The 72,089-nt window shown below is 47.5% G+C and overlaps 1 protein-coding gene across 5 annotated transcripts; it reads left to right on the top strand.

The window, feature by feature from the left end:
• Nucleotides 1-36,250: 36,250 nt before the first annotated feature.
• Nucleotides 36,251-69,653, top strand: LOC146772144 (cold-inducible RNA-binding protein-like). 5 transcript variants are annotated; one of them, XR_014972050.1, is made up of 9 exons: nt 36,265-36,388; nt 37,943-38,090; nt 38,544-38,654; nt 38,933-39,039; nt 39,653-39,776; nt 40,560-40,659; nt 59,083-59,142; nt 61,138-61,309; nt 67,978-69,653. XR_014972050.1 is itself a non-coding variant. In XM_085637863.1 (8 exons), exons 3-7 carry the CDS (start codon nt 38,552-38,554, stop codon nt 59,138-59,140), a joined length of 492 nt encoding a protein of 163 aa, XP_085493989.1. In that variant the 5' UTR covers nt 36,251-36,388; nt 37,943-38,090; nt 38,544-38,551; the 3' UTR covers nt 59,141-59,142; nt 61,138-64,216. The 5 variants fall into 5 exon arrangements, 3 of the variants coding, with proteins under 3 accessions (XP_085493989.1, XP_085493988.1, XP_085493990.1); XM_085637863.1 differs by lacking the exon at nt 67,978-69,653 and having other exon boundaries at nt 36,251-36,388; nt 61,138-64,216; XR_014972049.1 differs by lacking the exon at nt 37,943-38,090 and having other exon boundaries at nt 36,260-36,388.
• Nucleotides 69,654-72,089: the final 2,436 nt, after the last annotated feature.

Below are 72,089 nucleotides of genomic sequence, written 5' to 3'. Positions count from 1 at the left end.
GCTGTGCGGATATTCTACAAGGAGCTGGTGTTAGAAGTGTCCCCCAGCAATAAAGTAAAAGAGCAGCACCCCAATTATACAAATTCCACGGACACCAACCAACAATCCCCCACAGCTGGGGTGTGTAGGCAGTCGCCTTAACACAACTGTGCAAGAGGAGCCCTGCAGGTCTAGCACAATCTGGAATTTGGAGGCATATTTACAATATTTGGCGAAGGGCAGCACCGCAAGCCTTCTAACTGCACTGCCCTACGTCGAGAGAAAAGGGCAGGGATGCGCCGTATCTACAAGATACACAGTAGATGGACGGAATGCAGAAGAAATCAAAACATTCACCCCCAGTCAAGAGATCTGGGTTAAGTCCATCATTCTTTTGCCCACCATGCCACCCCAGTTTAGACCATTGGGCGCAGGGTCAAGATTGATTTGCATGTGACTGGCTTCAAACTGGTATGGCATGGTGAGCAAAAAAACGATGGATTTAGGCCCAGATCTCTGTACTTGGTGTGAATGTATGACATTGTTCTGCATTCTGCCCATCAATTGTTCTTTTTGTACGTATCTACCATGGTGCAAGGGTCTCTGTGCTGTTGGCAGGATTGTTTTTATGCAGGAAGGGACACCTTCCTGCAAGAAAGCAATCAAGGGAAGCGTTTTCCTAGTACAATGTGTGCTTCAGAATGCACCACGTGGAAAGAGGAAAAAAAACGAGGAGAAATGTTAACATTTGTTTTGGGAAGGCGTTCGCTTTGGTGATGTCCCAGATTTATGCTATGCTGTACATTTGGGACAGTGTCAAAACCCATAGGCATATCTACAAGGGCATCACGCCCACAGGAACGGCACTTTTTGTGACTTAACGCCGCTTTGTAAATATGGTACCCTTTCGCGTAGTTTTCTGCGTGCAATGGGTGTTGTTGTGGGCGTTCCACTGCAACACCCCTTGCTTTTTGATGCTGCCCCTTATTTACAAGGATTTGTAAATCTGAGGCAGCGTCAAAAACTAACGCAATGCAGAAGCAGGTGTTAGATTCGCGCAACAAGGGGAAATACTTTTATTTTTCCTCATTTTTGCTTTTTCTATTTGTGCTACAATCTGCAGCACACAGAGAAAGAGCAAAAAGCCAATAATAATTGTTTATTATTAAGGGACACCTTCCTGCACACAAATAATCATTCCCTGCAACGCAGGCACCCTTGCACCATGGCGCAAGAGTGTCTGTGTTCTAACTGGGCAGCTATGTTTAGCACCAGTGCTAGGGCAAACACAGGTGTGCGTCGCATTGTTGTAAATATGGTGCATTCCTGCATTTTGGAAATGGAGGAGCACTGCAACGCAAACTGTGCCGCAGCTCCGCCATTTCCTTGTAAATACGCCCCCATAAGTGTTGCGAGGGAACACCCACAGCAACACCTACGTAACGCCCCTTCCACGCAGAAGTAAGGCATTGCCTTACTCCATAGTTAAAAGGCCACGAAAAGCCACGAAGGGTTTCTTTGCGCAGCCTTGTAAAAATGAGCCATCACACTGCGGCTCCAAAGCATCACAAAGGTGCCGCTTTGGCATTGTAAATAGGCCCCTTGGTATGTAAGCAAAACATACGAGCTGAAGGTTTCAAAATAATACGGTTATTGGTTGGAAAATTCAGGTAGTCCTAAGGAGAAATCAAGAACGGCCAGGATAGTACAGCAGAGGGCACTGTGCAGATACTTTGGGGGGTATTTCCAAGGGGATAGTGCCACCAGAACATCACTTTTCACGACGTTCTGGTGGCACTATGCGCTTCTCCATACTTACAAGGCAGCGGTAAGTCACTTTTTGTGGCTTAACACCGCCTTGTAAATACTTAGCCAACACAAGGAAATGATGGACGGAGCGCTGAAACTTTTTTGACACTCACCCCCAGTCACAGGTCGAGGTTGAATTCATCATTGTTCTTTAGCTCACTTAGCCACCCCAGTTCAGACCCAGCTATATGCAAATCAGCCTTGACCCTGTGCCTCATGGGAACATTGCAGCTTGAACTGCCAAGCCAAGCCGGGTTCCCCCTAGACCACAACAAGCATCCCAGGACCAGTTTTGGGGTATCAACCATCATCAGCCAGGATAGCTTGAATCCAGTGGAATGGCGAGCACGGGATATAACATCTGGGCATCCCTGTCCCACTTGGGGTTACTGTTAGAGGGTGTGTTTTTTACCTAGATACACTGCTGAAAAGTAGGAATCGAGTCAGGAGTGAAACTTTATTTAAACAAGCAAAACCAGGAATCGAGTCAGGAGTGAAACTTTATTTAAACAAGCAAAACCAGGAATCGAGTCAGGAGTGAAACTTTATTTAAACAAGCAAACGATAAGTGTCAAAGATTATTAATCAAAAATAACAGCACACACTCCAGCAATTAACAAGTGTCAAAGACACATCAGTAACCGAGGGTAAAAAACATGCAGTCTTGGCAAGTTTAAAATCACGGCAATTCGGGGGAGGAGCCTAGCGCTTGACCAAGATGGCCGCGTGAGCTTAGAGCTCCCGAGACCCTCGCGCCCTCCGTCGACTATCCTGTCTCAAATCCTGATGGTATGCATGGCACCGTGTTGCTGAGTTGCCAGGGAGGCGATTGATGCTGCCTGCGGTCGGATCGCCCATCGGGAACCGGACTTATGACTGGCGAAAGATTGCGGCCTAACTCCCGGAGATGCCAGGGGCTAGAGTTGGCAGGATGCCCGACTCCTAGTTGATCAACAACGGCCTGGTGAGGTGTGAACTGTCGGACGGAGGCCCTCGCTCTTTCACTTTCGGTTTCGTTTCCTTTGTCTGCCCGGACACTTTAGTGCTCTGGGTGGCTTTACAACCCCGGGGACGCTCGGTGGGCTACTTTGGCAGAACAAGGCGGACCTGCCCACTCTTTATACCTCTCTCTGAGAGGGGACGGTCTTCACTGCATTGGACTGCCTGGAGTCCATTATGTCGGACAAGGCAGAAGGTGATCGGCTGAAGACTAAGTCCACCAGGCGGGGAACGTATTCCCAAGTCAACAGTATGGACCGCTACGCCCTCCTGAAGACATCGCCGAGTGGATCGAGCCAGGCGCCGGATGCCCAGAAGGAGGACTCGCCTGGGACACCGGAGCTCTCCCTGCAGGATGTCATGGGCGCGCTTGATGGGATGCAGACCTCGATGGGGAGGCAATTCGAGGCCCTGGCGCATAAGGTGGATGCCATCCTGGTGGATGTCAACTTGATCCGCTCGGACCTGGGCAAGACAAACGAACGCGTTAAGGACCTGGACCACAAGACCACGGGCCTCACTGATGAGGTTGCGGATCTGCAGAACGAGGTCCGGAAGCTGAGGGCCGAGAGTGACCTCGCCGCCCGCCGGCTGGAGGACTTCGAGAGCCGGTCCAGGCGCAACAACGTGCGCGTCATCGGGGTCCCGGAGTCCTCGGATGAGGCTTCGGTGGACCTGCTGGTGGAAGATTTGGTCCTCAATCATCTGAAGCCTAAGGGCCTTGGAAAGTTTTTTGCGGTGGAAAGGGCCCATAGAGTGCCGGGCGGACGGCCCAAGGCGGGTGCCCCGCCGTGGCCGATTGTCGCTCTTTCATTTTCGAGATCGGGACGCTATCCTGCAAGCTTCGAGGGTGACGGGCCCAGTTCCCTTCCAGAATGCGTCGGTGAATTTTTATCCGGACTTCACCCAGCAGGTGCAGAGACAGAGACAGAGCTTCCTGGGGGTGAAGCGAAGACTTCGGGAACGGGACCTAAAATATGCCATGCTTTTCCCCGCCAGGCTACGGGTGGTGCATGAAGATCGGACATTCTTTTTTGACTCTCCTGTTATGGCCGACGAATGGCTGGACGCTTTGCCCCGGCGACGGACCGGGGACGACACAGCTGAGCATGGAGACAGTGGCCGGGATGGACAGGGCTGATATCTCACAGCCGGCCTGACTTGATTTGACCATATTTGAAGATTTGAACAGAGTGCAGTAACTGTGGAGGGTTGCGGGAGGACGAGGGGTGCTCTTTTCCTCCCTTGGGGTACTTTTTGTAGATTTTTGTTTTTGTAGGGCGACAGGCACACTGCAAGTTGGGGGGGCTTTTTAAGCTGCAGCAGGGGTGCAGGGTGGGGGGAGTTATGGGGAGTTTGAATTTGTTGTTGGGGGGTTTATTTCGGCAAGGCATGATGATTATCCTCAGGGTTGTTCCATGGTGGCGCCTCGGGTGGGGGGTGGGCCTCTTTCCGTTTGAGGATGGGGGGTAGAGGCCTAAGTGTTATAAGCTGGAATGTTAATGGTTTGGGGGATCGCATTAAGAGGGGGATTGTTTTGCAATTTCTGAAACGCTCAATGCCAGACGTTGTACTGCTGCAGGAGACGCATCTCATAGGCAATACGTGCTATGCCCTAAATAGGAAGGGGTATAAATTCATTGCACACTCGGGATTCTCTTCTGGGTCCAGGGGTGTGGGCATCCTCGTTAGAGCATCACTGCCTTTTGAGGTGGACTCCACCATTGTTGACGATAGGGGGAGGTTTGTGGCGGTGGCGGGGCGGTGGGAAGGAAGGACTTTGGTTTTGGTTTCGGTTTATGTCCCGCCGGCCCTGCAGGCCGCCACATTTGCTGAATTGGGCAGGGCTTTGCTGACTCTCCCGGGGGGCATGCTGGTAGTGGGAGGGGATTTCAACGCTGTGGGCTCCGGACTGCTGGATAGATACCCGCCCAGGGACACAGGGGGGGCTCAGAAATGGCTTCCAGACCTCCTGGACACATTTGGCCTGATAGACTGCTGGAGGCTCCGGCACCCCACACAGAGTCAATACACGTTTCACTCCGGGGCGCATGGTAGCCTCTCCAGGATTGACTACCTGCTCACTCTGGCCGCACATGCCTCGTTGATATCCGAGGCGAGGCACATGGCACGTGGTATCTCTGATCACTCGCCAGTGTGGATCCGGCTGGATCTCGGTCGGGAGGGAGGAGGGAGGGTGGCCCCCATTAACCCATGGTATTTCCGAGACCCCAAGATGCGCAGCGCCCTGGTAAAGAAGGTAGATAATTACTTTAAGGACAATCTGGGAACCGTGGACTCGGCGATCTCGCTGTGGGAAGCTTTTAAGACCGTGCTTCGGGGGGAGGCCCTCTCCCTGGTGGTGACTGCCAAGAATCGGAGGGATTGCGAAGTGCGGCAAGTGGAGGAGGAGATTGCGGCCCTTGAGGGGGATATGGAGGAGGAGGTCACAGAGTCCTCATTGCATGAGCTTTGCTTGAAGCAGGCGGAGTATAGGGACCTGGTGACAGAAGCCGCCAAGACCCTTAGCAGGGAACAACAGGGCCGTCTGTATGATGTTGGAGATAAGGCAGGGAAACTCCTGGCGTGGCTGGACAGGAAGCAACGGGTCAATAGGGTGGTGCCAGAGTTGATTGGAGAGGGGGGAGAGGCGATTGTGGAACCTGAGGGGATTGTGGAGTGTTTCGCGGAGTATTTTCATAGGGTTTATTCCTCTGTGTCGGACAGGCCGCCCGAAGACTCGACTGATCTCCTCCGTGATATCGAGTTGCCCTGCCTCTCTGACATAGATAGGGACGATTTGGATGGCGACATCACGGTTGATGAGGTGGCGGGGGCGATTCGCGCGTTGAATTCGGGTAAGGCCTCTGGACCGAACGGACTGCCGATCGATCTGTACAAACTGTTCCCGGATAGGGTCGCCCCTCACCTGCGCGCCATGTTTTTGGAGGCGCGGGGAGATGGGATCCTTCCGTTGGATCAGCGGCTGGCGTCGATCGTGGTCATACACAAAGAGGGTAAACCCCGAGATAGATGCGCCTCCTATCGGCCCATTTCACTCCTCAACGCTGAGCCGAAAATTCTGGCCAAACTCCTGGCTACCCGTCTGATTAGGGTACTTGGCGATCTGGTCCACCCGGATCAATCTGGCTTTATCCCGCACCGAAACACAGCATTGAACCTTAGGCGTCTTCATGGCGTCATCGCCAGGGCGGGCACGCTGCGTGAACCGGCTGTTGTGGCATCTCTTGATGCCACGATGGCCTTTGACACGGTGGAGTGGGCATACTTATGGGCCGTGCTGGCCAAGTTTGGTTTCAGTCGCGGGTTTGTGAGTTGGGTCCGGTTGCTGTACGAGGGGCCACTAGCGAATGTTGTGGTGAATGGTCGGGCATCTACTCCGTTTCAGCTTGGTAGGGGTACTCGGCAGGGCTGCCCCCTGTCGCCTCTGTTGTTCGCCCTCGCCCTTGAACCATTGGCTGCGTGGATACGTTGGCACCCGGATATACGGGGCCTTCGGTGGTCGCCTGATCACGAGGATCGTATTTCGCTTTATGCCGACGATATCCTGTTGTATCTTGCCTCACCGAAGAAGTCACTTATAGTAGTCTGTGACGTACTCGCGTCGTTCGGTAGGAACTCGGGGCTTGTGATTAATTGGGGCAAATCGTACTTGTACGTTCTTAGTGGCGAGGTCCCACCGATCCCTAGAACATGTTCGATACAGGTTGCCCAGCAGGGTTTTGTGTATTTGGGGATTTTTATATCCATGGATCCTGTTGTGCGCTATGAGAGGAACCTGCTTCCCCCCTTGGCACGCTTGAGGCGAGATGTTGAAGGTTGGCGGAGGCTGCCGCTCTCCCTTGTTGGGCGTGCGGCCCTGTTCAAAATGATGTCCCTTCCCCGCTTCCTCTACGCCCTCCAGAACACCTTGGACTGGGTACCGGCCAGATACTTTCGGGAGGTCGAAGGCCTCCAAAGGACGTTGCTGTGGGATGGGCGGCCGCGAATAGCTATTTCAAAGTTGACGCTCCCATGGTACGACGGGGGCATTGCGCTCCCAGACATCCGACGTTACTATTGGGCCACGCAGCTGAGCGCGATCAACCATGGGTTTTACGGCCCTGCCCTTAGCCCTGGGTATGCCATGGATAGGTGGCTGCTGCGCGGAGGCAACTACTACAGGGCGTTGTATTCGCGGTCCCTAGACTCGTCCCTCACGGGGCCCACAGGTGTGGCGGTGCGCGTATGGAAGATGGCGACCGACTCGCTGGGCTGGAAGGACAGGCTAACCCTCGCTACCCCATTGTTTGAATCGGAAAGGTTGGGAAGACTCTGGCACACGAAGGGCTTTGATAAGTGGGACCTGATAGGTATATCCAAGGTGGGAGATGTGCTGCATAAGGGGAGGGTGAAGTCCTTCGAGGAGTTGCAGACTGAGTTTGAGCTAGGGCCTTCAGAGTATTTTAGGTATATCCAGCTGCGTCACGCCCTCCGATCAGTCCTCGTGGAGGGTGAGAAGGTGCCGGAGACCTCTCCCCTTGAGGACCGAGTCCTTGATGGTCATATGCCCGAGAGCACGATTTCGCTCATATATAAGAAGTTGATAAACGTCCGGGCAGATTTGCTATTGGGGCTGAGAGAACAGTGGACCAGGGATGGCCTCGAGTTGGATAATGAGGACTGGCAGTCAGCGGTTTCTTCGCCTAAGGAGGTTGCGATCCCGTCGCGTCTGAGGCTGGTGCAGCTTAAAATACTGCACCGGGTGTATGTTACGGGGCCAAGGCTGGTCCACATGGGATTCTCGGAGGACGGCCTGTGCAGAAGGGGATGTGGTATGGTGGGTACTTTCCTGCACATCATCTGGGAATGTGGTGTCATTGTGGAGTTCTGGAGGAGAGTCCATGCAGTTATGGGGGAGGTGACGGGCATTGTGGTACAGCCGGAGGCGCGGTGCTGCCTCCTGAACGTCTGGGGGCCCACTGATCTCGATGAGGCGCAGACCCAATGGGTGACTCTGGGTAACATGGTAGCAAAAAGGGATATCGCGCGATTATGGGGCTCCTCGGGACCCCCTACACTGACCGCGTGGAAGGAGAACATGGATTGGAGCATGTTTAGGGAGAAGACGGTCTACTGCTCTAGAGGTCGCCCCCGGAAGTGGCATGCCATCTGGGGGCGGTGGAACCAATACAGGGGGGGAATATGTCTTGCCCCGGACCTGGAACCTCCCGAGGAACAGCTTTCCCCCTGACCTACCTTCCAGCACAGTTTGGTTTTGGTAACTGTTCTGGGCCTCTGCTGTTCCCCTTCTTCCTCCGCACACAGTCTTATACTTAGTAGATGAGTGGGGTCCTGCCTCCCCTGGAGGCTTTCGCCATGGGATTTCAATGTTTCTGCCTTGCTGGGGTTTGTTGTGTGTTTTTTCTGTGTTTAATTAAAATTGGACCTTTGCATTACTCATCGTACTGTATCGGGGACACATTACTGTATCTATCTTGCAATGCTGCCGAACCTTCGGGCTGTCGGCTGAATAGCTGTGTCCTGATTTTCGAAATAAAGGTTTTAAAAAAAAAAAAAAATAATAAAAATCACGGCAATTCAAAGAGAGAGAGAAATAATTGTATATCAAAATACAATGAGGCCTTATCTAATGTTAATTAAATCAGCTAGCTGGGAGCACCTCTTTGTGAGTTACACTGTGTGAGGTGATCAATGAGCTGGGCAGTGGACAGTCATTTTATACAGTTTTAATGAGGAACTGTTGACAGCAAAATCTAAACATTAGCAGGTGTTTGACCGCAGAACGTAACAAAAGCTGGACATTTTATTGAAAACAATTTGCGTCACTTCTCGTAAAATTAAGAAAGCAGAACTTACAGAAGGGTACAAAGTTTATCAAAAGGTTATAGTTTATTTTTGAGCCATGTTGCTGTCATAGTTTCGAAAGCTAGCAAAACATCAGGTGAGAAGGTGGAGTTAGCCCCTACCTCTACTCCTAATCCATCGTGTTCTTCTAGATGTCAGATGTTTCCTGTTTAACTTATCATGATCTCGATGTACAGTAAGATGTGTGCGCAGAGGACAGAGGCTCGGGTACTTGTTCATCAGAAAGACAGTACCTAAGGTTAGTGGCCTTCACAGGAGAGAAACATCTAAGGGTACAGAAGGACATGAGGCCTTCTGCCTCTGTAGACGCTCAAGGCAGTGTGGACAATTTTAGCATGACCCTGTCTATAGGCTGGCAGGGACATTTGAGACTCATGCTTCAGATGTGGACAGAATGGACATGGGGCACTATATGGTAAAACTAGACCCTGCTCTCCATAGGAACAGTCCAGTCTGAACTGATAGGCCAGGGTTTCCCTGTTCCAGAAATAGAAACCTACAACCACATTCGGGGCATCACTCCTCATCAGCCAGGATAGCTTGGCACCAGTGGTATGGTGAGCACAGGACCCACGTCTGGGCATATCCGTCCCAATTAGGGCGACTCGTGCAAAAATGAAAAATTATGGAACGAATGCTGAACAATGTCAAACACTCAACCCCAGTACAGAGATCTGGGCCTTAATCCATTGTTGTTTTGCTCAACGCGCCATTCCAGTTTAGACTCAGCCATATGCAAATCAGTCTCTCCATGGGAACACTCCAGCCTAAACTGCCAGGACAGGCTCTATCATGTGTCAGTTAGGCTTAGAAGAAAACATTGCCATTTTACATGAACACCGGGCTTCCCTAAAGACGCCTTCACATTTTCACATTGACTTTTGATACAAATTTGCATATGCAACACTTTGGGTTAGTTTCCTGGAAACACCAACCTTGCTCACACGAGTCAACTTCGCAAGAATACTATCGTATTGCCTTGACACTATGTACAAGGCCTACCCATACATTGTACAAATGCGCTTGTTATTTTCGTTCATATGGTGACACAGCTGTCTATAGCACACAAACAATGGCAGCACGATCACAATCTCAGTGTTGGAATGAAAATGTTTTTGTTATTTTGCCTGTGTATTATTCTATGTAATTTAGCATTCGCTGCACCATTTTATGTCTGGCCACCATTTTGAACCTTGATCGAAACTAATCCATGCTTTTTTGAGAAACAGCCAGTGATAAGTTTCGTTTCTCCAAGGTTGGGTCTTGCCTTGCAAATGAATACACTGTTCTTATTAGTGCATACCTTTCCCACTAGATAGAGGCCAATCCCACTAATCTAGTGGCGGGCACGGACAGAGTGACCTTGGGTAGGAGATAGTGTGTGCCCGGCCTCAGAATTGAAACCTATCCTTCTGTACTTCTTTGTTTAGCTGCATCTGCCTGGAAGATTCCATTATGAGCGTGCCTTCATTGGTTCTGAATTGTACATAATGTATCTACATGTTTGCTGATGTCAGTCCCTCTGCAGCACTCCTAAGAGACTGGGCAGACCGGGCTATGCTTGAGTGTATCTGAATAAACATATTTTGGTTTGTATTCTCTACTGTCTGACCGGCTCTTCATTTGGTATGGAAAGCTGAGGGGTGGTTGTGAGTTCCGGGTGACCCTAAACGGGCCACTTCCTTCATCAGCCCAAGGCAAGGATGCCTTTTGTTATGAATAAACATCTGCTTCCGGGTGTTGGCAGAGAAGCACTTATGCTGTGATCAAGAGGTCTCTACACACTGATGCGTTGCCCAGCAGCTGACTGATATCTAAGTGAGGGGTGTCCAGCTTGTAGAGTTGAGATTTCTCTGCATTTACTGCTCTTTGTGCCTGATATACTGTCTCCAATACATGTCTGGGATGGGCTGGGGGACAGCTACATTTGTGCATTCCCTCTAGACAGCCACAACACAGGTCACCGAACTGCATCTGTATTCATTTGCATTCTGATGGGTCTTCCGAGGCTGATAGGATTAGAAGGGGCTCACATTCCACTTGAAAAGGTAATGTCCTGCCCACATACAAGGTACTGATAACCCCCCACCAAAAGACTGGCAGACAGGGCTGGATTGAATGGGTGCCACAGTCAGAGATCCTTGGGAACAGTACCCTTACCAGAAACCCACCTTCAAGCAGCTCCAACTCAGAGAATTTATAAAACATTAGAGTATCAGAGTGGCCAGACCATGGGGGCGAGGGGGGTAGAAAGGGTGCATGGGAAGGGAAACATGAGAAAAGAAAACCTAATAACAAACATTCAAGTGGAAAATGTATAATAACTAATCTTGCCTCAAAAAGGTTACACAACAAATTAACATCAATTATTTTTCTCAAGTGCACTTGACAATGGTAAGGAAGCAAAACTGAATTCTTATAATATTACAAGGCAAAAATGCAATATCATAACTTAAATGAGTCAAGTTCAAAAATCAAATATCGAGGGTGCAGCATATTAGTTCATTCCCCATTCCCCAAAGAACATGACAGCTTTGCTTAATCTTCGTTGCAACCAATTTCACGAATATCTGGCAATGAGGTCAGAAGCATAGTTGTATTTTCACTCGATAACACTTCTAACTCTGTACTCGGAAAATTCTTGATAGGAGAAATAACGCTAAAAGGAAAGTCACAATTAATCAATACAGTGGAAAGTTCCAATGCAATGCAGAACATCAAGATTCACCTGGGCTTGTAGATATGCGACGCCAGCACTCCATGCAGTACCGTACAGAATACAACTGAGACACAAGCACCAGGCAAAAGCTCACCCGACCCGGAACAGTACTGTGGAGATACTCAAACAATAGACTAAAGCTCACCCAGACTGAACTGGTCCACGAAAACACTTGAACTCCAGACAACCGTTCTCCCAAGCTGGGTTGTCTTCAACCAATAATGGCCACTCCCTGGCCCTTAGCGTATTCTAGACAGCAGCAAGAAATAACCCAGAACCTTCGAACATAGGCACTCCATGAACGCCTTCAGAATATGACACGCCCACTTACAGTGAGTCCTTCTTTTATATTCCAGCCTTCACGCCTAAGACTCGGAGCGCGCAGCCATGGCGGCCATCTTGAAATTCCAACGTTTACATTTTGCACACTTACAATTTTTGCAAATCCACCACAAACGGCCAACAGTTGAATGCATCTTTCCAAATCTTCTATTTTTACCCTGTCCAGGATAAAGCACAGTATGGGCACAACCACCACAGCATCAGACAAGGGGACTCTTGTGCACTTCAGAGAACTCCTTTGAAGTCACCCCCTACATCAAAGGCACTTTGGGTATAAGTACTGGGGCTCTGGACCCAACAAATTAATTTGCTGCCAGGAGGGACTGCCACTTTGCTACCTGCTTTGCTGTGCTGGCCTGCTACCCCTTCATTTGTGACTAACTGTGTTCTCCAAGGGCTTGTTGGTTTGCCCCCTTTCCAAAGTCTCAGGGCCATCAAAGACTTTGCCTGCTAGCCCCTGCCATACGACTTCGCAATCTGTGCATCTAGCAGTGGGATCTTGACGACAACCTGATCGAGCGCTTTGTGTCATGACTCTTAGGTTTTGTCTGCACCAAAGCACACAGTCTGCAATGGCAGTGTGTATGTGTTTGGTGAGGGGTCTCTGAGGGTGGTACAATAAATGTTGTAGCCTTTAGAGACCCTCTCTGGTCACAGTGCCCTTGTTACTCATGGTACCTATTACAAGGGACTGACAAGTGGCCAGAGAGGTGCCAATTGGGGGTACAAGGTACAGTTTTGGGAAAGAACACAGGCACTGGGGACCTGATTGGCAGGGACCCAGGGCACACTCGGTCAAAGTGCATCAGATATCAGGCAAAAGGTGGGGGCACTTTCCTACACAACCCCCCCCCCCCAAATGAAAGAGGATGAGACTTACCTTTCCCTAGAGAGTCTTCATTGTGTAAGTGGAAGAACCTGGAAAGTCCATCTGCGTTGGCATGGGCAGTCCCTGGTCTGTGTTCCACTTCAAAGTCCATTCCCTGTAGGGAGATTGTTAGACCTGGCACCTTGGCGTGAGTCTCCCTCCCTCTTTTTGTCACTGTGCCTCATGTGTTTTTATGGTGTTGGCCGCTCAGCTCGCTGTGCCACTGCCAACCAGTGTCGCGGTGCGAGTGCTCCCTATGTAAATTGTATATGTTGGTTGGATTCCATGATTGGATTGTTTGGTTTACTATCAGACCCCAGTACAGTGCGCCAGGGGCGCCAGGGCATGTAAATGCGAACACCGCTGGTGGGCTTGCAGCACTGGTTGTGCCACCCACAGAAGCGGCCGGTAAAATATATCTGAGGTCTGCCATCGCAGAACCTGCGTGCAGTCTGGTACTGACATGCCGACCGACAAGTGCCCACACTTGCCAGTCCCTAAACCCTTCCCTTAGCTGCATGTTAGTCACCCCTCTGGTAGGCCCACGGGCAGGGTGCATTGTACGCCTAAGGTAGGACAAGCCTGGATGCGTGGCATGTCCTAGTAGTGAATTACCGCCATCTTGTTGTTCACTACTGCAAGGCTACCCTGTTCTCATAGGCCAGTATGGGCGGCCTGGATTATTACACCCTATGATCCTAACCGACCCAGGGAACATGGTAGGAGATCGAGTTTAGTATGCCTGAACTCGGAATAATAAGGTACATCTTTTCGCAAGGTTTATTTTAATATTCCGGGTTTGCAAATGCCGCTTTTAGAAAGTTGGCCTTTGCTTGCCTAAACCTTTCAGCCGCCTCTGCGTGTTGTGTATCTGATGTCTAGCTGGTGTGAGTGACAGGGCTGGGGGAACCCAGATGGGCAGGGCTAGGTAGCCTGGTCTGAATAGGACGATCAACAGGTAGATGGGTGGGAGGAGTGCTCCTAGGCTCTGAATAGGACAGTGCTCCGCTACCTCAATGCCGGCTCCACCCCCTGTGGAGCGTCTGATGACTCTGCCCTGCACTCTGAAAGAAGAAGCCTGCATCACGTAAACAAAGTGCTCAGAAACCGGACTGAACTAGGCAAGGGCCCCCCTGGCCTGGGAGAACAAAAGATTTGTGGTATAAATGGAGGAGCCCTGCTCCTAAGAAACTAGATCCACTTTTGACCAAGAAGAATCTCTGCCTGAGGAGGAGGCACCGGGAAAGCTGTAGGAGGAAGACTGTCCCTATCCTGGGGGATTGGCCTGCAGTGGTGACCTTGCTGCCAAAGGAGAGAAGAGAAACTGTTGCTGAAGACTTTCACTTTACTTTTACTTTCAAGACTTGTGCTTTTCCAAAACGATCTCCAAGGGCTTGGAACTGAGCTTGCCCCCTGAACTGAGCCCCAGGACCATTGGGCTCTACCTGATCTTCACTCGCCTGCTGCTGGACTGTGGTGTCCTTTCCCTCGCCGGAGCTGTGACCCTCGTGCCCCAGTCCCTCCTTGAGCCGTGACCAGGACTGCTTAGCCGCCCCCGCCTTGGGAAGAGCCTCGCTCGATCGGAGCCGCTCCCCCTACGCTGTGCTGGGCTGCCCCGTCACCTCGCTCGTTGGAGGCTCGCTGTGCACCTTCACCCTCCCGCCAGAATCGGCGTTTGTGATCATCTCCAAGCCTCGGACGGCCCGGACGTATCTGCGTGCCCGGTGGCCCGCTTTGTTCACCCGCCACCTGCAACACCCCGCTCTTGTCGTGAGCCTGAAGATCAGACCCCCATCGTGAAGTGTGGGAGCCTCGGACGCCGCCTCGCCCTTCTGTCGAAGGGCCGCTGAAATCCCGCACCCGCCTTTGCGTCAAGAAACAAGGTACTGTACTCACGAACTCGACCGCGAGCTCGCATCGGATCCAGGGTCCGCAACGTTCTTATTTCCCTGTCATCTGCTGTGTGCTTCCTGGGCGCTGCCTCAGCACAAAGTGCGCTGAGGCCTACAGTTACCTTGTGCCCGCCTAAAGAACTTTCTGTAAAACAAAGAGAACTTTACCGTATTTCCAAGAATTGTGGCCCCATCAGTTCAACGTTACTGGGCCTTGTATTTGAATCTGCTGAATCTACATAAAGGCTTATTTTTATATACTTCCTGATTGGTGTCCGTTTGTGGTGCATGCAAGGGGTTTACTGTATGTGTAATTGCATTTGCTTAACCGTGTACGCCTGAGACTTAGCCTAGACTGCTCGCGCCACGCACCTAGAGGGTGAGCAGGGGTTATTCTGGGGAGTCATCCTTCGCCCTGACAAGAAGTAAAGGGTCCCTGCTTGTTGTGGGTTCACACCTGCGTCAACCAGAGCCCCCTCATTTCTAACAGAGATGGACCACCTTAGTAGTTTGGGATTTTCCCCTTTCATCTGCATTAGCCATCTGAGAGGTCAGTGGTCAGTTTGAACCAGGAAGTGAGTACCAAACAAGTATGGCCTCAACTTCTTCAGGGACCAGACCACTTCGTCAAGGCCTCCCTCTCAATGGCACTCCAACGCTGCTCTCTGGGGAGTAGCCTCCTGCTCATAAAAGCAACAGGTTGGTCTTGGCCTTCATCATTGGTCTGGGATAGGACCGCTCCTATCCCTAGCTCAGAGGCATCAGTCTGCACTATGAACTGCTTGGCATAATCTGGAGCTTTTAGAATTGGTGCTGAGCACATTGCTTCTTTCAGGGTGTCAAAAGCCTTTTGGCAACTAACTGTCCAGTTAACCTTCTTGGGCATCTTCTTGGAGGTGAGTTCTGTGAGGGGAGTCACAATGGACCCATATCCCTTCGCGAACCTCCTGTAGTATCCAGTCAAGCCAAGGAATGCCCTGACTTGGGTCTGGGTTGTTGGAGCTACCCAGTCCAGAATTGTCTGGATCTTGGGTTGTAAGGGTTGCACTCGGTCTCCACCCACAATGTGGCCCAAGTATACCCCAGTCCCCTGCCCTATCTGGCACTTGGATGCCTTGTTAGATAGGCCTGCAGATTGCAGGACCTGCAACACCTTCCCCAGGTGGACCAGGTGGTCCTGCCAGGTGGAGCTAAAGACAGCAATATCATCAAGATATGCTTCACTAAAGACCCCCAACCCAGCAAAGACTTGATTCACAAACCTTTGAAAGGGGGCAGGGGCATTCTTTAAGCCAAAGGGCATAACAGTAAACTGATAATGCCCATCTGGAGTGGAGAATGCTGTCTTTTCTTTGGCTCCTGGGGCCATGCCAATCTGCCAGTACCCTGCAGTTAAGTCAAATGTACTCAGGAATTTAACAGGACCCAATTTGTCTATCAGCTCATCAGCCCTGGGTACAGGGTGAGCAGCATTGAGACCTCTGTAGTCCACACACAATCTAATTTCTCTCTTTCCACCCTGTGGGTGAGGTTTTGAGACTAAGACCACTGGGCTGACCCCGGGACTCTCAATAACCCCTAATTCCAGCATCGTGCTTACTTCAGCCTTGATGTTCTCCTTAACTTGGTCAGACTGCTGATAGATCTTTGTTTTGACAGGCAAGCTGTCCACATCATGGGTACACCAGTGTAACTGCATAGGGGTTAAGGCAAAAAGCTGAGCAAAATGTTGCAGGACCTGTCTGTAATCAGACTACTGCAAGGCAAGGAGGGTGCCTGAGTAGACAACTCCATCCACTGACCCATCTTTGAAGCTGAATGAGAGGAGGTCAGGGAGCGGTTCACTCTCTGTCTCCTGATCCTCAGCCCTGTCATGGAAAAGTTTGTGGCGGTTCACACGGATCACCCTCTTGGGGGTCCTGCTAGTGCCCAGGTCTACCAAGTAGGTGACCTCACTTTTCTTTTCTAGGATAGGGTAAGGACCACTCCATTTGTCTCAGAGGGCCCTTGGGGCCACAGGCTCCAAAATACTCGCCTGCTGCCCTGGTTGGAACTCCACCAGTGCAGATGTTTGGTCATACCAGCGCTTCTGAAGCTCCTGGCTGGCCTCAAGGTTTTTGGATGTTTCTCCACGTACTCTGCCATTCTGGAGTGAAGGCCTAGTACATAGTCCAGAATATCCTATTTAGTTTCTTGGAGAGGCTTCTCCCAACTTTCCTTCACAAGATAAAATAAGTCCCCTAATAGGATGGCCAAACAGAAGTTCATAGGGGAAAAACTCTACTCTCGTCTGAGTCACCTTTCTGTAGGCGAAAAGCAGGCAGGGCAAAATGAAACCCATCTCCTTTTGATTTTTTCAGGGAGTCCCATGATCATGTCTTTCAACATCTTTTTGAACCTTTCAACAAGGCCATTGGTTTGTGGGTGATAAGGTGTGGTGAGCTTACAGGTCACCCCACACTCATTATACATGTGTGTTTGGTATGCAGACATGAAGTTGGAACCTCTGTCTGCACGGTCGGATTGGACTCACAATCCGGCCCGGGAACCCCTAAAAAAGTGGCCCACATTACCGGATCACACCCATTTATAAAACAGCATTTGGCTAGTCTCATCGGGCTTATTTTTAGAGAAATGTTAGATAAATTATGCATTTTAAATCTCAGAGAGACAGAAACATTGGTGGAAACTAGAAGCACTACATTTTGGCGGGGCAAGTGAGGTGAAATAAAGTGGCGCAAAGGCCACAAGTCCTGATGTGGCTATGTTTGCCACCTAGTCATTTGTTTAACCAGCATTACTGGTATTTTAATGTCCTGGCTAAAGCTCGTATTTTCTCCTCTGATTAATATGTACTTCAAACAATAAACATGGGGTGAACGCTGTTTAAAGTGTGGTCTAAAGCTGCTTTAATTATCTGTGACAGATAGTTAAATACTAAACAAAGGCAGAAAAGCCATGTTAAGAAGGAATATGGACGTATTTATAATTGTATAAAGAATCCTCTTATTATTATTCCAGCCTTTGCAGACTCTTCAAGCATGAGCAAACAGAAGTTTATTTTTTTAATGTCGTTTTAGCGTGAACTCAGCCCAGGACAGGGATCATATGAGCACCAGTCACATTACAGAAGATCAAATTCATTTTTATTTTAGGCCTTGGGCAATTAACCTATTTGCAAAGTTCCAAATTTGGCAGCTCTGACCCTAACATTACATCCTCACAATTTTCTTCGCTGGGAAAGATGCCTCACAGTGAAGCCAACGCAAACATACCCTCCCTCCAGCCACCTCCACCAAGGTGTGAAAGACACTGGGGCCGAGGTGCCAACAACAGGCCCTCAGTGAAGCCGCTTCACTTACTCTTCCCCCTGCCCACCAAACTAAAGACTTAGGGCGATGGCCTGGCAGGGGAGCGGTGAAGAGAAGCAGGGAGCGTCTCCTGCTCCTGGGGAGATGAGGTGATGATGGGCCAACAGCCACATCAGCTGCCCCCCAGCCAGACACCTCTATTTCAGAGCACAGCAGGGAAGTGGGACACTGCTTCTGAGCATCCACACCGGCCCCTGGGGGCCAAGCTAAAGTCTGCAGCAGCCAGAATCTGGCCGCCGAGCGATGTTGATGCAGGCTTCCCCCTTTGGACCTGTCTCCCCATGATGCTGGCCCCACATTTCTGACAGAGCTCCTAACAATAAACGGCACACAGGTGACACTTAGGCACAGTCCCATCGGCCAATGCCCGACTGTTCGCCTTCCCAATCCGATGCTGTCTGACACCACCTCCTTAGGAAACCCTACCCTGGTACAGAAACCAATGAGGGCCTTGGCTACTGCAGGAGCTGTAGTGGTCCTTAGGGGAATTGTCTCAGGATACCTGGTAGCAAGATCCACTACTACCAGTATTCATTTGTTTCCTGATGCTGTGGGAGATTCCAGTGGACCCACTATTTATTTATTTAAGAGTTTTATATAGCGCTGGCAAGAACCGGGGGTATCAGAGCGCTTTACATCAGTACATGTTCAACAAATAACGAGTATCGACCGAACAGTTAAAGCAAAACAGGAAAGGGCAAGGGTTGGGCATGATGGAGGGAAAAAGGCAGGGAAGAGTTACAAGGGGATAGAGGGTTGAGGTCCTGTTTTTGTGGGTTAATGGTGTCCGGCTAGGATTATGTTCACGCCTACCCTTTCAAAGGGAACCCCAACCACTGGTAGTGGAATTAAGCGGGGCTTTGGTTGTTCACCTGTTTTACCACCGTCTTGGCAGGTTACACAGGAGCTGACAAACTCCTTTACTTTCGCGACATGTTTGGACAGTTGAAGTGGCTGTCAAGCCTACTCCAACTTTTTGTCTGGCCAAGATGCCCAGCTTGGGAGATGTCATAGGCCAATATGAGGAGGAATTCTCTGAAAGCCTTAGTGTTGGACCTGTCAGCCCTAGGGTGGTCTCCCCTTCTATTTTTGTATAGTGCCTCATTTTTTCCACCCTCATTTTTATGTTGGACTAGGTCTCCGGGCGCCTTTTCATTGCCATCAGTGTTAAGGTGCAGGTGCTCCCTTCTCCCAAGATGGCTGCCACAGGCCCCTGCTACTGCAGAGTGGTCTTTCATAGTAGCACCCTAGCTGCCAGGAGCTGGTTGGAACCCCACAACAATGTTGCGACTCCAGCCCGCCTTTTTGTCCCATAGGTAGAGTGGGGAAGCTTTTGGAATGTGCTGGAACCTTCTAGAAGGGAGGTGTGGTTTTTCTTTTGCCGCCTTGGCCAGAGGTCACCTGACCTAGGGCTACTTAAGAGAGGGAGGGAAACTTTTGTGGTGAGTTGGCCATTGGGGTGAAGCAGAGCTGGAAGAATCCACCAGAAGTGTAGGCGGTAGGACCTAGCCAGGGACTTATGCCTCTGAGAGTGACAGGATCTAGGTGCTGCCTCTTAAGTGAGTGAGGGACCCTGTGAAACCCACTGAGCTTGCCCAGCAGTAGGAGGACCCAGAGACTCTCTGCCCAGCCTGACTAGGAAGGATCTAGTCGCCCTCTCCATTCCTAACCCCCTGTAACAGAACCCCTTAAGGGCGCCAGATACATGTGCGCCAATAAGACTTCATCTAACAGCTGAGAACCAAAACCACGCACTGAGACCGCGTGTCCAGACTGAACTCTAAAACCTATTCACCAAGCACTGAGACTGCGTGTCCAGACTGAACTCTAAAACCTATTCACCAAGCACTGAGACTGCGTGTCCAGACTGAACTCTAAAATCTATTCACCAAGCACTGAGACTGCGTGACCAGACTGACCCCTGAACCCTGATTCAAAGCTGACTGGAGAACCACCGGGGATCAACCAGGTATTAGCGCTGTGACCCCTGCGCTCCCTGCCCTGGTCTGGGACCCCCGGCACCGTGCTCCGCTGAGCACAGAACCCCATCCTTAATTTGAGCCCCCCCTGGTGACGACGAAGACAGCACGCTCACCGCCGTGGCCTGGAGGCCTGGGGAAGTGCCCTGCCGTGTCACGAGGCCCGCGGAGAAGCCCGGGGCCCCGTCGCTGCCGTCGCAGCTGCGTGAGGAGGTGTGCGAGGCCGGGGCCGAGTTCCCCCATCATCTTGGGAGCGGACGCCTGCTGACGCCGAGATCGAGGTAAGCCCGGAGGCTGAGATCGCCCCCGGTGCGCCCCCTGCGGGTTGGGAGCCACACCACACCCTTAGCCGGGTTTCCTCTCCGTGGGATCCCCCCCCCCTGTCTTCGCGACGGAAGAGACCCCGCCGAGGGATCCTTTCCGTGTGCCCCCTCGAGCGGTACTGAAGCGCGGTGCCCGACAAACTGCACCGGAGCCCAGAGACTTGCTCCTCAGGTCCCGTGGCGTTCCCCGCTGGAAGCTCCGCTCCAAAGTACTGAGAGTCATTGATTACGAGTGGCGCTTTATGTTATATGCTCCGTCCCAAAGTACTGAGAGTCATTGATTACGAGTGGCACCTTATGTTATACACTCCGCTCCAAAGTACTGAGAGTCATCGATTACGAGTGGCGCTTTGTTTTTACATGCCCTGCTTTAGAGTCTTACGTGCGATTGATTCCGAATAGCGCATTGTGATTCATATGCCATGTTGAAGTGTTACGTGCTATCAAGTCCGAGTAGCCCGCTGTTATACATGTGCCAGGTTGAAGTGTTACGTGCTATTGATTCCGAGTAGCGCGCTATTATTCATGTGCCATATTGAAGTGTTAAACGCTATTAATTACGAGTAGCGCTCTGTTATTTATATTCCCTATTACAGTACTATGTGCCAGAGATCACGAGTAGCTCTCCATGCTAGGTGCCCCGTTCTGAGGTCGTCACCGATTAGCGCGCCCAACGCGCGTGTGCAGCTACGCGAGTGGTAGTTGTGCCCCAGGCAGTACTGTTATTTCATGAATTGCATATGTGGTAGAAACAGCCTTTATAGCTCCTGACTGATATGTACATCGCTAGCTATTGTATTATCAGCATATGAAATGTACTGCTACCTCATGAACTGCATCTAACGTGATCTACTTGGATAAACTTGAGTATTTACATAACACCTACAGTGTGGCGTCACTTATTGTGTGTGTTCCTCGTCGCATGTGAGGTGCGTGTTGTATGGTTGCTTTACACACAGACCTTTGGTGGCCTGACCGCTCGTGTCACGTTACCACCCCAGGTCCTACACTGAGGCACTAGCACTCTGCTAGTGGCACCAGGTTTAGGGTCTCTAGCCTCAGTGTAAATGAGTCCTTCCTCCCAATAGGTCCTGTCGGAGCCATTGGCATCTCCCTTTTCCTGTACAGCAGCTTGCTGTCGCAGGCTCTCAAGAGTTCTACAGGGTCTCTGTTCAAGGCACAGCTGTTCCCTAGAGGGTCCCCCTGGACACAGGAGCTCAGCCTGGTAAGGTTCAAGTTCCATGCGCTCAGTTCCTTCTGGGGTTGACAAGTCTGAAGAGAGGGGTCCTGAGCTTTTTGCTGTACTGAAGCTGGTTTCCCAGTCTTCTTACCTTTCCTCTTGGAAGGTTGGGATATTCTTCCAGGCTCCAATACTTCTTTTTCACCCTGTGCTCAACTGTTTGCTTTTATTTTCACACACACCATCTCAGGGATTTCCAGCATGGCCGCATGGGTTCTTAGCTCTAGCTCAGCCCATGCTGAGGTCTCCACATCATTCTCTACTAGGCATTCAACTGGTAGTTTTGGAGAGACCACTACCTGTTTCAGGCTGGTAACCCCTCCCCAATCTAGAGGCCGATTCCGATCTGGGTCGGAAGGGCACCGAACACGATGCGGCCGGAAAAACTACGACCGTACGTGTGTTTTCCGGCCGACTCGTACAGCTGTACAAGCGAGCCAGTACGATGCGAGCTACATGAAATTCACGACCGAGTAGTTTTCGGGTGCGAACCACTCCGTACGTCTCGGTCGTAAGCTAACCGTGGCGTGCAATAGATGCGATTCACGACCGAGCCAGTGAGATGCACGCGTCGGACAGCCTGTGCAAGCCGGAGTGTCCGGCTCGCAAAAGCTCCCGGAGTCGGACTTCGGGGGTCCGCGTCGGATCTCCAGTCACGCGCAGCCGTACGACTCGCACACAGGGGGAGACCTATGGGTCTCCCCAACACAGGCATGTACGGTGCAGATGGCACAGATGCGTACCCACTGTAGGGGGCGCACTTGTTCGAGACGTACCCATACAGTCAATGGGAGCGCATGTATGCATTGTAAAACTGGCTCCCATTGACTTCTATGGGAGTCCGACCGAACCGAGTCCGACAGCATACGTGCGCATCGTACTCGCTCGGTCGGACTGTAGGGGTCCAGCTCGGTCGGAAAACACTCCGGATCCGACTCGGTCGGAGAGCTTTCCGACCCGGATCGGAATCAGCCCCCTAATGTTACCATAGCCATGGGGTGGATATAGTGACATTTTCAGCGGTAGTGACTGGATAGGTTTTTCCAGCCAGATATTGTTCTGGGGAAACCAGTGTATTTTTCACCATGGTGATACTGGCACCTGTATCCCTCAGGGCTTCTTTTCTAGTCCCATTAATCAAGGGGAACTGCTGGTACTTTTTCAGATTAGGGGGGCAGACAGGTAGAGTGGCCAATTCTACCCCACCCTCAGAGACTAAAAGAGCTTCAGTGTGAACCCTGATTTGCCCTGGGTACACCAATGATCCCATCTGGAGACTTGCCTCACCAGTGCTAAATGGAGGAGTACTGGGGCATTCTTTTTGGGACAGGCAGGGACTCCAGTTCGGTGCCCCAACTTCTTACCAATGTGACACCAGGCCTTCAGGGGATCAAAATCTTTACCCTTGTACCCGCCACTGGGTTGAGAAGAGTTCTGGGGCCCACACTCCTGTGTCGGTTTTTGGGGGCCTTTAGAACATTCTTGATTTTTATCTTTAGGGGTTCACCCACTTTCTCCTGAGGAGGTTTTGAAACCCCTTTCTTCTGGTCACCTCCAGTGTTACTCTTGGTCACCCTAGTCTTGACCCAGTGGTCTGCCTTCTTTCCCAATTCTTGGAGAGAAATTAGACCTAGGTGCACCAGATACTCATACAATTTGTAGTGGCGTAGCTAGGAGGGTGCGGGGCAGTTAGCCCAGGGCGGCACGAGTATTTAGGGCAGCGGCCTCCCCCCTGCCATCACCTGCCGTCTGGGGGCGGCAAGAGTAACACCCCACCACTCCTCTTGGGTTTGCCGCAGGGCGGCAAACACGGTAAATGCTCGCCAGCACCCTCCCTCTTCACTGCGGCCGCCACAGGGCGGCAAATGCAGAGACCGCCATGGGCGCCCATAGGCCTAGCTACGCCACTGAACCATCTATAGTGTTTTCACTGAGTAGTTTAAGAAGTCAAGCCAGGACTGACTCGAGGTTTTGTGACCCCCCTGAATCTAATTCTATATTCCTCAGTGGTGAGTCAAGAGCCCTCAATCAGGGAGCCCTCATGAGGTCACAGGACTCAGCATCAGTCCCGGTAAGGGTCAGGATCTGACCCTGCAGTTACCAGTGAACAGTTCCCGAGGCAATGCTCCCCAGTGTGACTTCTTCACTTTTCTTATTCCACAGGCCCTCTGAAAGGCTGTGAACCATTTGATGATATCATCGCCGACCTCATATTTGGAGACAACACCTTTGGGGATTTTAGGGTCATAAGATTTCTCTCTGTCTCTAGGTATTAAATTGCTGCCACCATTGATGGGTGCTGGACCCATCTCTGCTCTCCTCTTTTCTAGTTCTAAGAGCTCAGCCTCCAGGACTCGTCTCTTAGTGTACCTGGCTAGCAGGATGTCTTCTTCATTAAGGCTGTCCTCAATGATGCGAGGGGTGCCTGTCCCACCTGTGTGCGATCTAGGCCTCCTGGGCACTACTTTTGGGTAGAGGGGTGCAGGGACCACCTCTTCTGGGACAAGGTGAGTGGGCTGGGAAAGGTCCTCCTCACCTCCCTTTTCTTCTTCTGGGACGGTGTCCTCCTCTTCCGAAGGATGTTCCTGAGCATACCCTGCCACGAGCTCCTGGAGCTTGACCTTGGTAGGAGTGCAGCCAGTTTTAATGTTCTTAAGTCTACAGAGAGTCCTTAGCTCCCGCCTGCTAAGCTGGAGGTGAGGGCTCCGGTCGAGCTCCACAACCATTTTCTCGGCATCCATTATTTTACTAATATTGGGCCTTTTTAAAAGGACTGAAAAAAAACTTCTAGGTACTTATACCCCTAACTACAGAAAGGTATTTAACTTTTAAAAAATACTAAAGGAATTTACCCAAGGCCCTAACAAGACTTTTAAAAATGTGGAAACCTTTTCAATTAAAAAATACAGTGAATCTACAGTCAATTTTTGGATTGTGGTCGTGTGTTCACTTACTGTCAGAGTGGTCCAGCAAATGCAAAGTCATAAGGGGTAGACGTGAGGCACCGCCACCCAAAGCAGCCTTTGCCCCCGACCCACGAGAGCACGAGGGCTCCCACCTCAGGGGGTCAGAAACATGTCTGTGTGTGGCAGGCTGGTGAAGACCAGTCAGCGGGACACCAGAGAGTTGGTTGTTTTTCAGGACGCATCTCTGAGATGCCCTCTGAGTGCATTAGGTAATTAATCCAGCACTGACATTAGTGTGGGTTTATTATGCTGAGACTTTTTATATGAAACTTCTTAGCTGCCAGTAAAGCCACCATGGAGCTGTGGAGTTCGTATCGACAAACTCCCAGCCCAGGTACTCAGTATGGCTTCTCTACAATTACAATGTCTGAGAATGGACTTAGACACTGTTGGGGCACATTGCTCATGCAGCTATGCCCTCACCTGTGGTATAGTGCACTGTGCCGAAGGGTTGTAAAACCTGCTACAAGGGTGACTTACCTATGCCACAGGCAGTGGTTGTGGGCATGGCACCCACGGATGTGTGACATGTCAGCTCTTAGGTTTTGTCTGCACCAAAACACACAGTCTACAATGGCAGTGTGTATGTGTTTGGTGAGGGGTCATATTGGGGTATCACCCCTCATCCACTAGGTTATCTTGACTCCAGTGTCACGGTGAGCACGGGACCCACGTCTGGGCATACCCGTCCCACTTAGAGCAACAAACACAAAAAGAACAATTGATGGACAGAACGCTGAACAATGTCATACATTCACCCTAGTACAGAGATCTGGGCCTAAATCCATTTTTTTTTCCTCAACACGTATTCCACTTTGGACCCAGCCATATGCAAATCAGTCTTGACCCTGCTAGGACCGGTTCACCTTTGACTAGAACATGCATCCTAGGACTGGTTTCGGGGTATCACCCTCCTTCAACCGGAACAGCTTGACTCCAGTGGCATAGTAAGCACGGGACCCACGTCTGGGCATACCCGTCCCACTTAGGGCGACAAATGCAAAAAGAACAAATGATGGACAGAATGCTGAACATTGTCAAACACTCACCCCTAGGGCAGACATCTGAACCTAACTACATAATGTGTTTGCTTACCACGCCACTCCTGTGTGGTCCAGTCATATGCAAATGAGCCTTGACCCTGATTCCCAGGGGAACAGTCCAGCCCGAAATGCCAGGCCAGGTTCTCCCCGGACCAGAAACAAGCATCCTACGAACCAGTTTTGGTGTATCACCTCTCATCCAGTAGGGTATCTTGACTTTAGTAGCATGGTGAGCACGGGACCCACGTCTGGTACACCCGTCCCACTAAGGGTGACAAAAGAAAAAAAAAAAAAGATGGACAGAATGCTAAACAATGTCATACATTCACCCCAGTACAGAGATCTGGGTCTAAAACGATAGTTTGTTTTGCTCCCTGTGCCATTCCAGTTTGAACCCAGCCATATGCAAATCAGTCTTGACCCTGTCCCTCATGGGAACAGTCTTGCCTGTACTGTATGGCCGTAAATAAGCATCCTAGAAGGTTTTTTCGGGGTATCATCCATCATCACGACTTACGACAGATATAATAATCCACATTTGTAAAGCGCAAACAATCACCCGTAAGGATCTCTAGGCGCTGGGGGCCATCGGAAAGATTAAGCAAGCTACTGCCCAGAGTCACATGGTGCTGGGCTAATCTGCCGCCGGCGCCGGGGATCGAACCGTGATCCCCAGATTCTGGAGTCAGTCGCCCTGGCCGCGGCACCACACCTCTTCCACTAAGTCTCCCTATATCTGAGGTCACTTCGCTTAAAACCTATAAGTCACCCCTAAGGCAGGCCTTGCAGTCGTGAAGGCAGAGTGCGCGGTTCTAAGCGTGAGGGCGCCCGTGCCTGAGCAGGACACCCCTACAACCTTCGGAGTCCATTCTCCCGGGTTGTAATTGCATCAGCCATTAAGATACATAGAGTGGCCATGCGTCATTACGCAATGGCTATCTCTAAACTGGCTGTAACAAACCCTGTTGTGTTTGGTATCAAACATGTTGGAATCATACCTCCACACCGTAAATGGTGTGAGAAAGCTCCTCCGGGAAGCCCTCAATGCTCCCTCTACCAGTCTTCTAGACCTGGACAGCAAACTGTGGCTGCTGCCGACTAAAGACATGATTCTGCCCTCCTGCTGCTGAGCCAAGCTCGAGCAGGGGAAAGCAGAACAATAGGTTTCCTGTCACAGGGAAGTGTGACCACCTCCCAGACAGGACTTAGTGTATTGGGACAGGGTGGGAGCGCTTGCCAGCGCCACTGAGACTGCTTGAAGGGCACATTTGGTGTCCTCCTTGCATACTCCAGTTCAAACCAGTTCAGGGAGCCCTTGGCTCCCGCTCTGGAGCGAAACTGGACAAAGGACAGGGGAGGCCCCTCCCCACTGTCCAGCCCCTCCTGTGGGAGGGGCCCCTGAATCGTCCCAACTCTTTTCTTGGGGTACTTAGGGGCTTACCTGTGGGTGGGACAAGATTCAGATCCAACACCAGTTCAACTCCAACCATCTGGGCACTCTGGACATCGCAAGACTTTGCATTTGGGAACCAAGACTGCAACTGGGAAGACTCCTGCTGCTCCTGGTCTCGTTGTGCATGCAAGTCTGCTGCAATGTCTGTGCCTGTGTTCCATACAGGTTTTTCACCAGGCCTGTGGACATCCAAGACACCCAAAGGAATCTCCCTTAGAGTTTAGGAGTCGCTTCCCTGCATCTGCAGGCACTGCAACAAAGCTGACCGTTCTGCTGTTTCTGAGCTCCTACGAACTACAAAAGGTTCAGCAACACAGGTGGTGGTTCAGCAACTCCCTTGAGACATACACTCTCTTCTTAGCAAGTTGAAGACCAGTATCCCTCGTCTGAATCGCTGGAGCAGCACCCCTGTGTACCGCGTCGACTTGCCGTTGCCAAGACTTGTTAACTCTCTTCTCCAGAGATCTTCGGCTCCAAGAAGCTCCAGCCTGAAGCATCTCCTGCCACCAAGATTTTTGCTTGCACCACATCCTTTGCACTGTGTGCCTTCATCCTTTGGTGAGCTGCTTGAGGTCCTCTTGCGACTCCTGTGCCTCCGGCCTGTGGGTCCTCTTGAGGGTCTTCTTTGGCTCCACTGGGCTCCCCTGCTTGCTCTGGGCCTGCTCTGACTTACCTACTCGTGTTGAGTCACTTGGACCTTGCTAGTCCCGACACTGCCCCTTTTTCGACAACTACGTTGGTTTCCGCTGCCAAGGCTTGTTGGTCCCCCTGCCGGACACCGACCTCTTGGCTCTCGAAATCCGACGTGGGACAGCTCGTGCATGGCTCCTGATCTTCTGCTGTGTCACCTGGTCCGCACAGCTACAACTTCAAGGGCACCGTCAACACTCCTGCATCCCTGACATCGGTGGGCATTCGGCTTCCGTGCCTCCTGGTCACTCCTGAGTGGCATAGACTCTGTCCACTCTGCTTGCAGGTACCTTTTATCTTGAATCCACCTTTGGGTTCCACCGGACACTTTCACCTTCTTCGCCAGTGGCATCTTTACTAAATGTCCTCCATTGTGATTTACTGCGGTTTCTGACGTCACTTCGCACCTATGTACCCGGTTTCACTGGTGTAGGTATCCTGGTTCCTGGGGTATCTGCGGTCGGGGTTTCTTCAGGGTTGGCTGGGAAGGGTCCTTCTTTAAAATTGCAACCGCGACTTACCCATTGACTTGAATTGAGTACGTGGTTGTGTTCTCACACTGCAAACAGCCCCCGTGGGGTTCCTAGGTACTCACCTTGGGTGGTTCCTTGAGTCCCCAACTCTCCTACGTCTTCTGGGTCCACTCTTGACTTGAGTTGTGGTTCACATTTCACTATTTTAGTATATGGTTTGGTCTCCCCCTGGGGACCACTGTGTATTTGTGCTGCTCACTTATTCTATTTACAAGTATTGTGTGTATTGTGCATATATCTTCGGGTAGGAGATAATGTATCGTGTTAGTGAGTGTTAATAATAAATACATATTTTTTCTAACTGCACTTCTGGTTCTTTTTCACTTAACCTACACGATAACATTATGCTCTAGTAAAACAAGCTGCTTTGCACTCCTTTTGGACTTAGCCTGAAGGCTGCTCTCCACAGCTACCACTTAGGGTGCAGAGACATACTATCGATGTGGAAATATCAAAGTACAATAATATTGACTCAAGAATATCGATGGTTGAAAATATCGAGGTAAGTTTTCTCAATGTCAAAAATATCAAATTTGACATAATGCAAAAATATTGATTTTGTAAATGTCGATGTTAAAAATATAGTTGCAAATAATATCGATGTTGTTTTTAATGTTAGTATTTTATTATTATTAAATTAGTATTAGTTATATATTTAATAGACTAAAAATATATGTTAAAATATTTGTTTTGTGTTTTTTAATTACGTTTTTGGAGCGGGATGTTGGGTTTATATTGGATAAGGGTGGGGAGTAATTTAAAAATGTTGGATTAAAATTTCTTTTTTTCTAATCATTTTTGTTAAATTTTAGGAGCAGTATGTTGGGTTTATAGGGGATAAGGGTGGGGAGTAATTTAACATGTTTGAATTAAAATGTAACTTTTTAAAAATTTTGTTTACATTTTAGGAGCGGGAAGTTCGGTTTATAGGGGATAAGGGTGGGGAGTAATTTAAAAAAAATTTATTAAAATAAAAATATTTAAAATACATTTCTAAAGTTTTAGGAGTGGGATATTGGGGTTATAGGGGATAATGTTGTGAAAGACATTTTTTAATTTGTTTAACAAAAATTACAAATCTTTTTTTAAACTATTTGCAATATTTATTTGTGATATTTTGTATTTATAGTGGATATGTTTGTGGTGTATTTAAAAGTGTTTAATTAAATTAGGAATATTAAAAAATGTACCGTAAAATTAAATTTTATTAAAATTTGAATTTTACATTTTTAAATTATTTTGTAAATATGAATATTAATTTCCCCCAAAAAAGTGTTGACATTTTATTAATATTTGAGTACCTTTCTCTATGCCTAACTCCAAAACCACCAAAACTCAGGGAAATTGCTGTATAATAAACCTCATTAAATTACTATTCCAACTCCAAAACCACCAAAACTCATGGAAAGTGCTCGATAATCAAACATAATAAATTACTATTAGAACTCCAAAAATAAAAATTGTTTTAAGAAAGTACTAAAAAATAAAATATAATTAATAACTAGTGCAACTTCAAATGTATAATAAAAAATGATAATTTTTCAAAAATTTGAAAATTAAAAATGTAATAATAACTTATTACAAATTATTTATTTTCTTTAAAAATTACTGTGAGTTGCCAACGTGCTGAGCCAGTCTCTCCCCCCCTCCCCCCCCCCCCCAGGAGCATGACCTCTCGGATGCCGATTCTCTTCGTTTCTCGGACGAGGAGCCCCAACCTGGCCCCTCAGGACTGGCACGGCACGCTCAGTCTCAGGGTCTCACTGTTCCTACCACCACAACCACCATGACTCCCACAACCGCAGCAAGAATGCTGACCCCTGCAAGAATGACCTGTGTGGCAACCACCTCCACCAACACCACCGCTGCCTGCAGCACTGTCCCTGAGTCAGTCATCACCAATCCCACCAGCCACTCCAGGGATGCCGGGGACAGTGTGCAGGGGTGTCGACAGGTAACGCCACAGGTCTGTGTCTGCAGGGCAGGTGGGAGGGCAACTGGGGGACAGACACAGGAGGACGCTGAGACTGAAGCCATGGCCACTGTCACAAGAGTCCTTGGTGTGTACCAACAAAACCAGGGACAAATGGGCCAGCTCGTGAAAGAACTGCGGGAGCTCCGCCTGCTGCAGAGATCCATGGATAGCCGTTTGGGTCAACTTGTTGAGTACATGGGCCAGCTTGTGTGTGTTCTGAGGGACATTCATGGAGCTCAAATAGCCCCCCCCCCCGCCCCCCCCCAGTGGCCAGCCTGCTGACAATCACACCACCTCAGCAGCAGCCACAGGGAGGGGTGAGTCTGAAGACACTGACTCCTGAGACACATGTGAGCCTGCAGCAGGGTCCCCCCCCCTGCCAAACGGAAGAGGGGACGTCCGAGAAAGACCACAAGAGGGTCACATGGCAAAGCACCTTCAAAAGCTAGCTCAAAGAGCCAGACGTGATGTCACCGGTAGTGCACTGAACATTGACTTTGTTGTACATCCGATCTGACATTGCCACATTGATGGCACCTGTCTGTTGGACTGTGGTATTCCACCATTGTGTTGTCTACCCTAATTATCTCTGTACCATCACTGACAACTGGAACACTCACATCTCACTCACGTTCAAATAAACACAATTCACACCCCTATGCCTTTGTGTCAGTACCATGTTTATCACAGTAAGCAGTGTGTAAACTCAGATTCCAATGTACCACAAGCTTTGAAAGCAACAATCCATTGATAGGGCAGAGGAACGTAGAATGATACAAGAAGATAACATTGAGTTGGCAGATGATGCATAGCAGCAACAACACACCACTAGCCAACACTCCACAAGATGCATTCCAGATAACACTGAGCAACAACATGGACATGAGGTGAGTGGAAAAAAAGACACAGCGATGCACAATGTACCCCTCAGCAGTGTGCCAACAACTGCCAGCATCCCACCACATCATCCATGTTTTAGCCAGAACAGCAAAGCGCACAGACACAGTCATAGTTGCTCAATGCAAACTTACACTCAATGGAAGAGTTGGTGATGAGCTGTTGACGCAGGTCCAGACCTTCCTCCTCACCTCCATCATCGTCACTGGGCATGTGTGGGTTTGCAGCGGGGGGCTCCTGCTGCTCAACATCATCCTGAATCAGGGGGATCTCTTTGCGCAAGGCCTGGTTGTGTAGCATGCAGCAGGCGACTATGATCTGACACACCTTCTGTGGGGAGTAGAGTAGAGCACCACCACTCTTGTCCAGGCACCGAAATCTATCCATCAGAAGCCCAAATGTTCGCTCCACCACATGACGTGTCCTCCCATGGGCATCATTGAAGTGGACTTCCCCGGGCGTAGTTGGATTCCTCAGTGGGGTCATCAACCAGAGGGGGTTGGGATACCCCGAGTCACCTAGTTGTGAGAAACAAAGACCAACAATGTAATAGAAACTGTTGAGGAGAACAGCATGTAACACATAAACCACACTTATGTACACAGCTCACTCACCAACAAGCCAGGCACGCTCAGGATGAAGGTTTACCATCAATTGTGGGATGATGCTGTTCCGCAGTTTGTATGAGTCATGGGCAGACCCAGGAAATTTAGCACAACATGTGATATAATCATTTCGGCTTGGCATACCACTTGCACATTTATGGAGTGATAATGCTTCCGTTTACGGTAGATGTGCTCACGTGCCTGTGGTGGAACAAGGCCAATGTGTGTCCCGTCAATGGCTCCAACAACATTTGGGATGTGTTCAAGATCATAAAACTCCCCCTTCACATCTGCCAATTCATGACTTCTCGGAAAGTCAATGGAGCTGTCCTTGTAGGTCAACAATGCTGACAGGACATCACACAACACCATGCTGAACATAGGCTGAGACATCTCACCGGTGATAGCCACCGTGTACTGAAAAGACCCAGTGGCAAAGTAACCTTGACTGTTGCTGTCAATGCTGTTGGATAGGTTTGGTGAGGCCTCAAATGGGGCTCCAACTGAGCACATTGCTCTCGCAGGGTAAGGCGATTTAGACGGCATTTCTTGATGATGTCAGTATCCTCCATTATCGCCAGGTCTGGCAAAGGCCAATACACAGGTGGTCTTTTCCTGCGTACTCTGGCAGGGGACACATGTAAACATGAGTCAAAGATTAAATGCGGGTAACAGCTTACAGATTGACTCACACAACCACAGGACAGGACTGGTGAACATGTGTAATGCACAAGTGACATGCATGTGCACCTTGATATCCTGTAGTCATTTGGGTAGCCAGGTTGTACATACTAACTACTACCAGATCAAAATGAGTCGATGTGTATGGCATATGTTACACTCCTCCATCATGTGCACTCAGCACTGTGGGTAGAGGACACAGCACATGTGCCTAACAGCAACAATGCTGAGTTCAAGTTCCCTGCTGTCCCTGCACGACCTCAACCTTCAGTCCCACAAAACGCTAAACCATAACGAAATGAGGCCCGTGAGTGTAAGTGGGACAAAAATACATAAACATACAGCACAGTGGACAGACATATATGCACAATACGGGGTCAGTTCATCATGACTGTGGGAGGAGCTTGCATTACACACATTGTCATGTTCCTAAAACTGAAACACAAATACACATGTGTTGGACTTGGCCCTTCCAGCAGGGTCCTCCCTGAACTTTTTGCCTTCCTCCTGTATTCTTTCTGACATGTTGTTGGCTGTCTTATGACTCTGGGCACCTTACCACTGCTGATCAGCGCTAAGGTGCATATGCTCTCCCTATTATAAAATGTATATGTTGGTTGGATTCCCTGATTGGCTTATTTGGTTTACTGTCAGACCCCAGTAAAGTGCACCAGGAGTGCCCAGGGCTTGTAAATACAAATGCTGCTGGTGGGCTCGCAGCACTGGTTGTGCCACCCACAGAAGCGGCCTGGTAAAATGTGTCTAAGGTCTGCCCTTGCAGAACCTGCATGCAGTCTGGTATTGTCATGCTGACTGGGCAAGTGTCCCCACTTGCCAGTCCCTAAAACCTTCCCTTACCTTCATATTAGTCACCCCTATGGTAGGCCCAAGGGCAGGGTGCATTGTAAACATAAGGTAGGACAAGCCCTGATGTGTGTGGCATGTCCTAATAGTGAATTACAGCCATTTTCGTTTTTCACTATTGTAAGGCTACCTGTTCTCATAGGCCAGAATGGGCTGTTGGAATTGTTACATCCTATGATCCTAACAGGCCCAGGGAACATGGTAGAAAATAGAGTTTAGTGTGCCTGAACTCAGAATAATAAAATACATCTGTTAGCAAGGTTTATTTTAATATTCTGCATTTGCAAATGCCACTTTTACTCCAAAGACTCAGGTAAATCGACGATGTACAAGGAATATAATAAGGGGGCTAAAATACAACCTTGTTTGAGGCCATTCTCGGTGCGGAATTTAGAAGTCAAGGTATTGTTTGTGGCCAAGTTAATACAAGGAATTTAGTTGCATCTCAAATCTAGCGGACCTTAGGAGAGTAAACATAGTAACAGTAATAAAGGAAATTTCAATAATGGCATTGCCCTCTCCAGCCCATAAACAGCAGTTAATTACTTTTCAATTTGTGGGTACTTCAGGTGTAATTTAGACCCAGAAGGTAGTCTACCAGTCCGCTAGATGGCAGATGCAAAGGACTCAGGCATCCTGGCTAAGGACCGTCTACCATATTTAAAGCGTCCCGCCCACCTAGCAGGGATCTATGTGCTTTAAAGGGAGCTACCACTGCAGTGCCCCCTCTCACAGCACCGCAGGTGTGCTGACGGGGTGGCATATTAAAAGTAGCCACCTGGCAAACTGTCTTGTTTTGAGACTAGGTCCCTACATAATATGAGGATGAGTTTGAAGGTTTGTTTTGCATTCAGTCTTCCGTGTATTCTGCAGGCATGCAGCCTTCTGTCAACAGAATGGGCCATTTGCCAGGTTGGGGTGGCAATGGGATGGTGCAGAAGCACAAACGGATCTTGTCAGACCGGTTCTGTGGTAAGATCCGCAACAGCTGGGATCCTCCCTTTATCCACCTACTGGGTGCGTGCATGTACTGTCTTGCTTAAATAGGCTTCAACTCTGTAAAACAGTAGGTATGTAGCAGTGTTTTAAGATGTTGGGGTGTGCCATAGATGAGCAGATGTGTGCAATGAAGGGCCCAGGAGATACCAGAACTGGAGCCTCCCACAATGTAATAACGCTCAGTGGAATGACCAATTATGCAGGTATTGCTAAAGCTTAGTTGTTAACGCACACACTTTGAATTTCTTAAGACATCATTTATACATTATATACTGGCAACAATAGCAGCATCACGTCCTGAGGTGCGTGCTCAGAGGCTATATATACATATATTTTTTTTTGGGGGGGGGATTAAAATGTTTAGATTTGACTTTAGATTGAATGCCTGTATGTGTGTATATTTTTGTATATGGATAGTTATTCAAAGACATTCAAAGTCAGATCAAATTATTTTAAGCCAACCGCTGCTGTGGAAGTAAAGCTGCTTAGATAAATTAATGTGTTGGGCAAGGAGCAGTGTCTGTTGTTTCTCTGTGACCTCCTGGTACATGCTGCAGCTGACAGCTATGGGTGTGGGGCAGGAGACTCAGACCTGGGCCAGCGCCCTATCTTCCCCCTCCTCTAGGAACGTTTTCTGGGGTTCCTAAAAGCTAAGGACCTTTATTCATACATACCAACCCTCCCGATTCAGGTGGGTGACTGCTGATTCCAAGGCTAGTCTCCCACATGCATAAACCTTACTTGGATTGCGGAATCATGATCTGCTGGAAACAAGGCATAGGGGGAATGTTGATGCCTGCCACACACGCTCCAACCTTCCCCTCCAAGAATTAACTGACATCAAAGATTAACGCTTTGCAATTAATTTTTGGAGTGGGATTAGAGCATGTGATAGGCCTCAACTTTTTAGGTCAAGCCTGGGCAGTGCAAGTGCTGCCCTGTGGCATGCTGTACTGGAGTATGCACATGAAGGCCCACCCACTCTCCCCCCATATTTGTCATTGTCTTGTGCCATTGCCCTTTGTAAATGTTGGCTTCTGATTCGTTAATAAGCTGGTTAGTCCCTCTTTAGTACAGCCTTGTCTTCATTTGTAACCTCCCATGAGGACTGGCCCTCTTACTTCAGTTGTTACATGGTCTGCTTTATAAGTTGGTGAGCACTACTTTCTTGAATACTCTTCCCCTATTCCACCCATGACATGGCAGCACCCGCCTGCTTTTATTTCAGTAGTAATGTATTTATTTAAATTACAGCACGGTCCGCTTTAAATATAGTGGCCGCGCTTATTTTTTTATTTAATATACGACACAGTCCGCTTTCACTTTAGCAGCTGTGCTTATTTAATTACCATCGCGGGCCGCTTTCACTTTAGTGGATCCGTTACAGAAACTTTTGAAATTACTTTTTTGTCTTCACTTTGGGTGAAAGCACCATACGCGCTTTCATTTTAATGTTGGCCTCGTCCCTTTGTTTAGACACTGCTCACTGTTAGATGAATATGCGAGCTGCGTCTAAAAAAAGGGTGTGGCCACCTTTAAAGTGGTCTTGCATTTACGAGAGTTTGAGCTCTTGGCATTAAAAATAACAATGCCTTTTATAAATGTGTTCCTTTTGAAAACACATACATAAAAAACATTGTGATTACAATGCCAATAGCTTAAAGATTCGCAAATGCAAGACCTATTGCATTGAAAATGCTTATTTTGGGCAATTTTATATACTGCATACAAAAACTGGGTTTAGAACTCTGTTTTTGCTTGCGATATGCTGTTATTAACTGCTAAAAATGAAACGCTCATTGTGACCATACATGCCAATGGATCCAACTTGGGCAGATGGCCTCTGCCTCTAAGTGGAAGGGTAAAATACATCCACCTGAACTATTTTTATTAAATCTTCCACTTGTTTGCTCTAAAATGTTGGCATGAATGTTTATTACACTCCTGGGTTACTTCGGGCCCCCTGCTGGTACCACACGGGAACCCATTGAGTTGTAGATGTCGTGACCTCCTATAATGCTGGGGAGCAGCGCCCCCTTCTGCCGCATTTTATGAGCTCACTTGCTCACGGGCAACCATCTTAGGGTCAGGCATCGTCACCGCGCCTGCACGGACCGTGGGAGCATGACAGCTTGCCTGACTCTGACAGGGGCGTCATGAGCATGTCTCATTGTGAGGTCACAGCATTAATATTTATGAGAAGAGGCATGGTATAAACTAGAGCGCGGGGTGGGTGCCCGGGAGTCGCCGAGGCTGTGCCGCCTGCTGCCAGGTAAGTGACGTCGAGACAGAGGAAGCGTCGCCGCTGCTCTAGAAGGTTCCACGCGCGGGCCGCTGCCCGCGGCGGGCGAGCTTTTATGACATCAGAGGGAGCGTGGTTGGCTCGCGGGCTAGTGACGTCATATTATTGTTAATCCCGAGACGGGGTCTTTCTTGTGGCGCGCGCGAGGCTCGCAGCTCCTAAAATGGCTGTGGCCGGCGGCCATTTTAGGGCGCTGGAGCGGAGGGGCGCCGCGGGAAGCGTGACCTCTCCCCTCCTCTCACGTCTGCTTCGAGACCCGGCATGCGTGACAGGCATTTTAGGGCGCTGTAGCGGAGCGGTTCCGCGGGAAGCGGACCTCTCCTCCCCTCTCACGCCTGCCCGAGACCCGCCATGCGTGATAGGGATTTCATACATGCCAACATTTCAGAAAAGCAAAGTGGGAGATTCTTTAAAAAAAAATCGGGAGAATTGGGCCTTGAATGGGTTACTGTCATGTATGGGCTTTGGAAGTGTGCTGCTGCAGGATCGGACATTTGAAACGCAAATGCACGTTTTTTTCTTACCTTTCAGAAGCATGAAGCACAATGGCAGGAAGAGAGAGGGTGATGCAAGTGTTCTGCACTCACTGCTGGCCTGGCAGGTTGCTGGCAGTGCATATACCAACACCCCCCCCTACCTGTGTGGCAGCCCAGGCACACACACACCCACCCGAGTACTTCACAGGTCTTTAAAAGACCATTCGCTTGTTAATGGGGCTTTATTGGTTTTTCACCCCTTCTAGAGCCACTGCATAGCCAAGACTATTGCTGGAAGAATTAGCACGTTACACAATACCAAGCCCTGTCTGCTGAAACCCCGAGGAATCGGGTTTTTGTTTGCAGGAATCGGGAGGCGGGAGACTAGCCTTGAAATCGGTAGTCTCCCGCCTGAATCGGGAGGGTTGGCATGTCTGGGATTTTAGGGCGCTGGAGCGGAGAGGCGCCGCGGGAAACGTGACATCGTCCCCTCTCACGCCTGCTTCAAGACCCGCCATGCGTGACAGGGATTGCATTTTGCGATGCAGCGCACGCAACAAAATTCGTTTTATTAATTTAAATGTGTACTTACCTCCGTTCATCCATATTCTGGTGTTTACATTTCCCCACCCTGCCCCTCCCCCGCCCCGTTTCACTGCCCCAACAAACTCCCTCCACGAGCCGCTACTGAGCCTACTTGACACCTATGAAGTGCGCCCTACCTGTGACGGGCCATTTCATCACTTAACTATTACATTTGACAACTTGGTCTCCAGATGAACAATATAAAGAACAGGTTGAGGGGGATCCAGTCACAATCCTGGCCGATCTCAGAAAGTAACCATTAGTCAGGGAATCTTGGGGAGACAGGCCTACCGCTAGATTATTGGGTGAAGGAATGTATTTATTAAATTTATTTGTGTAGAGCGGACTTAGACAAATGTATAATAGAGTGTTTCCCTAAGAACAGAAATTGAACATTCGCACAGTAACTGCATGGACCAGATTTCAGAGAGGAATAACTGTTTTTTCTTTTCTTTTTATGGAGTGGGCTTATTGGGTTGCCGGTGTGCGGAATCCAAAGTCATGTTTGGTTTTTCACGGCTTGGGGTATGTCCGTTGACTGATGGCGGATGTGAGGTGAAGGACCGAAAATTAACTGCCATCCCAACCGTGTTCCTTTTCTGGCCTGCCCTGTGAGTTTTGCCAGCAGCAGATAAAGAAATATGTGGTGCCCTGTGATTTTTGCACGTGTTGTCAGGAGCATCCAAAGCCTTCTGATTCCCCCACCAACAGGAGTCTGTTATTTCTTTATGGCCCCTCAACAAGTAGGCGCTATAATGGTATTTAGACCTTAACTCAGGTCCTGAAGGTGCTAGGACTTAGTGACCTTTAGTGGGTGTCATCATTTTAACTGCCTGCAAGTCTATATCTGTTCTTATTTTAAGTAATACATTTTAGGGCCTACCTCACATACTGCAGTGTAACTTAATTGATCCAGGACTCAAAGAAAAAGCTTTGAATGGGTTTCCGTGCTTAGCAACCATGACTGATTGCTGTAGCTGTGGGTTGTTTGTTGCCTTTTTGTGGTTGTCTCTGCATGGACGTGATGGTTCCTGATCCAACTGAGATTTGGCTTTTTTTCCCAGTGTTCACCATGTCTTCTGATGATGGGAAACTTTTTATTGGTGGCCTCAGTTACAGCACAGATGAGCAGTGCTTGGAAGACGCATTTAGCAAGTATGGGCAGATCGCAGAAGGTGAGTGTTCCAGGCATGCTTAATGTTCTGCCTAATGTCATACATGACTAGACTGAAGTATGGGTGCAAGAGGTGTGTAGGACTCAGTGTAGGACTTTGCTGCTGGAAAAAATGGTTGCTGTATGTAAAAGTGTCACAAGTATAAATCCTGAAGGGTGGGTGATTCATCCTTTTTATCCTCGTTGAAAATGAACATCATTTCATTAGACAATGGAGGTTCTGCCAGTGACTGAGAGTAGCAAGTGTTCCATTAATGCCCCTTGTTTTCCCCCCTGTAGTTGTGGTCGTGAAGGATCGAGACACCCAGAAGTCCAGAGGGTTTGGTTTTGTCACCTTTGAGAGTGAAGAAGATGCCAAGGATGCCTTACAGGCCATGAATGGGAAGGCGAGTGCTTCTTACACTCTTTTGAATAAAGCAAAAGGTTGTATTGTTCTAATAGTGCTTGCAAATAATAGGCTGTCAGTAGTGGAACTGGCTGCCACTCATAGGTGTTTAGAAACAGTGGATCAGCCAAGTCTAGTTGTATAATGAAAGTCTAAAGGTTTGAGGAACAGATGAGCTAAAACCTAGCAGTTGATAGCTAAGACGGCCTTGTGTCTCGAGACCAGGTAGAGTTTAGACTAGATTACCATAGCTGCGCACCCATTCTCTTTCATGTAAATTGGGGTATATTGTGCCTCACACAGTTGTGTAGAATAACACTAAGGAATCTCTCGGAGTAAGATTTTTACTTCAAGGATGCGGATTGGACTTTCTTTATACAGATCTGCCCAATTGGATCTGCACGAGTATTCCTTTGCGCTTCATGGGTTTGGGGTGTTGAAGAACACCTTCACTTTCAGTGCAGCTTGACCAAATTATGGACCAAGGTTAGGCTTCTCTGTAATGTTTCCTCCACAAAATGCTCAATGTTTGCGTTGTGCAGAGGCCTTATTGGAGGGTAATAAATACTGCTGCTGGTCGGTCTCATGTACACTCTGCGTTTGATCTTCTACAGACTATTGATGGGCGCCAGATCCGAGTTGACCAGGCAGGCAAATCTTCAGACAGAAGCCGAGGGGCCTACAGAGGAGGATCTGGTGGCGGCAGAGGGTACCCACGTGGGGGCAGAGGAGGACGAGGCAAGTCTTTTGCATTTGGGATGCCCATGTACTGTGACAGGAAGATGTGTGGGTGGCTTTCTACAGCGCCTGAATAGTTTTTCTTATTGGTTGGAAGCAGGGCCAGCGCTAGGCATGGGCAGTGGGGGGTAGCTGCCCATGGCTTCGCACTCAGCCCACCAGCATGAGGCCCGCAGCAGTTCAACACACCACCAACCCTCTTGTACTCCTGCCAATCTATTGAAAGAAAGGTGTCTGTTTGCAATTGGGCCCATGAGAGGGAGAGGAGGGCCTCCTCCCTGGGCTCCTAGGGATGGTGTCCCAGTTGCAAGGAAGATACATTTTGTTTGTTTGCCCTGTAATTAGACCTCCTGCCCATCTGCCCATTCACAGACACTGCGGTACGCCCATTGTCAGCAGTTTAGCGCTCCATAAGTTTAACTCTCAGCCCCCAAGCAATTCTCACACCTTCAGCCTGATAGGAGCTGTAAAAGTGGCGCTTGTAGGTGGCTGAGAGGAGGAGCAGCTGCCCAGGAGGAGTCTGAACAAAGCAGCTTCTGTAACTGTGAATATGTAACATATGCAAATTAGATGGGCCTCGTACATTCCCTTTCGGACGAGGGCCCCAAAAATCCTAGAACCGTTCCTGGTTGGAAGCAGGAGTGCAGGACTTGTGGTAACTGCTGTTACCATCTTAGGGTTTAACATGCGTTGTATTACTTCTAAGTGTGGACATTGTACTCACTGAGTCTCTGCACATGCTTGCTTACTCGCTGACCTGCATGTGCTTTACCTTTCTTTCAGGTGGTGATAGCTACGGCAGCAGTCGATTTGAGTCCAGGAGTGGAGGATATGGTGGCGGTGGATATGGTGGTGGTTATGGATCCAGGGACTCTTACAGCAGGTAAGCGGGTGGGAAATTAATTGATTGTGGAATTGCAGCCAAATTAGGTTAATTTTTTGTGAAGATTTGGGTAAATTGTATGGAATGGCTCTGAGGTGTTACCGTGCAATACAGTCGCACAAACTGTCTTGGGTTCAGTCAGGCTCATTTGAACAACCTTAAGCTGAACTCTGGGTAGCTATGACTTTCGAGCAGCAAGGCCTGAACAAAGGAACTTAGTGTAAAGCAATTAATAGTACCAAACAATGAAATAAAGCCACACTACATGAACGAAACACGACCCCAAGTTATAAAAATAGATTTATTTTTATACATTTTTTATACATTTTTTTCAAAGTAATAGTGACTATGCAATCCATTTATTGTGTTATTAATGCACTGGCAGTATCCGAGCATCTATCCCAGATCACTCTCCCAAGTGCAAGCCCAGGCTGTTCAACTTTGCCCCCCTCTCGTCTTTATGGAAACATCACATCTTGAAAAATACTGTTCATCCAAGAGCTTATTGTAGCATCTGGTTCATAACAACCAGGGACCAATGCTGCATATTGATACAACAATTCCTTGTTACCCCTCAGTTTCCACAACCACTGAACTGACCTTAAAGGCCTTTTGCGGCAGACACCATATCAGCATTCAGCATTTCATTTGCTTTTCCTCCACGCTGTTTATTCCTAATTTACCAATCGGTGACCAGAAGTGTTTAACACTGAAGAGCACTTTGACTCGTATCCAATCAGACCATGTCCTCTAAGTGAGACCTTAACATAGAATGCCATGCTCCACCCCGCTGCCCGACATCATAGGGCCTTCCTAGAGATATAAGAAGAGAACAACAATTTGCACATTGAGACTTCGTCTTGGACTGATGGAAGCAACCAGCTCCAGTGTTAAAGGGCGGTCTTGAGACAAGCCACAACAAATGCCAAAAACTCTGCAGACTCGTGCTGGTGTGTGGTAGATAGAATGCAAGTACAAGACAGCTTCACAAGATCTCATACAGTAGGGGTAATGTAGAGCCATAATATGGTGTGATGTTTCCGACAGCTGGGAAATGATCCATCATTCCAAGCACAACTGATGGTCTGCCCCAGCTGAGAAGAATGCAAGACAAGAAGGAAGGTAGCCACGGGCCGCCATTAACCCGTATTTTATCTAACTCGCAAGTCCTTCTCAGCAAGTTGGATTGCTTTCAGTGGAGAAATTTAAAACTGATTTCCATCTCTGTAGCTAACCCATGTTAGTAAGATAGATTAAATAGTTCAGGAATGGAAAGTCAGTCTAACCTTGATCAGCGTATTGCATACCATTGTTCATTATTGAGCGTTTCTGCATTCATTTTGAATTCTAGTTGCTAAACCTTCCCACTGATATCCAAACATTTTTGCCCCATAGGTCATATGAGTAAATAAACCTCAAGAGATCACTAAGATCTTTGTTGGCGATGCTCAACACAAGCTTTTTTTCCTTTAAACCCCAGAAGACACCTGCAGCCCTGGGTCAAAGGCAGTCTTTGCAGAACGAGTAAACAATGGGTGGAAAAGAAGTTTTGGTAGAGTTTGTCCATATTCATTGTGGGCTTCAGAGTGGTACATGGATGAGTCCTTCTAGTCCAACCTGGAGACAATCTGCGAAAACTGAAAGTAAATGTACAATATTGTGAGCCCAACAATACAGAATTGTAATGCACAGCACTTGAATGTATTAGTGAAACTGAAAACGGAGGGTTACAGTTAAGTAATGTTTTACGTTAAAGGAAAAGCCTATCAAAAGCCTTTCTCTGATCTTTGTTCTGAGTGAGTCCAATTTTCACTTGGCAGGCCAAAGGCTGACCAGTAGCATCCTGCCATTTCTAGTCTACAGCTGCAGGTTTCTTATCCTGTCACCCCATCAACAGTGGTGCACCTCTGTACCCCTGGAATGGGATTCATTCAGATAGATAGCTGCAAGTTACGTCCAGGTAATAGTGGTGCGTCTCATTGTATTTCTCAAATGCTATCGAGTCTATTGCCGAAGATTTGCTGCCAAACTGGCAAGGATGGTGCACCTCTATGTGCGTGCAGAATACAATCTACATATACATCGAGGTGCACCACAGTTACAGGCTTAAAACCTGTAGCGATGGACCAGAAAGGATACAAATCTAATGGTGCAGCAAGGAGCACCACCCTTACTAGGAGAAAACCTGCAGGTGTGTACTGGAACGGATTCAATTCTACACGTACATCAAAATGCATCACTGTTACTGGGAGAAAACCTGCAGGTGTGTACTGGAACGGATTCAATTCTACACGTACATCGAAGTGCATCACCGGTACTGGGAGAAAACCTGCAGTTGTGTCCTGGAACGGATTCAATTCTACACGTATATCAAAATGCATCACTGTTACTGGGAGAAAACCTGCAGGTGTGTACTGGAACGGATTCAATTCTACACGTACATCGAAGTGCATCACCGGTACTGGGAGAAAATCTGCAGTTGTGTCCTGGAACGGATTCAATTCTACACGTACATCAAAATGCATCACTGTTACTGGGTGAAAATCTGCAGGTGTGTACTGGAACGGATTCAATTCTACACGTACATCGAAGTGCTTCACCGTTACTGGGATAACACCTTCAGGTATGTACTGGAATGGATTCAATTCCACACGAACATCAAAGTGCATCACCGTGAGTTGGATGAAACCTTCAGCTGCGCACTGGGATGGATCAAATTCTACCCGTACATTAAGGTGCATCATTGTTACTTTGATAAAACCTTCAGGTGTGTACTGGAATGGATTTGTACTGGAAGGGATTTGATTCTACACGTACATCGAAGTGCTTCATCGTTACTGGAATAAAACATTTAGGTGTGTACTGGAGTGGATTCAGTTCTACACGTACATCGAAGTGCTTCACGGTTACTGAGAGAAAACCTTCAGGTGTGTACTGGAACGGATTCAGTTCTACACGTACATCAAGGTGCATCATTGTTACTGAAATAAAACCTTCAGGTGTGTACTGGAATGGATTTGATTCTACACATACATCGAGTTCCACCATCGTTACTTGGATATAACCTTCAGCTGTGCATCCAGTAACTGAGGTACACCCCTGTGTAACTGTAGAATCAAATCTATTCCAGTATATTTTCATTCCACTAATGGTGGAATCCATCCCGTTAAATAGCTGAAGCTTCCATCCTTGTAACAGTGGTGCACCTTGCTTTACATTTTAGAACGGAATCCTAGCGCAGGCATAGCAAATGAAAGGCCATGTGATGTAAATATAAAACATTTTAATGTCCCACACACAAGAAAAGTAAAGGGTAGAACCACTCAACGCCCCAGGAAACAGTTTCAGGACTCTCCTGGAAGATTCTCAAAATGGTATATTTTGTTTGAATTTGAAATCTACATGTAGAACCAGCTATGGGTACAGCAAGTAATTAATCGTTACTTTGCATTAAGTACACATTGGCACCCCACTAAGTGGTGGCCGTCGTTCTTTCAGTGTTTTGGGGGGGAAATGGTTAGTGGTGTGTTTGGTCTGAATTTACAGTACAAAATGTTTAATGAATTTAATGAAAGCAATACATGAGACCGTGCATGTGAAAAAACAATCACTTCACATTTGTGCTTATAGGTAAGAACAATGAACAATGTTGACAACTTTCACAAGTTGCTAAACGTGGTAAAGTATGTTGGGTTTAGGGATGTCTGTCACAGATTTTGTATTCCCCATACATCAAAGCAGGACGCCCTATCACCAGTGTCTATGAATAAGTATTGAAATGCTTTTGTTTTTAAACACTGTTTTAAATGTGCAGACAAGTACATTTAATTGTTTTTTTTGGGGGGGGGGGGGGGGGTTGATTTGAGTCTGTCATAGTTACCATAAAGACATTTCTGACACATTTCAACCTGCCTCCTTCTCACTTTCTGCCGGTCATCATCAGGACTATAGTAGGACCCCTTGTCTCAGTGGGACCAACATTAAGTGTACAATAGCATCGTCAGTTGGAATGATCATTTGACTTTTACCCTGTTTTAAAGAAAGAGGTTTCTTATCCATATTTCATTAGCACTCTGTGTGATGAGGCTTTTAGTGCAGCATATATATTATGACATGTCGGTGCACCTTTCGATCCGTGATTCCGACACTGTTATTAGTTCAACTGGTGAGGGTCTACAGCTTCTGTACAAAGTAGCACAGAGCAGCTCATACATTCATGTGGGATATATGCGTCATGTGAAGAGACGTCTTGCTGGAAAAAAAACTTCAGAAACGGAACTGAATGTGCTTTTTTATTAGAAGTGGGCAAGATAAAGTAACAAGGCAAGCAGAGCTAAAGCCAAGCCAAGAGTCTGGCCTGGCTGTAAGACCCCTTGCATGAGAAGAGCCCTGGGAATGTTAGCCATTTTAATCGTGCAACAAGCAACATTTAAAATATGATCAATTCTTTTCAGAATAAAAAAAGGGAATATTTCTTTCACATGAGGCAGCTTTGACACTAACAGGTTATATTATACGTTCACTTTAGAGGTCATTATTAAAAGCAGTTTTGTAAAATATAAAGTTGGAACCATTTGTACACCTGTCTTGGCGAACATGCCTTTAGTGAACTAACAGGCAAAACAGTTGTCATGTGCTCCATGTATGTTAATCACAGACTTATTAAGAAAATTAGAAAACTTTGCTTTTTTAGTATGATGGGTTTTGCCTCTCTTCTTCCTCTTTTTTCCCCGAGTTTAGCGCCGGGACACTTTCGAGTAGCTGCGCGCTGTATAAATTAATGATAACATAACATAACTTATAGATGGAGCAACATCATAGTATATTACACCAAACCTAATATATTTGTACAGCCCAAATTCTGGATGCACAGATTTGAAGGTGGAAATGACGAAAATGGTGGATTGGTGAAACAAAATATTTTACTAAGATCAGACCGTTTGGTTAAGCTGGGAAGCCTGGATTAATCACAGGGTTTGTGGTTTCACTTTGTACAAATCAGACACTAACTGGCTTTTTATTTGACTCTTGTGTTTGCGTAAAATGTTAGGTGCACAAGCATCAAAATAGGCAAATACGATTCCTTATTTGCGATTATTAAGGAATCGCAATTATGAAATCGCAATTGCCTATGCATGTAGGAATCGCAAAAAAAAATTGCAATTCCTATACATTCCTTAATTGCTAGTCCCAAATTGCGAGTCGCAATTATGGATTGGCTTTCCACTAATTCCTATGGGCCTAGAGGCCCATAGGAATGAATGGGAATTGCTCGCGCAATTTGCGAGTACCAAATAGGTACTTTCAAATTACGCATGCAATTTCAAGGGTGCATGGGGGGCCAAAAGGACACCCTGATGCACCCCTGAAATTACATTATCACATGTTGCGCACACACACATGCCCCAAGGGCATGTATGTGTGCAACATGGAGCTTGGAAAAATTCACTTTTGTGCAATTTTCTAAGTTCTCGCAAATTATCATCAACTTTGACGGTAATTTGCGTTTCATAATTGCGAACTCGCAATAATTTTTGGGTTCACGCATTGCAATTCCTTAAGTGCAATTGCAATTTAAGTAATCGCATATTTAGCGATTCCTAAAATTGCGATTTTTGCATTTGGGATGATGCATCCCAAAAGCAAAAATACTCATAGCTAAGGAGCAGATTCTGCGAATCTGCCCCTTTGCAACCGGTATTTCCGTTGATGCATGTGGCCCTTAATGCCTTGTTTTTATGTTTGTGCACAAGGGTAGAGCGAGGGTGGCAGGAAAAATCACATGAAGTTCAACTCGTTTTGAGCTTGAGGTTCTGTGAGAAGTTGGCCTGGTATATGATGTTCACTAATTAAAGTGACCACCTTGTACCATGCCAAGCAACCCTTATGGTGTGGTTGTAAGTCAACCTTTTTGGACCAGCTGCCCTAGTGGTAGCGTAGGCTAAGCAGTCTTTCAGGCTAAACTCGTTTAGGCATGTGAAGCAAGCTGTTTTACCATATGTAACCCCCTTTTATACCAATGAAAGGACACCACACAGATATATATTCAAAATATATATGTATTTATTACTCAAAGTATCCCCTAGACTCTTTATGAGTACAGGAGCACAAATCGTTAAACAAGAAAGTATCACAATATACAGAAGTTGCACTTTATATGGATAGGCCCTGGTGGCCGCTCAAACCATATACTAAAATAGTGGTATAAGTACCATGAACAGGAAAGGGAGAAGGCCTAGGGCCTCTAGAATCGCTGGGCCTACAAGGAGCTAACTTCAGTTAGTGACCAGGAGGTCCACGGGTCGCGTGTGCAGTGAGGAAAGTTACACGCGGGCTCCCATAGGTTTTCAATGGGTGCGTAAAAGTTCAAAAGTTACTGCTAGAAGGGTCTTCTGGTTGGACTACGAAATCAAGACTTCAAACCTAGACATTAGAGATGTTACTCTACACTTGTGCACCGGAGTGCCAGCTTTACCTCACCCACAGGAAGCGGGTGCATAGGGCTCGAAATGCGTCGGGTTTCGTCTATCTGTTCAATGGAGCCTGATGACAAAGATGCTGCAGGCGGTCGGTCCAGAAGAGATGCGGTGGATCCAAGGGTGGATCGGAAGTGTAGAAGACCTGTAAGCAGAGGGGACAGTGTTCACAGTCACTAGCCAGTGACCGGCGCGGCACCAGGTAGGTACCAGGCGATGTCGGGTGCAAACAGGTGAAGAGGTGTAGCTTGTCTCTGCAGCCACGTGGTCCCTGAAGGTCGACGACGTCCAGGAGTCGGTTTACGAGCTGTCCCACGCAGGCTCTCGCTGTCGGCGGTGTCGGCGACTCAGAAGAAGCAAACAAGCCTTGGCAAAAGCAGGAGTCGCAGAATCGAAGAAAGCTGTTGGCTCTGACCAGCAAGGTCAGAGGGGCTGCTCCTTTGGAGGGAAGCAGGGGCCAGTCTGGAGCAACCAGACCAGCGTCGTAGTTTTTCAAGATGGTCGCCAAGATGGCCACTAGCCAACGGGCCAGGGACCGGGCAGGCGCGTCGAGTCGCAAAGTGCAGAGGGGCCCCACGCAGATCGTGGAGATGCTGGAGGGCTCACCTTTGGTGCAGATGCTGCTTGGATGTTTGGCTTCTCAGGACCCAAAGCACAACTCGGAGGGAGCCTCTGTTGTCGCGCTTGCAGCTTGTCGAGTGTCTTCCAAGATGGCTGGGTCCACGTGTCTCGGTGCCTCCACGGGTTCCTTCTTTGCAGGGACTGTGGATTGGGCTGTGAGAGGTCTGGAGGTCCAGTTCTTGTCGGTCTCTGGGCTCGGGCTCCGGCGGGAGGCGGCGGCAAAGCAGACGTCGATTCGCTGTTTGGTGCTTGCGTTAGCAAGATGGTCACTCCCTGTCCATAGGGGAGAATTCCTTCAGTCTTCTGTGCAGCAGAACTTCGAAGTTCCCGTCTTCTTCTTAGTGTTAAGTTGATTCCAGGATGTCTGAAGTCTTAGGACACAGTTCCTACCTTTAAGCGGATTCTAGGGGCCGGACTACCTGCTAAGTCCTTCCCTAAGGGTGAGACCAGGAAGGGGGGTGGTTACACCCCCAATCCTTTGTCCAGCTCGCCCCAGGTCCGGGGCTGGTGTGCCCCAGGACCGGTTTGAACTGGCATATGCACCGAGGCTCCTTGTGAGCCTCAGGCATGTCTGATTCTATTCAAGCCCTACCTGACCAATACACAAAATCCTGTCTGGGGTGGTGCTCGCACCCCCCCTGGCAGGAAACCCTTTGTCCACGTCTCCCAAGCTGGAAGGACTCCCAGCAGCAGGAGGGCAGACTTGTGTCGGTGGTGGCAGCGTCCATTTTGTGGAGCTGAGGCTATGTCTGATTTTACCCCGGTTTCAGGTTCTGTACATGTCGTGTCCCTCTAGAAGGGTGGAATGCTAACCCCGTCGCCAGAACTGGCGAGGGGTTAGTATTCCAATTCGTATGACACCTTACTCGACATGTTTTGATAAAGCCAAACCAAAGATAGCATTTAACCACGAGGTTCATAATGCACTTAAGAGTATATGGTATGGCGATATCTGGAAACGGTAGAAGGAAGTTGTTCCGACTACTGCAGACAGGCTCAGCTCATGCCAGAGCACCATCTCACATGAAACCAAGCACTCTGCCTTCAGGATTGTTAAGGCCTGCCATAGGAGTGACTTATAGGTTAACATGTGTCCCATTTAAGGTTAGGTATAGGCATACTACACCTAAGTAAGAGGTGGATACACCAACTTACCCCAGCTGAGTGATCAGCCAGTTGTGTCAAATTGTTAGGCCAGGCCAGGGGTGGCACAATACATGCTTCAGCCCCTGGTAGGCCTTAGATACACCAATGCCCTGGGTACCTAGTGTACACTGGTACAGGGGCTCACAGGGTGATCCAGTTCCAATTGGTTATGCACCTAAAGTGCATAGTGTCAATTTAGTAGAGAGAACAGCAGGCTCGGGGTCTGATTAGCAGGCCCACAGCCTCAATATGTCAAAAACCAGTGAAGCAAAAAGCAAAAATTTGGGGTGACCATAGGATAGCAGACCCTACTCTCCTACACAACCCCCCCCCCCCAAACGCAGGGACATTAAACTAGCCTTGACCAGTCTCGTCTTCATGTCCTAAGTGGAAGTACCTGGAGAGACCATCTGCATTCCCATGGTCTGTACCTGGCCGGTGCTCCACTGTAAAGTCCATCCCCTGTAGGGAAATGGACCACCTAAGCAGTTTGGGGTTTTCACCCTTCATCTGATTTAGCCACAGGAGGGGCTTATGGTCGGTCTGAATCTTGAAGTGAGTGCCAAACAAGTATGGCCTCAGCTTCTTCAGGGCCCACACCACAGCAAAGGCCTCCCTCTCAATAGCTGACCAATTCTTCTCTCTGGGGGTCAACCTTCTGCTAATAAAAGCAATGGGTTGGTCTTGACCATCTACATTAAGTTGTGACAGCACAGCTCCCACACCCAACTCAGAAGTATCTGTTTGGACAATAAACTCTTTGGAGTAGTCAGGACTTTTCAGGATAGGTGCAGAGCACATGGCCTTCTTCAGGTCTTCAAATGCCTTTTGACAGCTTACTGTCCACTGAACCTTTTTGGGCATCTTTTTGGATGTCAGATAATTAAGAGGAGTCACAATGGACCCATAGTTCTTAACAAACTTCCTGTAGTACCCAGTCAAGCCCAAGAAAGCTCGGACTTGAGTCTGGGTGGTGGGAGGAGACCAGTCCTTGATGGATTGTATCTTACTCTCCAGTGGTTGAACTTGGCCTCCACCTACAAGGTGGCCCAAGTACACAACCTTACTCTGCCCTATTTATCACTTAGTAGCCTTGATAGTGAGGCCTGCCTTTTGCAGAGCCTCAAGTACCTTCTTCAGGTGGATCAGGTGATCCTCCCAGGTGGAGCTAAAGACAGCAATGTCATCAAGATATGCTGCGCAAAAGTCATCCAACCCAGTAAGGACTTGATTCACCAAACTTTAGAAGGTGGCAGGTGCATTCTTCAGACCAAAGGGCATCACCAAAAATTGGTAGTGTCCTCCTGGGGTTGAAAATGCTGTTTTGGCCTTAGACTCCTCAGCTAACCTGATTTGCCAATAGCCAGCTGTCAAATCAAATGTGCTCAAAAACTTAGCAGAAGCCAGTTTATCTATGAGCTCATCTGCCCTTGGAATAAGATGTGCGTCTGTCCTAGTGACAGCATTGAGTCCTCTGTAATCCACACAGAACCTCATCTCTCTCTTGCCATCTTTGGTGTGAGGTTTGGGGACCAGAACCACTGGGCTAGCCCAGGGGCTCTCTGAGGGCTCAATGACACCCAGTTCCAGCATTTTGTGTACCTCAGCCTTTATACAGTCCCTGACATGGTCAGGTTGCCTGTAAAGTTTGTTCTTCACAGGAAGACTGTCACCAGTGTCTACCACATGGGTACACCAATCAGTTTGACTAGGTATCAGTGAGAACATATGCTGAAATGATTGTAGAACTTGTCTACATTCAATCTGCTGATGCTCAGTGAGGTTGCCTCCAAGGGTCACTCCTTCAACTGAACCATCTTCAGGGTTCTGAGACAACAGGTCTGGGAGAGGGTCACTCTCTTCCTCCTGTCCCTCATCTGTAGCCATGAGCAAGCCCATGTCTGCCCTGTCAACATATGCTTTTAACCTGTTAACATGGATTACCCTGTGGGGACTCCTGGGAGTGCCTAGGTCCACCAAGTAGGTAACCTCTCCCTTCTTTTCCAGGATTGTATGGGGTCCAGACCATTTGTCTTGGAGTGCTGCTGGGGCCACTGGCTCCAACACCCATACCTTCTGTCCTGGCTGAAACTCAACCAAGACAGCCTTTTTGTCATGCCAAGCTTTCTGTAAGGCCTGGCTTGCCTCAAGGTTTTTGGATGCCTTCTCCATGTACTCAGCCATCATGGAGCAGAGACCAAGTACATAGTCCACTATGTCTTGCTTAGGCTTTTTGAGAGGTAACTCCCATCCTTCCCTCACTAGACATAGGGGGCCTCTTACAGGGTGCCCAAACAACAATTCAAAGGGGCCGTAGCCAACTCCTTTTTGTAGGACCTCTCTGTAAGCAAACAGAAGGCAGGGTAGAAGGATGTCCCATCTTCGCCTGAGCTTTTCAGGTAATCCTTTGATCATACCCTTTAGGGTCTTGTTGAATCTCTCAACAAGCCCATTGCATTGTGGGTGATAAGGAGTGGTGAACTTGTAGTTGACACCACATTCCTTCCACATAGCTGTCAAGTATCCTGACATGAAGTTGATACCTCTGTCAGAAACTACCTCCTTAGGAAACCCCACTCTGGAGAATACTCCCAGTAAGGCCCTGGCCACAACAGGAGCTGTTGTGGTCCTAAGGGGAATTGCCTCTGGATACCTGGTGGCATGATCCACTACCACCAGTATAAATCTTTGCCCAGATGCAGTGGGGGGATCCATGGGACCCACTATATCTATCCCCACTCTTTCAAAGGGAACCTCCACCACAGGTAGTGGTATTAGGGGGGCCTTTGTTGTGCCACCTGATTTGCCACTGGCTTGGCAGGTCACACAGGAGCGACAAAACTCCTTGGTATCTTCATTCATGTGAGGCCAGTGAAAGTGAGGGACAAGCCTGTCCCAAGTCTTGTTCTGGCCTAAGTGTCCTGCTAGAGGAATATCATGGGCCAAGGTAAGAAGGAAGCCCCTAAATTGCAGAGGTATAACCAACCTCCTGGTTGCACCAGGTTTTGGGTCTCTAGCCTCTGAATAAAGGAGCCCATCATCCCAATACACTTTATGGGTACCTTGAGCATTCCCAGCAGCCTCCGCAGCAGCCAGCTGTCTGAGGGGTTCAAGAGATGGACAGGATAACTGAGCCTGCCCCAAGTCAGCCCTAGAAGGTCCCCCTGTCCCCAGAAACTCAGCCTGGTAAGGTTCAAGCTCTTCAGGGACAGTTCCTTCAGGGTTCTCAAGATCCTCCTCCTGGGAAGACTGATCCTCACTTGGAGGCAGGGGGGAAGGCACAGCCTTAACCCTCCTGTTCTTCTTCTTGGAAGGTGTTTGGTCCATTGTTCCAGGATCCAAGACCTGAGGTTCAGTAAGGCACTTTTTGGTCTGTGACCTGGTCACAGCAAGGACATGTGGTGATATACCTAACATCTCTGCATGTGTCCTGTACTCCACTTCTGACCATAGAGAACTCTCTAGGTCATTGCCCAACAAACATTCTACTGGGAGGTCTGCACTAACCACAACCCTTTTGAGGCCAGTTACCCCTCCCCATGAGAAGTTAACAACAGCCACACTATATGAAGTAGTGGCATTGCTGGCATTGGTCACCAGGTAATTCTCACCTGGTATGTACTGTCCGGGATCCACAAAGCCTGGTGTCACCATAGTGACACTGGCACATGTGTCCCTGTAGACTTGAGCCACTTTTGTATTTATCAATGGAGTCTGTCTGTACTTGCCCAGGTTACTGGGGCTCACAGTCAGGGACAAATCCATGTCCCCATCACAGATCAAGACTGCCTGTGTAAGGGTTCTGTCTAGGTCAGAATCTCCTTCAGTTCCCATAGTGATTCCCACTACACCCTTTGTCTGGGGACCAACACTGCTAACAGTACTACTGGGAGCAGGTGCCTTAGGGGCAACAGTGTTGGGGGCTCCACCCTTCTTACAATCACTAGTCCAGTGAGTTGTATTCTTGCAAGATTTGCACCAGGGTTTCTTTGGACCTTCTTTCTTCTTTCCTTTAGATTGTTGGGACCCACCCTCATTAGTACTAGTTTGGGGCCCTGTTGAAGACTTCTGGTCTTTGGATTTCTGATCACCACCCTTTTGGTCTTTTTTCTTCTGATCACCCCATTGGCCCTGGTTCTGGTTCTTTTGCTTAACCCTGGTTCTGACCCATTTGTCTGCCTTCTTTCCCATTTCTTGGGGAGAGGTCAGATCCGAGTCAACCAAGTGTTGATGCAGTTGCTGGTTTTGACAATTATTTAAAATTTGTTCTCTCATCATCAAATTGTACAATCCTGTATAATCTGAAACCTTACTTCCCAGCAACCAACCCTCCAAAGCCTTAGTGGCACATTCAATATATTCAGACCAGTCCTGAGTCTGTGTCTTCTGGGTATCTCTGAACATTAACCTGTACTGTTCAGTGGTTAAGCCTAACCCATCAACCAGGACACTCTTCAGGGCTCTGTAGTTTCTGACATCCTCCTCTCTAACAGTGAGGAGTCTATCTCTGCCTCTACCTTCAAAGGAGAGCCATAAGATTGCTGCCCACTGGTCCTCAGGAACCTGCTGCACTTTGCAGGCTCTCTCAAGAGCAGTCATCCACTTGTGGATATCATCCCCACTTTTGTAGGGGGGCACAACCTTGGACAGGTTCCTATTATCAAAGACCCTATCTTTGTCCCTCGGGACAATGCTGCCACCAGTGGGTATAGACCCACTCTCTCTAGGTTGCCTAGCCTTGCTCAGTTTCTCTTCCATCAGGGCTACTTCTAGCTCCTGTTTCCTGATCGTCAGCTGGGCTTCCTGCATTCTGGCCTCATGCTCCCTCCTCTGAGGGCTGGTCATCCTTCTTCTGGAGTGACCTTGAGAGCCTCTAGAGGCATGAGAAGCATTAGAGTCACCTGAGGGATTCCTCTATCTCCCAACCCCTGGTTAAGTCCACTAGGGAGATTCAATGGGGGGAACCCATAGTCATTCCCAAATAGTCTTAAGTTAGCTGAGCCAAGTATAACACTTGGCACTGGGCTATTTCTCCCATCAGAATTACTACTACCATCAGACTCATCCCCTTTGTCATCCTTGTCCCTATGCTGATCCTCATCATCTGTAGTCTGATTCTCACCTAAGGGGCAACTGTTAGGAAGGGGTGCTTCAGTAGCATCTTCAGAAGGAGGGCCTCCTGTTCCAGTCCATAAGGGGCCTAACTGGGAGGCTTTCTTGAGAGCTCTCTGATCTTCATCAGTTTGCAAGAGTTCTCTGAGTTCAGCAGAGGTAGGGTTCCTGGGCTGTTTAAGGCCCCTGGAATTAGCCAACTGCCTGAGCTCATTCTGGTTTAGGGTAGCAAAGATGGATGGTGCCCTCTGGGGGTCACTCTCAACAGAGATGGGTATGTTGGACCCCTCTGCCCCAGCCATTGCTCTTAAGTGTGGGTGGATGTGTTGCAACTACCTACACTTGGGTTTTCCTACTAAACCTATCTAGTAGTTCTAGTCAGGGTGTGCTACTCCCTTTTCTCTACAACAACTAAGTTCAGTAGAACTTAAGTATATAACTAACTTGTTTTATATGTACCTAAAGGTACCTGTATGATCTTTCAATTGGTAACAAAGAGATTACAGAGGTAAAACAACAGCAAGCTCAAATCCCAACCGCTGCTCACCAATGTGAGAAGTTGGCCTGGTATATGATGTTCACTAATTACAGTGACCACCTTGTACCATGCCAAGCAACCCTTATGGTGTGGTTGTAAGTCAACCTTTTCGGACCAGCTGCCCTAGTGGTAGCGTAGGCTAAGCAGTCTTTCAGGCTAAACTCGTTTAGGCATGTGAAGCAAGCTGTTTTACCAGATGTAACCCCCTTTTATACCAATGAAAGGACACCATACAGATATATATTCAAAATATATATGTATTTATTACTCAAAGTATCCCCTAGACTCTTTATGAGCACAGGAGCACAAATCGTTAAACAAGAAAGTATCACAATATACAGAAGTTGCACTTTACATGGATAGGCCCTGGTGGCCGCTCAAACCATATACTAAAATAGTGGTATAAGTACCACGAACAGGAAAGGGAAAAGGCCTAGGGCCTCTAGAATCGCTGGGCCTACAAGGAGCTAACTTCAGTTAGTGACCAGGAGGTCCACGGGTCGCGTGTACAGTGAGGAAAGTTACACGCGGGCTCCCATAGGTTTTCAATGGGTGCGTAAAAGTTCAAAAGTTACTGCTAGAAGGGTCTTCTGGGTGGACTACGAAATCAAGACTTCAAACCTAGACATTAGAGATGTTACTCTACACTTGTGCACCGGAGTGCCAGCTTTACCTCACCCACAGGAAGCGGGTGCATAGGGCTCGAAATGCGTTGGGTTTCGTCTATCTGTTCAATGGAGCCTGATGACAAAGATGCTGCAGGCGGTCGGTCCAGAAGAGATGCGGTGGATCCAAGGGTGGATCGGAAGTGTAGAAGACCTGTAAGCAGAGGGGACAGTGTTCACAGTCACTAGCCAGTGACCAGCGTGGCACCAGATGGGTACCAGGCGATGTCGGGTGCAAACAGGAAGGAAGGTGTAGCTTGTCTCTGCAGCCACGTGGTCCCTGAAGGTCGACGACGTCCAGGAGTCGGTTCACGAGCTGTCCCACGCAGGCTCTCGCTGTCGGCGGTGTCGGCGACTCAGAAGAAGCAAACAAGCCTTGGCAAAAGCAGGAGTCGCAGGAATCGAAGAAAGCTGTTGGCTCTGACCAGCAAGGTCAGAGGGGCTGCTCCTTTGGAGGGAAGCAGGGGCCAGTCTGCAGCAACCAGACCAGCGTCGTAGTTTTTCAAGATGGTCGCCAAGATGGCCACTAGCCAACGGGCCAGGGTCCGGGCAGGCGCGTCGAGTCGCAAAGTGCAGAGGGGCCCCACGCAAATCGTGGAGATGCTGGAGGGCTCACCTTTGGTGCAGATGCTGCTCGGATGTTGGGCTTCTCAGGACCCAAAGCACAACTCGGAGGGAGCCTCTGTTGTCGCGCTTGCAGCTTGTTGAGTGTCTTCCAAGATGGCTGGCTCCACGTGTCTCGGTGCCTCCACAGGTTCCTTCTTTGCAGGGACTGTGGATCGGGCTGTGAGAGGTCTGGAGGTCCAGTTCTTGTCGGTCTCTGGGCTCGGGCTCCGGCAGGAGGCGACGGCAAAGCAGACGTCGATTCGCTGGTTGGTGCTTGCGTTAGCAAGATTGTCACTCCCTGACCATAGGGGAGAATTCCTTCAGTCTTCTGTGCAGCAGAACGTCGAAGTTCCCGTCTTCTTCTTAGTGTTAAGTTGATTCCAGGATGTCTGAAGTCTTAGGACACAGCTCCTACCTTTAAGCGGATTCTAGGGGCCGGACTACCTGCTAGGTCCCTCCCTAAGGGTGGGACCAGGAAGGGGGGTGGTTACACCCCCAATCCTTTGTCCAGCTCGCCCCAGGTCCGGGGCTGGTGTGCCCCAGGACCGGTTTGAACTGGCATATGCACCGAGGCTCCTTGTGAGCCTCAGGCATGTCTGATTCTATTCAAGCCCTACCTGACCAATACACAAAATCCTGTCTGGGGTGGTGCTCGCACTTCCCCTGGCAGGAAACCCTTTGTCCACGTCTCCCAAGCTGAAAGTACTCCCAGCAGCAGGAGGGCAGACTTGTGTCGGTGGTGGCAGCGTCCATTTTGTGGAGCTGAGGCTATGTCTGATTTTACCCGGGTTTCAGGTTCTGTACATGTCGTGTCCCTCTAGAAGGGTGGAATGCTAACCCCGTCGCCAGAACTGGCGAGGGGTTAGTATTCCAATTCGTATGACACCTTACTCGACATGTTTTGATAAAGCCAAACCAAAGATAGCATTTAACCGCGAGGTTCATAATGCACTTAAGAGTATATGGTATGGCGATATCTGGAAACGGTAGAAGGAAGTTGTTCCGACTACTGCAGACAGGCTCAGCTCATGCCAGAGCACCATCTCACATGAAACCAAGCACTCTGCCTTCAGGATTGTTAAGGCCTGCCATAGGAGTGACTTATAGGTTAACATGTGTCCCATTTAAGGTTAGGTATAGGCATACTACACCTAAGTAAGAGGTGGATACACCAACTTATCCCAGCTGAGTGATCAGCCAGTTGTGTCAAATTGTTAGGCCAGGCCAGGGGTGGCACAATACATGCTTCAGCCCCTGGTAGGCCTTAGATACACCAATGCCCTGGGTACCTAGTGTACACTGGTACAGGGGCTCACAGGGTGATCCAGTTCCAATTGGTTATGCACCTAAAGTGCTTAGTGTCAATTTAGTAGAGAGAACAGCAGGCTGGGGGTCTGATTAGCAGGCCCACAGCCTCAATATGTCAAAAACCAGTGAAGCAAAAAGCAAAAATTTGGGGTGACCATAGGATAGCAGACCCTACTCTCCTACAGGTTCCAAGAGGACCTCTAGTTGAGCCAGAGCCCATCGTCTGGCTCAAGCCAGTCTCAAGCATTAAGTGGCTCATCCACCTCTATTATTTATTGATACAGCGCACTTTCACAAGTCACTTTGTAGAAACTGGACAGGCATAAAACATTGCATAAAAAAGGGCCAAACATCTTGCAAGATAAGTTACAATTCCATGTCCCTTCGCGCAATCTGAGATCATGTCATCTGGCTCTCGCCTCAGTCAAATGCACTTCCAAAGTCAGGATGTGCGATCGGTCCTTTTCCAAATCAGCTGCGGTCCTTTGGAATAACCTACCCCTTGATCTTCGCCTGAAAGATGATTACTTTCTGTTCAGGAAAAAATTAAAAACCAACCTGTTACCTAGATGCTGATCCGATTCAACTGACTAACTTGCACTGCACTAAAACCCGTCCTAAGCACCGTGATGTCCCTCGGGATGATTGATGCGCTCTATAAATACCAATAAATACAAATGCATGTGCAAAATCTATGATTATGGAAAGATTTGACTGTTTTTTTAGATGTAACTTTTATTTGTTCTTCTGTTCAAATGGCTTGTGTGGAAACAAGAGTCCAACTAGCGTGCTCTAACCTGACTGGCACACAGACAAATAGCGCCGCGTTTGTGATTTCCCTCCCAAACAATTTAGAAAAATAGCGCTGCAAGAAATGGGCGATTTCCACTGCGTTATTGGGCTCTGTCCTGTCATGTCAGCGATGTTCACCAGTTTACATTTCACGTTTCTTGTTTTATTTCATCTTGTATTCCCTGGGAGAACTGTTATTCCAGATGTGTTTCTCTACTTTTTTCAAGCAACAGACAGCTCTTGTATAGGGCATACTCTGCACGGAGTGCCTTCTACGTGTCTGGGTGCTTGTAGTTAAGGCTGAATACAATGCAAGTGTCTCACTGTGCATGTGAGCAGATCATGGTGCTCACAAGACCTGATCATCCAATCCTTGGCCTCTTTGTAGAGCACACAGGGCAGTAGTCAAATACGTGTCTATTGAAATTTCCATCTAATGTGAAAGAAACAGACTATGAGGATCTGCAGGATTGACAGCTAAACACAGGAACCCTGTCCGAGACTTTAAGGCTTTTCTTCTTCAGCTACTTCTGAGTGGTGAAAGAAAGTGACCTCTGTTAACAGGACAAGCACCTGCATCATCTGCTCACTTTGATTAGAGCTCTATGGCTGGTGAAAACCAGTCCACTGTGGGGATGTGATACACCGTCTTTTTACTGTATCCAGAACATTCAGCATAACCACACAGAGTCGATCTGAACAGAGAGCTCCTTGGCCCCAAGTTTTCAAATTGTTCATCTTGAACTATTTAAAAATCAACAGAGTACTTGCTTAAGTGTCTTTGTCGCTCTTTAATATTAATCTTAATGGATTTGCCCCTCAATTGACAGCACACTGAAACAAGGTACCTTACTCCCTACAGTTTTACTGTCTGCGGGCTCCTTGCCCATTTTGAATATCATGCATTTGAGAAAAGGACTCGCTTGCATGGTGAGCTGGTCACAAAGCCATGGTTGCAGTGCACAGAGGCCCTTCATTACTGCACACAGAGGAAAAAATTAGAGGCAACATTGTCTAGGACCCTAAGTGTCGATGCACATGGTAGACCGTCCTTGTTGAAGCTGGTCTTGCGTGTTGGTGGTGGTGGGGTTGAGAGGGTGTCTGTCTGATATTGCTCTGCTTGTCTTCATCATAAGACTTGTGTGTTTCTTTTTTTCAGTGGCCGGAGTGGGGGCTACGAGCAGTCGGGAGGATCCTACAGAGACGGTTACAACTAATGGTGAATGAAATCTTCATTGTCTGCTTATTGCGAATGTAAGCTGAGATCAGATCTATTAACATGGAGTCCATGCATTCTCCAAAATGTGCATGCAGGACCCCCTCATGTGCATTTCATGTACGAAGCGCCCTCTTTGTTGCCCTTGAGATTCAGGCCCGTGTACGTAGGGCGCTCCTCATAGAGATTAAGTAATCCCCTTAATGGTATGTATGTCCTCCCTGGAGCGAACTGAGAGAGCCCCCATGCTGGACAAAGGCCTGATCAGTGTATGCAAGGTCCTTCTGGAGGGGACTGAGGGACCACTATTTGTGGATGCAATACCTTCCTGTGGTGTCTTGTGTTTTCTTCCACACTGCTGTCACTCCTGCTCTGGTGTTTAATAAACCCCCTTCGTTCCCAAGTTGTAGCTCTTAAAGCGTATTAAAGCTCTTTTAATCTGAAATTCTGATCATCCTTAAAAGTAACTGGATGACTCCCATACTTGAAAGTTTTTTGTGTGCTTTTTTCCCAAAGCGACTTAAGTAATAACGCTTGGACCACAAAAGGGAGGGGTTGGACCTGTCTCTCTGAACATTGGAGTAATGCAAAGGCCCTTCCACCAGCAAAACTTGTTGTCCCACTGATCTGTTCCATTGGAAGTTAGTGCACCGTACCAAGCGCATATTGTGGGCATTCTCCTCTACACCTCACCAGGAATTAAGGCTATTCACGCGCTGTACAGACAACACATCACGGCCTCGCTTCTCTATACATTATTAGAAGGGTACTGGTGCCCTGTGCAGTGAACACCTTCATGGATGTTAGTGCTCTGCACAAACTGGTACAGCGGGGCTCCAGCTCTAACCTTGCCCCTCATTTGAACCAAAAATGATTTGGTTTTGGGGCACCCGGAGTACTGTAGGTCTAGCCTGCACCGTGCTAGGTGTGAATGGCCTTGGTGCAGTGCACAACCCACATACTGTGTGCTCTCCACCTTCCTCTAACTAGAAGTGAAACCTACTGACTCTTAGTGCACCCTAAAATATGCATGCTACTGCCATACCATAGGTAAATGCTGTTGGTGGGCCCGAAAACCTGCACACTCTTGGCTTTCTTCTCTACAGCTTACAAGCATTAAACTCTAATGGGGTATTGCTTCAGAGTACAACCTGCATGCTGTAGTTATTGCCCTACACCTTACTGGAAGTGAGTGCTATGTGCTATGTACTGGTGCACTGTGCAGTGCATATTAGGCCTTTTGCTTTACACTTTACCACGATTGAATGCTAATGGATAGTGGTTCACTTAGCCTGGCACATAGAGGGCGTTGCTCATTACTAAGAGTGAATGCTGGTGAACAGACTGTGCACTGTGGGCCTTCTGTCCTATGCTTTACATGAAGCCATTATTGATATTCATGCACTGTACAACTAGCACACTATGAGCCTTCTGCCGTACGCCTTACTAGGAGTGAATGCCATTGGATATTGGTGTACTGTACAGCCAGCGCACTGTGGACCTACTGCACTACTCTTTACTAGGAGTGAATGTTATTGATTACTGGTGCATCGTACAGCCCCAGCACTGTGAGCTTTCTGACATACGCCTTACTAGAAGCGAATGATATAGGAGAATGGTGCGCTGTACAACCAGAGTACTGGTGGCCTATTGCCCCTCACCTTACTAGGAGTGAATGATACTGGTGCACCTTTCTGAAAGTCCACTGGGGTCCTTCTACTCTTGCCTTACTAGGAGTGAATGCTATTGGATATTGGTGTAGCCAACACCTCCTTCCCTGTGAGCCTTCTGCCCAACACCCTAGTAGGAGTGAATGCTATTGGACAGTGGAACAGCCCTTTGTTTTACACCTTACCAAGAGTGAATGCTGTTAGATAGTGGTGTGCTGCAAAGCTTTCCCACGGAGGTATTCTACCCGAAGACATATTAGGACTGAATGCTTGACTGATCTGTTTTCTCAAGTGCGTTAACAATATGTTGCCTGCTTCTTATCTTCAGATCACTTCACGTGTTACAGTCCTGCTCGACTCAAGATCATCCTTCCAATGGCCGAATTTAGAAAGATTCTTGGAGCAGCGCTGAGTAATCCACCTGGATACTTTTAAGATGGTTGTGTGAAGCCTTGTAGAACAGGCTGGCCTCTAGTGCGAATCTGGCCTGTTCGCAGTAGGTAGTTGTCAACTTTGTTTATTGATGAACACTTAATCGTTTCCCAGAATCATAGTGCCTTATTACTTTTCAGTGGAAACTATTTTTCAAGCTTTTTATAACCATGCTTTAGTGTACCAATGCAGGAGGGAGTCCTGGGTGTGCTTGTACATAAGTAGGCTGTCCGGTTTTAGGTTTAAACCTATAATAACTGATAAAACCCAACTGAAAGGGAAATAGCCCTCAGAAAAAACACCTGCACAACCACAAACTAAATCTCATTTCAAGTCAATTCTTGCTTTATTTCGATTTTGGTTGCAAATCATAAAAGCATACAATAAAATGATCATTCATAAAACATACAATAAAAATATCAGACCTAAATACATAGATAGAATAAAAAAACATATTATTTACAAGTTAAAAAATGTATACCCCGCCTCCTCCTTTGTAAGGAAACTAAAAAGGGCATATACATAATAACTATTTAGTCTTTAGTTTAGACAATTCACAACCAACAAAATACATCCATTAAAGTTAAAAAAAATGACATTAATTGATCTCCGTGCTATGTTAATCTAAATTCCTACGATGGCGAACAATACATTTCAGAAAACTAACTACTATAAATACCAACTGCTCTCCCTCCAGCCTCTGTAAAAAAAGTAAGGCTGGGCGACATTGTCTATAACCAATACGCCTCAGGAACGGAATAAGCCATTTTTTCCTGGATTCTGTATAAAATTTACAAAAAAGAATAGTGTGTAGAGTCGATTGTGAAGAAATATCATCACAGGAACAGCAAGAAAGTACTTTCGCCCAGTTATTTCGCGCTGGAAATGCAACCATTCGATGGAAGAAGTTCCTCCTAAATCTAACCAATAGATGACGCTCGTAACTCGTGGTATTAGAAGTGAGGTACGGCTGTATTGTAGGTACCAATTGTATCATTAGACTGTGGGTAACAGAAGGTTTGGCGACTTCGCTCATCAGTCTCAGCTCCTCAAGATGGGCGAGACCTTTCTTTTTTAAAGCCTTCCTTGAAACCTCACTTATTGAGGAGGGATTATGATAATATTTATCCCAACCCAAATCATGAAAAAAGCTCGCAATGTACCACAGCCACCTAGACCTGCGAGCATTGTCCATGGTTAGACAGTCGGACAAAATAGACTGAGAGAGGGTTGCTTTATCTGAGGACCAAATCCTGCGCCATAATAAAAGTGGTTCAACTTTGGCTAGGTCAGTCACATGTGCAAGACCCAGCTCTGTATGACAAGCAAAGGTACCCGTACTCCCAGGAACTGCAAGAAGAAACCTCAAAAACGAATTTTCAACTCTCTGAATGCTATCCGTACCCACAAAGCCCCAGAGACCCGCCCCGTACAAAGCCACAGATAAGCATTTGGCTTTATAGATCGCAATAATTTCAAGGGGAGCTCTATTTCCCAACTTCCTGGTAAAATTGACAAGGGCTGTAGTTGTTCTTAAAAAAAGAAGTTTTCTCGTTTCTACTGCCGGTTTCCAGGATAGTTTGTGATCTATTGTTATGCCTAAATAGGAGTATTTTTGCGTAGTTGCTATTTTTTCTTGGTTCAGATAAATACCCCTCATTTTACTGATGCTTTTGTGGCCAGAACTTGCCCTCATGACAAAGGTTTTACTGATATTTATCTTCAGGTCAAGGGCTGCCATAAATGTGGAATATCTATCCAAATTCTTTTGAAGTTCACGGGGGGTACGAGCTAAAATGACGGTGTCGTCTGCATAAAGGAGTGCAGGTATTGGACGATTGTTCACCATTGGGAGATCCTGGGATCCCTTCACCATCTCTCTTTCCAACCCATTAGTATACAATGTAAAGAGGAAAGGGGCCAGGACACACCCTTGCCTAACCCCTTTTTCTACTGGGAACTCTTTCGTCAACTCCCCCCCCCCCCCCCCACCCCGTAGCGAACTCTTGCTGTGGCATTTGCGTAAAGTTCTCTCATAAAATTGACCAAATTAAATGGAGCCCCCATATCAGCCAGTAATGCCCAAAGTTTGGAATGGGAGACACAGTCAAAAGCGGACGATAAATCCACATAGACCATATACAGGTCTCCTCCTTTGATGTAAACATACTTGTCTATCAGAAGTGAAACGTTTAGGGCCTGTTCGATAGTTCCCAAACCCTGGCGAAAGCCGTACTGTAAATCTGAAAAAATCCTGCCATCATCCGCCCAGTCCTGTAGTTGCTCTAAAATGATTCGACCTGCCACCTTTCCTAGGGAGTCTAAAAGAGAGATTGGACGATAGCAGGTTACTGACTCCCGGTCGCTTTTTTAAAAATGGGAACTAGAACGGATTTTGACCATGAAACCAATAAACCTATATTACAAGATGCGTTCAGGACTTTAGTTAGAAGGGGGGTCCAGAGATCCGTTTGAGCTTTAAATAAATCGATAGGGACGCCATCTGGGCCCGGTGCCTTCCCATTTTTACTTGTACTCAGAGCCTGGGCAGTTTGTTTCAACGAGAACTGTAGTTCAATAGGATAGACGCTATCTATGTCATTCCGGGAGTTAGAGTTCTGAGGTTTTGGGTCCTGCGGTTTAACAGACTCCAGACCAACTGAAAAAATCTTAGAAAAATGAAGAACCCATTCCTTTTCTTCTATTGCTAAGTCTAACTTAGCATGATTAGTATTATCAGTTAAAAAGGGAAACTTGACCACTTGCCAAAAAGCAGCTGAGTTTTTGTGGGAGCAGGCTTCATGCAATTGGTCCCAGAGTTGGTTTTTTAGTTCTTTTTTCCTGTTTTTTAATACAGAATTATAAGCTTTCCTTAATGATATTATCTCGTGTGGGACCCTAACCAGTTTTCTCAATGCAGTTTTCAAATTTGAATAAGCGACCGTGCAGTCATGATTAAACCAGCCCTTCCTCTTTTTTGACTTTTGTTTTATTTCTACCCACAGAGCCTCATTGATCGCTTTAACGATCAGTTCAAAGTTGGCAATGACTTCTGTATGTGTGGTATCAAGAGTAAGGCATTTCATAATGGAGGGATAGGCCCTCACTATCACTAGCTTTGTTATTTCCATAGGGTCTACTTTCCCCCACTTAAGCGCATATCCATTTAATCTGCTTAATACCAGAATATTTTGTAATAAAATGGAACCCAAACCACTCTTCGGTTTATAGGACAATGACAAAGAAATGCTGAGAGGATAATGATCGCTTAGCACAATTATGTGTCTAGTAAATCCTGCATCTGTAGTCCTCTCACCATTTGAGACCAAGATGTAATCTATAGTTGTTAAGTATCCTCTCCCATGAAAAGTAGGGGCCAGTACTAAATTCTTATTATTCAAGGTATTTGCCTGAACCAGGTCTAGCTCGAATAAGGTTTCATTTAAATAATTACCTAGGGTGGAATGTCTAAAATGTGGGATGGGGTTTTCAAATTCGTCCAGGATGCCACAGATATTGTTATTGTCAGTAGTAGAGCATGGACCCAGGTTAAAATCCCCCCCCCCACAAATAATAATCTCTTCATTAGTTGTCTTCCTTGTTTTGGTTATTAATATAGACCGGATCAAGGATACCAAATTAATTGCCTCAACGTCCGGAAGGTTATTATAAAAGTTCACTATAAGGAAGCTGTCCCTGTTGTTTAAAGTCAGCCTAAGAATCTGAAAATTTGGATCCAGATTTATAGGCACTACTTCCGTTGTGTTAAGGAGGTTTGAAACATAAATTGTTAGACCTCCTTTTGCTCTACCTGAGATGGAGGGTTGGGCCGGTGTAAAATAGGTTTTAAATCCCTCCATGTGTATCACATCAGTAGCCTAGGTCTCTTGAAGTGCTATGATGTCAAATTTAGAGCTAAAATCCCTCCATACGTCATTTGTAACCTTAGATTGTTGGCCTGCTATGTTCCAAAATAAAACTACAATACGGGGTATTCTCTCCTCCCCTATACGTTCCTGAATATCTGGTGCGGATCCGGTAATAGGGTTAGAATTTAGATCCTGTTCAGAAACAGGGGTAGATTCGACCTGATTCAAATCTATGGATTTACCCAATAGGTCAGTGGATGTGGCCTGATACCGTTTACATCTTGGATGAGAGACATGAGAGGCATAAACAGTATAGTTAGTATTTGCTTCTGTGCTTGTAGTTGTGGGAGGCACCTTTTGTAGACTGTCAGCAGCATCCTTTGTTATACCTCTAGAGGCCAGTCAATCCACTCCCTCCAAACCTGATAATGCCGCATAGCGGTTATAGTGGGGTACAGGATGATCATCCTGATGTTGAAATACGGGCCTAAAGCGATCCTCCTGATATTGAAATAGGGACCTAAGACGACCATCCTGGTGTTGGGATGGAGGCCTAAAGTGACCATTCTGGTATTGAGTTGCGGAGCTAAAGCGATCAGCCTGAGACTGAGATAGTGGAACAGAACAATAATCCTGATTTTGAGGTAGGGGCCTAAGAACATCATTCTGGTATTGATATGAGGGTTTATAATATTTCTTCTGATCTGGGAGTAGGGGCCTAAAACAATCCTCCAGATGATATGGTGGAAGCCTAAAGCAATCAACTTGGTGTTTGAATGAGGACCTAGAGTGCACATCCTGGTGTTGGAGTAAGGGTCTGATGTAATCGTCCTGATTTCGGAATGGTGGCCTCGAATTAGTTTCAGAGGTCATCAATGCTCTAGGATAAAAGTAGGACAATTCACGTGCTGTGATTGCGTTACTGGCATTTAAAGGAAACCAATTTAGAACATGTCTAACTGCCCTTTTATCTCTGAAATTGATTATAATGATATCCCCCATAATGTCTTTTGTTCTTTGTCCTAGCCAGGGAAGACGCCTAACATATAGAATTTCCCCATTTAAGTTTGGAGGAAGTGGGCGATTCTGCCTAAGCCAAAATATGACCTTATTGTTTAGCTGGCTGTGATCTTCTCTCTTTCCGTCCTCTAGGACAGGGACTCCCGTAAGGACCACCACGAGCGGAGCTGCTTCCGGAGGCAGTTCCACATTATGGCTTTTGAGCAAGGATGTCCTTGCAAGATCTTCATGGCCATTTGGTTTTTGGGCACTTTGTGGAAAGTTAAGTTTCCCACCCACCTCAACCTCTTTTTCTCTAATTTTTGCGTTTAGCCGAGATTTGTGGGGAAGCATTTGATTCAGGGTTTTTGATTTAACTTGACTCGTAGATTTTGCTCCCTTTTGATCGGTAGTGTTTGGGGCTGATACAATAGTTTGGGGCACTGATGAGGACTTTGGTAAGTCCTTAGTTCCCTCTTTGATCTCCCCAATTGCCTGTTCTAAATTCCCCAGCTGTAGGGCTATTCTTTTTAGTCTCTCTACTAATGGCGATATGAAAGATCTAATTAATTTTTCGATATTTTCGATATTTCCCATTCGATGGGTGTCTAATGTTTCTATTATTGGGAAGTGTGATGGAGTAGCCGATGTGGGTAGTGTGGGTGCATTGGATGAGGAGCTCTTAGAATTACCAAGATTAGTTAGTTTGATCTTATTTCTCTTTGGTCCACTCCCCCTCTTTCTCCTTTTTTTCGGTGGTGGGCCTTGAACTCGAGAAAATTTCGGAGTAGTAATAGATTATTGGGCAGTCTGTACAGTTGGTAACAGTGTGTCTGACAGAACTTCTGGGTCTGTTATTGTGTTACTAAAGGAAGCAGATAGGTTTATAATTGAGTCATTATTTGGCTCAGGTGGAGAGGTTCTATCTCGAAGGAGTAACGGTATATTGTCACAGAGACAAGCATCAAGACCCTCGCTTTCGCGAGGCATACTGGAATGCGGTGACATGGCTAGCTGTAACGGGCCCAGGGACGAACGTTTGTTCTTGATAAACTCAACAGAACGGCGTCTCTCGCCTCGTCGCACAGCAAGTGCAATATCCCTGTCAATTCCCATGGTAGCCCTGATGACATAATTATCTAACGTTCCTCGGTTAACAGCTCCTCCCACCAAGGATTTTTCTTTAGAGACAGGCAAGGTCATAATACGTGCTACAAAAATATAGGTAGTTAGTCAAATAACACCTAACCTCTAGTGCTGACTAACAAAATACTATAATTATACAAATCACAATATACAAGAAGGCCAAGTGATGGGCTTTAAGTGGATCTGCTTACTAGAATCAGGTAGAGACAGTTCATACTCGGCGTGAATTTACACGCCGATGGGGGAGGGGCCCGGCCTCCGAGGGCCACAGAGGGCCCACCCTTTGCCCGGGCTTCGACCGGCGCCGCCCGCGCGCGTCCCGCGACGAGGAGGGAGCCTCTGTCTTTTCAACGCCTCCGGGTGCGAGGATAGCGTCAGCCGGCCGCTAAGCTACCTGGGAGCTGTAGTCTCCCCCTGCAATGGCCGCGCGATGGTGAGTAGCGGCGGCAGGGGAGATACACAGCGTCAGGACCCCAGGAGAGGCGGGAAGGCAGGTAAGGCAAAGAGGTCCCCTGAATAAGCAAAGACAACTCTGGAAATCTCATTTCAAAGAAAGGAAAAGGAGAGTGAAAGAGTCATTTTTTTCTTCCTGAAGGGGCCAATACAACGTAACTTTGTTATACAAGCTAGCAGAAAGAAAGACTGGCTAACATATTCTGCTTGAATTTTGTTGTTTAGGAATGTCACTAAAATATTGTTTTTTCTTTCTTTTGCATTTTCAGATTTGTGGCCTTTGGTCTAAAGATGTAGGGTTTGGAAGCATGTTTTAGGTCTTGTTTAATTATTTTGTAAACTGTATAGAATCAGGAAATATCAAATCATATTTGATGTTTTGGTTGCGTTTGATTCTTTCACTGATATGTAAAATGGCTGGTTTCATTACAATCTTTCCCAATATGTGGCATCCCATTTACCCACAGAGAATTGGTAAAAACCCTTGATACACCAGCCCCCAGTTTCTACTGAGTCAGTATGGATTTGCCAACACCTCAGGCTTCAAACATTCAATGCAAGGTATAGTGACAAATATATGTGAATAGAGCGCTATCGCCAAGCATCTGGGATAGTAGTGGAAAACATGGAACACAGTGTCACTTGAAATGCTGCTGCAAAAAGGTTCTTTCCAAGTTCAACAAAGATTGAAGTGGTATTGTTTATATTTGCAGTGATTCAGCTGTGTATATGAAAAAGTTGTGAGATGACCAGTCAAAATCGATGCCATAGCTGAAGTGCTTTCCTGTAAGAGATCCTTGCCACTTGTTAGCTGGTATGCTGTAAGCATCTTTACAATCTTCAGACTTAATGAAGAATGCTATTGACTTTTTAGTCCATTTTGATGCACTGTTTTGTTATGCGCTTGAACTAAAACGCAAATATTTCTAATTTTGTGCTTTGTGTGGCATCAGAGAAAAGAGTCATCCCAACTGTGTCTATTAGTTGATGGTTCTCTTTCCAAGGGAAGGGGCTGTGAATGCTATATTATCCATGTGGCAACGGTTTACAGAATTATTGCTAAGTGATGATGCCAAAGGCAAGAAATGTGATGATCTTTGGTCGCATATTGATCGTGATATGAAAAAAAAACCTCTACTGCATACTTAGATTTTTACAGGACAAAATAACTGCTGTAGTGCACATAATAAAACAACTAGAGTCTGAAAGCACCCTTGTCTGACAATTGTTCAGCATAATTGGTGTAGATGTGAAACATCTCCTTGAGAGTAGGCTGGGTGACACCTTTAGTGACTTTGGCACTGCAACATGTTCCATGTGAGAGTGCTTGCCACTTGGTAAGCAAAGCAATGTTGAAGAGAAATTCAGGAACTTTTATTTTACACTGTATGAGAAATTATTTGCAATGATGCATAGAAATGTCCCTTTGCCAGCCATGGCATTTAAAGTTAATGAAACCTCACTGTGGTACTCTGTACAAGTTCTAGATTCCTTCTGTAAAGGGAATCTTCTCCGTAGTTGTAAAAGTGCTGCTTCATTTTTGACTGCTTCAATAACTCTGTGGGCATAAGCGCCCAGTTCAAAGCAAATGTTACAGAACCTGCCCAGAGATTCTAATCTTCCAGTGCACCAGTATTGGCATGGAAAGCTATGTCAGTGGCCAGCGTTAGCAAATTGTGTACTGGCTGTTCTGGCATTGCCGTCTCAAGTGCCAATGTTGAGAGGGCCTTTTGACAGAAAAAAGTTTACATGGGAAGGAAAGAGCGAGCACACATGACCAAAGACTCACTGAAGACGTATTCTATGGTGTACTACAATAAGTTTGATTTGCAAACATGTATTTGGACCTCCTATACACTGTACGCACACTGTCTATATACCGTGCACTATCAGTGCAGAAAGCCAGCAATAATAAAAGCAAAACGTTCCATGAACACCGGAAAAACACTGTTTCTGTTGTTTTTAATGGCGTGAAAATGTGTAACCACTGATAATCACAGTTTTTTAAAGTATTGAAATCACTTGAAAACACTGGAAAAAACCCCACCAGAATTTACCAAAAGTAGAAACTTAAAACAGGAAAGCCTATACATAAGGAAGGACAACCTCCTTGGTATATCTAAACAGATTTTTATTTTTCAATGCTCATTGTTGTCTTAAAATAGCCACCCCGAAGCGTATATCAAAATATCATTTTTTTTCTTTTTAAATCGGTGTAAATTATCAAATTGTATTGGAAGTGATCAAAGTAACATGTACTGTTTTTTATTTTTATTTTTTTTTAAATGAAATTGCTTAATTTTCTGAAGCCTCATTAAAATAAGTTTCAAATGAACTCTGTTCGACGCCTTTGTTGCATATCACCTACAAGGTATTTCGATGAAGATGAGGGAGCTCTGGAGCGCACCTTGTTACCGCCGTGCGGTAATATATTTCAACAAGACGCAGGATGGTAGGCTAAAGGGCAGCAACATTGGTGTCATTTGTTTCTCTGCCTCACCAGCTTTTTGGACTTCAGCATATTTCTTTGGGGATGGTGACAGAGTGTGCAGTCTTACATGCCTTGCTTTTTGTTGTTAACTTTGAAACTGTGCTGTTTGTTTAAAGTATCCATTTTTATAGGATTCTTAAATCAGCCCTGCCTCTGGCGGCTAACTGATTGCTAGTAACATGCCTGGAAGCACTTCGTAAGTACTTGACTGGGAAGGTTTGGCAGATGCCTTAATGTCTTTGACTCAGTCAAGCTGCTTACAACACCGGGTTTAGCATTCGCCCTTCTTAGAGGCCAATCCTGGAAGTTTGCGTCACCCTTCAATTTCCATTGGCTTAAATTCTACTGGAAACCACGATCCCAACTGGGGTTCATCGAACTTGGTGTACTAGCTGAAACTGATAACACTAGCTTCTTTACCCAGCTAGTAAGGGCTCGTGAGCAGTCCCTACCACATCTGTTTGGAGTGACAGGTTTGGGGGGGGGTGGCTCTTGGATTGCGTATAGCACAATGTGTTATGCTGTCTTTAAATCCCAGTGACCTCTGCAGCAGTGGTTTAATGCCAAAGCCACAGATCCAAATACACAACATGCAGGCAACTACGAGCAGCAAAGGGCCCTGCCATAAAGGTGATGTTCTGAATGAACGCATTACACACTCTAAATGGATGGGAACCTTCTGATTTGTGGTGTGTTTTAACATTCTGAGTTCTGCTTCTTGGCATCTTCACATCTCATGATGTCTTACTCCTGTGTTTGGCTGCCGGACAGGAGCCTGTGAGGCATGCTCTGAACACGGGAAGCTTTATGATAGTCACTTGGTTCGCTCCCTGGACTGGAAACAAGCATTCTAGAACCGGTTTCGGTGTTTCACCCCTCATCAGCCAGGATAGCTTGACTCCAGTGGCATTGAGAGCACGGGACCCACGTCTGGGCATACCCGTCCCACTTGGGGTGACAAATGCAAAAAGAACAATTGATGGACAGAATGCAGAACAGAGATCTGGGCCTAAATCCATCGTTTTTTTGCTCACCTTGCCATTCCAGTTTGGACCCAGGCATATGCAAATCAGTCTTGACCCTGCGCCCAATGAGAACAGTCCAGCCCGAACTACCAGGCCAGGTACTCCATGGACCGGAAACAAGCCTCCTAGGACCAGTTTTGGGGTATCACCCCCTCATCAGCCAGAATAGCTTGACTCCAATACCATGGTGAGCACGGGACCCACGTCTGGGCATATCCATCCCAATTAGGGTGACACATGCAAAAATGAAGTATGATGGAAGGAATGCTGAACAATGTCTAAACAGGCAACCCCAGTACAGAGATCTGTTCCTTAATCCATTGTATTTTTTGCTCACCACGCCATTCCAGTTTGGACACAGCCATATGCAAATCATTCTTGACCATGCTTCCCATGGAAACAGTGCAGCCCGAACTGCCATGCCAGGCTCCCCCTAGACCACAACAAGCATCCCAGGACCAGTTTTGGGGTATCACCCATCATCAGCCAGGATAGCTTGAATCCAGTGGAATGGCGAGCACGGGATATAACATCTGGGCATCCCTGTCCCACTTGGGGTTACTGTTAGAGGGTGTGTTTTTTACCTACATAAAAGAACACAATGTGCTATCTGAATAAACAAGATATACTTCTGAAAAGCAGTAATCGAGTCAGGAGTGGAACTTTAAACAAGCAAACGATAAGTGTCAAAGATCATTAATCAAAAATAACAGCACACACTCCAGCAATTAACAAGTGTCAAAGACACATCAGTAACCAATGGTAAAAAATATGCAGTCTGGCAAGTTTAAAATCACGGCAATTCAAAAAGAGAGAGAAATAATTGTATATCAAAATACAATGAGGCCTTATCTAATGTTAATTA

Source organism: Triturus cristatus, chromosome 12 (assembly GCF_964204655.1).
Source record: "Triturus cristatus chromosome 12, aTriCri1.1, whole genome shotgun sequence".
Lineage (NCBI taxonomy): Eukaryota > Metazoa > Chordata > Amphibia > Caudata > Salamandridae > Triturus > Triturus cristatus.
The sequence above is the reverse complement of the archived record's forward strand: the minus strand, read 5'-3'. Positions and strand labels throughout refer to the sequence as shown.

Bases quoted from the DNA above. Each gene is read 5' to 3' on its own strand.
- LOC146772144 (XM_085637862.1), top strand. From the start codon at position 38,552: ATGTCTTCTGATGATGGGAAACTTTTTATTGGTGGCCTCAGTTACAGC. The intron at 38,655-38,932 runs GTGAGTGTTCCA...TCCCCCCTGTAG, and splicing joins GTATGGGCAGATCGCAGAAG to TTGTGGTCGTGAAGGATCGA. The intron at 39,040-39,652 runs GCGAGTGCTTCT...GATCTTCTACAG, and splicing joins TACAGGCCATGAATGGGAAG to ACTATTGATGGGCGCCAGAT.